General features: G+C 46.4%; 3 protein-coding genes across 4 annotated transcripts; 2 read left to right on the forward strand and 1 right to left on the reverse strand.

Moving 5' to 3' along the window:
- Positions 1 to 14,471: 14,471 nt before the first annotated feature.
- Positions 14,472 to 16,203, reverse strand: LOC135373671 (uncharacterized). The gene is made up of 2 exons (XM_064606763.1): positions 16,099 to 16,203; positions 14,472 to 16,028 (listed from the first exon to the last, which is right to left on the reverse strand). The coding sequence occupies exons 1-2, from the start codon at positions 16,201 to 16,203 to the stop codon at positions 14,472 to 14,474; spliced, it is 1,662 nt and encodes a 553-aa protein (XP_064462833.1).
- An 823-nt stretch (positions 16,204 to 17,026) lies between these two features.
- LOC135373673 (uncharacterized protein K02A2.6-like) lies at positions 17,027 to 20,371 on the forward strand. Its single transcript, XM_064606764.1, has one exon. The coding sequence runs from the start codon at positions 17,027 to 17,029 to the stop codon at positions 20,369 to 20,371; it is 3,345 nt and encodes a 1,114-aa protein (XP_064462834.1).
- A 9,318-nt stretch (positions 20,372 to 29,689) lies between these two features.
- LOC135373688 (baculoviral IAP repeat-containing protein 2-like) lies at positions 29,690 to 48,776 on the forward strand. 2 transcript variants are annotated; one of them, XM_064606773.1, is made up of 6 exons: positions 29,719 to 29,788; positions 32,724 to 32,817; positions 39,936 to 40,006; positions 43,504 to 43,557; positions 45,558 to 45,818; positions 48,274 to 48,776. In XM_064606773.1, the coding sequence occupies exons 3-6, from the start codon at positions 39,970 to 39,972 to the stop codon at positions 48,429 to 48,431; spliced, it is 510 nt and encodes a 169-aa protein (XP_064462843.1). In that variant the 5' UTR covers positions 29,719 to 29,788; positions 32,724 to 32,817; positions 39,936 to 39,969; the 3' UTR covers positions 48,432 to 48,776. The 2 variants fall into 2 exon arrangements, with proteins under 2 accessions (XP_064462841.1, XP_064462843.1); XM_064606771.1 differs by lacking the exon at positions 32,724 to 32,817 and having other exon boundaries at positions 29,690 to 29,788.
- The last annotated feature ends 23,313 nt before the right edge of the window (positions 48,777 to 72,089 follow it).

Genomic DNA, 72,089 nt, shown 5'->3' on the forward strand with positions numbered 1-72,089 from the left:
GAGAATTGTTTTCCCTCAACTGGCATCGGAACGATACCTCGGTTTGGCTGAAAACAGCTCACGTCAGAGCCCTGTAGTGCCGACATGACGCAAATAATTAAACGCGTTTTTGCATGTTCGGCAACCGCACATCTTTACCCTTTCACGAGAAAAGCATTAAGGTGATAAAGGATGTGCCTTTTAGAAGTTGACTCGAATGTATGACCTACCTTCCAATTTTTTTCTTCAGTTTTTGCGAGGACGCAGTGCGTGCACACGGCGCCAACAAATACTAAGCATATATCATCGGAAAGCACATGTCATGATGAACAAAATTATATATTGCTAATCACAAAGTACTCGGCAGACGCTACGCGCAAGAGCCCTGAATACAATAATAACGTGAACGGCCGGCCACGTTTGACATTTTTTTATATAAAGGCGGGACTTACTAAAGCATTTTTGTACATTCCCGTTCACTGTCCTCTATGTGGAAAAGGTTTCTTCATGACGTCGCGTCTGCGCAAACGAATGTCTATCTCGGTAAAGAATGGACGTAGAGCTTTGAACGAAACGGCTTCGTCACCTAGAGATATCGGACAAAAAACATATAATTATTGAAGCAGACTCTGAGACCACGTGCGGACTCGCAGGCATTACCTTAAGTTGAAGCAACCTGATGTGGCTTCCCAAGCAGCACAATCTACTGAAAGTCGAGTGCAATAGGGGTGGACCGTATGTGTCTTATCAATGTTCTTTCGTTTCACGAGTTTGTTCAAGGCCTTCCACCTACCCGTCCACCCCTATTGCACTCGACTTTCAGTACATTGTGCTGCTTGGGTTTTGTCTAGAGATAGATGTGACGTCACCGAACGACCGAATAAGAGAAAAGATTAGGTTTTCGAAAGAGTGTAGAGGCCGTCTCTGTTATGTATGTGTTGTAGACGCTTCATCGTTTATCTTCATTTTTCTTTTCTTTTTTTCTAAAAACGGTATCAGCTCACCGAAGGGAACAGAGTTCCTAGCCTTCATAAGGAACATTACAATGACGAGGAGGTTCCTATACATTGGGATGATAAGGTGCTCCACATATCCAAAAATATAAGGGCAATTACCTAACATCTTGCAAAATAATAAACTTACAATCTATACGGCTAGGTCCTTGGTCGTGGCCTTTATCTTGGTGGGGTATGTGCTTTACGAAGTGTTGGCAACATTCTCATCTCCGTCCTGTTCCGTATTGAAATGGTTGTTCTTTGTGTGCGTCCCTTTCTAATTGATTTGCATTAAGTAAAATGAATCCAGACCGTCGGTTTGGGGTGGGGTGGGGGCGATTTCTTTGCTATCGTCCATTACACTGTCGGCCTGTCACACAATGCGTATCTTATCAAGTCATTCGACAATTTGCTCGCCACTTGAAGTATATATCGCTGTCAAGAGCTCGCTATCGCACAATTTGAGGACGTGGTGTGAGCCTTTGTTACTTATTCGTACAAAAGCGGATAGTACCCAACGGTCACTTCTGCAGTCGTTGGGTTACGTCAACTTACCGTTGTCCTGGCGGAAAGTGGACTTTCAGAAGTGAGTCATGCGGAGCAGGTTGTAAGTGAATTATTCCGTCTCCAGTCTTGCAAGATATGTGCTGGGCACTCGCTTTGCATATATGCTTATACGTTTAAAAATGGTCCAAAAGCAGGGAACAGTCATCTTTATGCGATAAATAGGCACAGAGGCATGCACAACAGTTTAAACAATTTAAAATTACTCTTAGGAGTCCATCCATTTCATCATCTCTTCGCGATATAAAAGATTCTGTGATGATGAGAATAATGCAAAAGGAACGAGATTCATCCGTTACGGCGTTTGTAATTAAAACACGAATAAAGGTGCCAATTTGGAGGTTCCTCTGTGCTTCCTCCGAATCGACGCAAAATGCAAAGGGTACGTCACCACAAGCGTATCTAATTATCAAACCACACAAATTGCGCGAACTGCCCCTTCTTTAACTTGGAGGATAACTTCATATTGCTCAACACTTATCATCTGAAGAGAAGAAGTGGAGTATACACAAAAACGCGATTCAAACAATGGGCGTCGCCATTATTGCTGCCACCCCGTGGTCGTCACAGAAAATGTGCACGTGTGGACTGCTGCTTGCCGAGTTCCTTCATTTTCCGTGTGCGTCTTCCTTCATTTCCATGTCAGTTCGTGCTAATATCGTGCCGGTCCCTTTTCTCCCGCTCGGGAACCGGTATTGAAAAGATATCGCATCGGCTAACACTCCTCACGTGAAGAACTCTGCATATTGCACGCGGAAACAAGCAATCTTCTTTTTCTTTTATGTTTCGAACGTGGATACACTACTCGGATGTTTGCCGGATGACTAGTTATATGCAATGTTACGTTATCGTCAACCATACTCACTAAAGAGGGCGGTCTCCAGTATTCATCCCACTGAAAAAAAAAAAAAAAAAAACGATTGTGACAGCCCTCCCCTGTTGTCTTGTCACTGGGAACGAGGCTAAGAAGCGCACGGAGAGTAGTGGTTTGAGAGTAACGCGACAAGGTCTGTAGTTATCAGGTATGAGACTACTATTTGAAGGACGCGTCCGATCTATTTTTACAATGACACTAGCGCCCATAACATGCAGATTATCGCAGACCAGGGGTGAACTGTGCTGCGTCATTAATTATTCACTTTCCCATTCTCCACAATGTTAATCCTGCGTCAGAACCCTTTGGGCATCGCCAACGTTATTTACGGGTAGACAAAGACATGAAAGAAACAAAATTAATCACAGGGTATCAGAACAAACCACGATCTAATACAATTCATTACAGTCTCTTACATGCCTGTTTAATCCCTGCTAGCTGTATTTAAGCAATCTATTCCAACATCTTTATGTATAGATATTCTGAGGCATGTTCTCTATACATATATATGCTGACCACAACGATGAACATTCGAAGGGTTCCCATTTCCCAATGTGGCTAACATCTTTCATGATGACCAGACCGGCTCTGGACCAGTTTGCACTACCTACATGATAAGGTACATGTGTCGCCTCCGATCTCATCGGCTTCTATGGCCTGCCTTACCATTCTCCACAGTGCTGTGTTCTGTTGGATATTGGATGGATTGATCTTGACTGGAGGGGTGTGTGTTTACCTGCGACAACACAAGGATCTGTGTACATGTGTAGTGTTAGGCAATGCAGGTATTTTGTGAAAGCGCTTTGTCTGTGACTGGACAAGGGTCTCGTAGTGTTCCTTGCATCTTCCAACGGTCTCCAGATAAAGTGTCATCGGTGCGAGATCGTGCACTACGAGACACCGTGTATTCACACGAGCGCCTTTTCTGACTGCGCAGCGACTGAAGGAGGTATCAGCGTAATCACCCAATCATCCAACCATTCGGTCGCAGGCGGGGCTTATTGTACAGCAGAATCTAGGAAGCGCACACGTTGTTATCTTAGTTTTGGCGAGATATGAAAGGGGCACAGAATTTGACGACTGACGCGCAGAGCCTCCCGGGAGAACGAAAAAAAAAGAAAAAAAAGCCACCTTCTGTTGGCAATGAGACAAGCTCTTTTGTTTTTATCTAATACACCTGGTAGAGCAGAACTCGATTTTGTGGAAACTTGCCGATGAGCAATACCGAAATGTACCATGGAAACATGCCATGTGAGAACAGATCGTTTTTGAAGTTAAAAACGAACACTGGATGTCGAAGGAACGGCATGTATGTACACCAAAGCACTTTTTGGGTCCCCATATTTACGGCGTAGTGGTTGTATCAGCTAAGAACGCGTTAATTATTAATAAAGAGTTGGCTGCATGCTCGCATTACAAACCAAAGCGTATCGGCTCAGGATGGTGGTAGTTTCGTTTAAAAATGAAAAAAATGTTGTGAGCAGTCACGCCAGGTAAGCCAAAGGGGCTCATAATTGAATCCACGAGCCGGGGGGATCCAGTTGGGGAGCGCGCGCGCGCGCACACGCACGCACGCACGCACGCACGCACGCACGCACGCACGCACGCACGCACGCACGCACGCACGCACGCACGCACGCACGCACGCACGCACGCACGCACGCACGCACACACGCACACACGCACACACACACACACACACACACACACACACACACACACACACACACACACACACACACACACACACTGCACGCACACTGCACGCACGTCTTCCAAAGTGAGCGAGGGCTATTATTCGCGGCAATGGTTTGCGCAGAGTGTGCTATGTGATGAAGCTGTTTTTACTGCGTTCTAAAGGTGCGACCTTTACGCCACAGCCGTCTCTGCTTTACATCACACTCATCACCGTCACACTGCTGCGGCGTTACGGTAGAAAACGAAGACACACAGCCTTCGTTTAGCACTCTCTCCTACACTCTTTCCCGCTCAGTCTTATTTACAAACGCTTTATGCATTTAGAGGCATGTTTAAGCGCACATAATTCGAAGGAAACTGTTGCAGATGGGTTACGGAAAAACGATCACTGGCTAGTATAATGTCCCGCATATTCATCTGTATACTCTCCTTATGCGCTTTGCTAGGCGGAGCAGAACGTATTCAAAAGCGGCAGCATTCACTATCGCCAATGAGAACAGCAAAAGCCACCAATTTTCGCGCGTACCAAGCGCCATCCACATAAAATTAATGCTGCAACCTTCAACCGCAGTGCGAACGTTATCCCCGGCATCTGAGCTGACAGCACATTCGAACACCATCTGTGTAGGCATTCCAAAGGAGCGCAGCCTCAGCGCCTTATCATTTACCCTCTCGCTCCTTCTGTCGCTGCGCCGTCAGAAAACACACTCGTGTGAATACACGGTAACCCACCTTTTACAACGCCGATGCTGCTCAACGCAGGAACGGGCGCCTAAGAGCGGCGCTCTAAAATGACACATATTTTCTTACTTGCTGCACTACAACAGCATAGCAACATGTCCGCTAGACTTATACGTTCGGGTATCGTACGTCAGTTTGTGACATCATGGTATTCTTCCTGACCCACTTTAAACTGAAGAGAAGCCGATTCGACCCACAGATATAGATACGGCGTAAACATCCACGTATATTTACAAAGACTAAATGCCCACGGGAATAATAGTATAAGTACGAGTTTCCCAGGTTGATATTTGGGAGAGCGCGTTTTTGTCGTCACGCGCCTAACGTATTGGTGTGTACGAGTTCTACAATGATGCACTAGAGCGACAGTATTTTTATAAAAGTTCCTCGTCATGTTCCTTATTTTGTGATCGAAGTATCATATATCATATTTTATGACCGAGTCGAAAACGGAACATAAACAAGGTCCCATGACTTGAAGGTGACGATTCGTATGACGTGGGTCCAGCACACGACAGCGGTATCGACACAAGCGAACTCTTGCGGGTGGCTAAAAAAATGCTAACATTGTGTCAACCTCTTGCGAACTTAGTAGAGCAATGTGGCCAGACGTGTGGCACATCGCACAAACTATGACGGTGCCCTTCTCAAAACACAGAAATCAAATTTATGATATTTCACACGTAGTAGCAACATTTTGAGAGAACACAGTGCGGATACATGGATTGCAATGATATAAGTACAGTAGAGTTCTAAGTACTACAGGCTGAGGAAACCTGGTGGAGTATAGTCATATGTTGATGTCATGGAGTTATGAGGACTGGCGCGAGGTAAGTGAGGGATGCACCCTCGAGATCCAATTTGCGCTTTCTTTCCATGATCTCGGGTAGTATTTAGAGCGGTACAGGGAATGGAGTCATCAAAATACACAAACAAAAAAATGTAAAGTAGCTCAAATGTCATCGCACAACAGGAATAGCCATTACCTGAATTCAATAACGGACGATAAATTCGTTTCCGTTTCTGTTTACGGTAATGGAGGGCCGTGGTATGCGTTTCCGTTTCCGTTATCGTTACCACCTCCAATTTCGGTAATATATCGTTTCTGTTACCGTTACCATTAACGTTACCCTTCCCTGCCATGTACCCTGCGGATCACGTCTCAGTCCACATGGGAATAGTCCCACAGTATCCCATCATAGTGCAGGATCCCACATATTTAACGAAAATCATGGGTAATACTCCCTACTTGGGAATAGTCCCACAGTATCCCATGACAGTGCAGAATCCCACATATATAACAAAAATCATGGGTAATACGCGCATACATGGGAATAGTCCCACAGTATCCCGTCATAGTGCGGAAACCCACATATTTAACATATGCGTGGGTAATACCCGCACACATGGGAATAGTCCCAGAGTATCCCGTCACAGTGCAGGATCTCACATATTTAACAAAATGCATGGGTAATACCCGCACACATGAGAATAGTCCCAAAGTACCCCATGACAGTGCGGAAACCCACATACTTAACAAAATGCATGGGTAATACCCACACACATGGGAATATTACCACAGTATCCCTGTAGAGGAAGAGCCAGACAATCGGAGCCAGAGCAAAACGTTTACTGAACAAAACCCAAAAAAGAATAATAATGCACGCCCTCTTAGCTCGGGGATTTGCACGAGCCCAGCTGTTTGTCCACATCTTCCTTAAAGGTCAGATATGCCGATTTTGAAGTGCCGCAGAACGGAGCGATACTCGCGCTGTGTGTTCATTACCGAACACTGAATATGTGTGCGAAATAGCTTGCTCCAACTGTTCGTAGTTTTTTAGAAAACAGTTTTTTTAGTTCCCACGCCCGGCCGTCAGACCGTCGGCAAACCCTGCGCACGGGCGCACCGACGTCACTGCTCTCGGTTTATCTGTCTTTGGCTTGGCATGGACTCTTGGCTTGGCTGCCTGGCTTCTTTCGTTTCCTCCTCTGTGCATCGTACATAAGCGAACAGCTGTTATGTTGTTGCTAAGCCGGAAACAAAGCATGTGAATGTTTTTTTTTTGGCACAGCGTCGTTTGGAAAGTGCACTTCCTTGTTCTGACCTTGCCTTTGATGGGCTGGAGCGATATGATTCGTGAATATGTCACGGCGAAGTTGTCGAAGATGCGACAGTGCTGCGCTGTTAGAACAATTCATCGGATCATTCAAGTGTTACCTATTATAAGCTGCCAAAAGACCAAGCAGTGCGAAGCTCTTGGCTGACAGTGGTGCCTGCTAATTTCCACTGCAAGGATTTCGTCCACGAATGTTATCATAGGTTACGCGCGCCTCCAGAGGCAATTTGGAATCTCGGCACGAAATCGTCTGAAGAAAATCTGAGGTGCCCGACGCATAACGTTTTGAACGTGCCACGGAGGATCAAGGCAAAAAACGAGAGCAAAAAGGTAAGTCGCGGTTCAGATATAAAAAATAGCAAGCTTAATGAATCGATTGTGCAGCTGTCCTACTGCACTTACTCTGATATAACTACGATTAACAACACAATAGTACCATTGATAATCTAACTTCTGAATTATCACAGGTGCACGCTGAAGGCGAAAATGAAGCATGATCTGGCTTGCATCTGGTCATGAAGAAATTGCTGACACGCTAGTTGCAGTCCACCTCCACCAACAGGTATGACAATGTGATGTTATAATTTGAGTATTCATCTATGTTCAACTTTTCGTGTGCACTCGCATGCAGACATCTTGACACCACTTTTAAATCTGCCCTCAAAGTTACAACCTGTGCTTTCAGGGTGGAAAACAAAGGTCGCCATTCCGATTAGCTGCTATCTCCCAGTTCAAGCACTTTTGTGTCTGGACACTGGTTCCTGTGGATGGAGTGTGACAAGCTTCACTGTCTGATATAGAAGGTACGTTACATTAGTTCAGTTAATTTGTCTTTTGCACATTTTTGTTACTGTTAGCTGGATTACTGTTGGACATACAATCCTTTGACACACCGAAGCTGATGTCGCCTCTGATAACGTTTTAGAATTTTCAGTGTCATCAACGTCCATTGAGGAAGGTGCCTTTACTATCTGTGATTCTTTAACTGAAGAATAGCCCAGAATTCATGTTAACATTGTCTACTCTTATTAATTCACTATTTTCTGAGAGCTAAGAAACTACTATTTATTTGTCACAACTTCACACTGGATACTGGTGTGGTACTGGCTTGACATGTAAGCTAAAATACCTGGATTCTACAATAATTGTGTTCAACTTGGTGCATTACAGTGGGCAATGCCACATTCACTACATTTTTAGTGGGTCCGGTGGACAAATACTGTGTGCATACTGCATACATACATACTGTTCGATAGGCAAAAATACCTGAGCAGTGCTGTGTAGTCTTTTTACCCAAAGTCCATACTCTTACTGCAAAATCACAGTACGTAGAACAGCAATGTGCAGGTATGCTGCGTTAGAGATTCACAACAGAAAGAAGACTGTTGAGAGCATCTAAATTTTAATGAGACGAGACTTTCGTGCACAGGGCTGCTCTTGTTAATGTCTAACATGAAGTTACAAAATCCCAGAATATATAAAACATGTTGTAATGTAGAGAGCGAGGGGTGGCACAGCAAAAAGATAATTATATAATCATATATAATAAAATAAAAAGGGGGTACAACTCCCCCCTCAACTCAACTCGACAACTCAATAACTCTACTTATTCTGTACCTTACACCATGTCATATATTCTGGAATTTTGTAACTTGATGTTAGACATCAAGAAGAAGACAGCCTTCTGTGCAAAAGTATTCTTTTTGTTGTGCACAATCATTATACAGTAAATGCGACTATCCATTTCTTGTCATTAAATGCTTTTCCTTTCTTTCTTTCTTTTTTTCTGCAGTGATGAGCATCCATAAAGACATATGCCAGAAAGGGAGTCTCTTTGGGATGACAAACCCTCATCACCTCATGAGGATACAATGGTTGACGAATGGTTCTCAAGCACGTCGAAACTTCCAACAAATAATTCATGAAAAAGCCAGTCAGTGCTAGCACCAGGAATTGAACGTGGACCGTCCTGCTACCAGTCAGAGATGTTCAGTGGCGTAGCCACGGGGGGGCTAGGGGGGACTCGAGCCCCCCTACCTGCCACGGACCGACCCACACAAATCGTGCAAATCCGAGAACATAATATATGGGGGGGGGGGGGGGACCAGTGTGACTATCGCGAAAGTGCTTGCAGTTCATGGCGTCTATCTAAAAAGCACTCTTGAATGGTTTTCAAAGTATGAGCTTTTCAAAATACTTCCAATCTCGTGACACCACTTCATTGGTCATGACAGCCTATACATGTAATCGTACTGTGAACGTCTAAATCAACTATTTTCGTTCCCTTTTTTAATCCTCAGTTTGCAGTGTGCACAAGTATGTGTGTGTTGTCGACACAGGATCAGCGAAGGGGGGGGGGCGGCGAGTTTTCGTATCAAGCCCCCCTACCTCTGAGCTCTGGCTGCGCCACTGGAGATGTTACATTTCAGGCGCTCATTGACTTTTGGTGAATTACTTGTTGGCTTTGTCCCAAGGTGGAGCTTGCTACAGCTCATTTGCTATCTGTTAATGTTGTGGCGTGTGTTGCGTTTTTCTCTTTGTGTGTTCCAGACTCAGAACGGTTAATTTGGATCAGGTCAGGTACGTTTCATTTAGACATGGCAAACATAAAGTGGTGTTTTTCAACACAACTTAGCAGTGGTCTTCATGCATTACTGCTACGGCCATTAAGCGTGAATAGAAACCTGCACATTATCCATGATGTAAAACCCCAAGACTAGGGAACACGAAGGGACAGACACAAACATGTCCCTTTGTGTTCCCTAGTCTCGGGGGTTTTACATATGCATCATCTTCACCAGCTCGCTTGCTTGCAGCCATTTTTTCTGCACATTATGTTCACTCTACTTTTATCGTGTGCTATATAATCTTGTTCAAGTTCTGTCAAACAACCTGTAATGCTATAAAAAAATTCAGTACACTGTTTGTGTGGTTTGAATGGTAGCGCATGAATGCAGGAAGGAAACTGTCATGTTATGGCAAGTGTTTACGTATTGTACATTTAACTACTAATTTTATTGGTTAGCTTTGCTGGCGTATCATGTCAAGCCATGTTATATTAATTTGGAACATGTTCTTCTTAGTAGCCAGAGCAGCTGATACACAAAGAGAACATAGCCCGTGTGTGTTTGTCTTTTCCACCGCAGCCCTTGGGTTTCCTCCCTGATGGCTACACATGTCAGGGATAGGTTTCAGGATCGGTAGTTCCCGCCAAGTGTGAATTGCTTTTCAGGGGATCATCACGCTGGCAGATGAAACATATGGTTTAAATTATTTGCAGGACAGGAATTGCGCAGCTTCACACAAATACTACTACTACGACGTAAGAGTGGTTTCAAATCTAGCTTTTTTGTGTTCCTGACATTACCGCACAAGATGAAGTATCCACTATGATCCTTTATGTGGGGGTATGTACAGTGCAATCAACAGATGCTATTTACAAATCTGTGTTTTCTACCGTGTTGAAATGGGGTAGTTTGTATCTGAGAGCCATAGTGAAACACAGGCCCTCGAGAAACATGGCAACACATTGCAGGGACTCTGGATGCTGCCTAAATTTCCAGAACACACAGCTCAAGGCAGCGGTTAAATAACAAGTGGTTAGAGAAATCCAAGATGGTTGCATCCGTAAGCAGTCCGCTGTTGGATTTGCTTCTGTCAGAGATAAGTTATCTCAAAGGGAACGCACGGACACACTCAGAATGATACTAGGGCTGCCTGTGAAATAGAATGAGGAGAGGGGAAGATATATAACCCTTTTTCTTGTCTGTTATTCTATTGGTTAAATTGTCATTTTCTTAGCAGCATATGTGTGTATATTCCAGAGTCTGCTAATAAATATATCAGTTTAGAGCTAGCACTCGCATTGTAGATGTCTCATCCTGTCCTTGGTTGCTTGTGATTCACTATGGCCATGCTTGCTATTATTGGAGCTTTATGTGATTCCTCTCTTCAGATACTTTAAGATTGCTGATGCTGTGCAGTTTGTTAATTTTGAAATTGTACTGTGCTGAGGTACAAAAACAGAATTGTCATATCTGCATTTGAGCACATAGGAATAATTTGTAAGTACTTTACTTGTTGACATTAATATTTGCACCAGGTCACAACATTGTTGATTTATGCAAAATGTAAATAAATATATTTATTTGCTTGCCAAACAATGCACAAATGTCTTCTTTTCTAGTGAGATATTCCCTGTTCACCAGACATCAATGTGGAAAAGTTAAAGGGGCACAATGATGGTAGAGTCTAGCGTTGCTTTTTGCCACTTCACATATATGCACTGTTATTCATGTACACATGTAGGAATAGGAAGGTAGAGGATGTGCATAAAAAATTTCGTATGCAGCCACACATATGGTTCAGAAGATTAATTAGATGATGTCCAAGCATATATAATTGTGCTTCATGTGCAATGGGTATGCTAACGGATTGCTTCTATGAAGCCTTTTTATTTATTTTTATAAATTCTTTTTATAAATGTTATTTTTTATTTTATATAAATTTCATATTACATATTGTATACTTATATTTTTATAAATTTTATAAACTAAAAACTCAAGTTACACGCCCCAGTAAGAGTGCCCTTTGCAAATGGTTTGGTAACGTGTCTCGAACTGTAAAGGTAAGAGGCAATCGAGAATGCTGCAGAGAAGGTTGCAACTTACATATAGCTTATCACGTCCTACATACAAAGTGATTTGTACAATAATTCCTGAGCACGGAATTAATCCCGAGGCTGGCCAGTGATGTCACCCAGGACGACAAGTCACATAATTGCCTTTAACACTTTTACACCCCATGTGCTGAGTTGTGAATTGAAAGAGCACTCTACAGAAGGATAAGGTGCACCTGATTTCTAGGATCTATGCTATGCCCTAACTCTTCAGACACCACATTTCTAAGTGGCAATATGTGCTCTGGTACTTCTTTTGCGTCTGCATAGTGTGCAACCACATGGCTACTGGAGCTTTCGTGTGCATGTTTTTGTGCGACGGTGTTCATTACAAACAATATCGAGATGTTAGACATAAAATGCAGTAGTTTGCAGCGTACCACACAACACAGCGTGACATGGGAGTGTGTGATTCAAAGAAAGCTTCTGGAAAATGCACAGAATCCCACAAAAAGTTTAAAATGTGATTTATATTTCGTTTTACGTCTTTCGTCGTTACATACCATCGTCGACGCTGTTGCACATTGATAAATCGTACGTAAAACTTGTCCCATAGCAGTATGCGGTTTCTCAAATACATAGCACAATTTTCCTGCAATAATAAAACGCTGTCGGCATTTTCTTGCTGACACGGCTGTCGAAACGTCAGCCTCTACAATGGGCAAGTGCTGTAAAGGGGCTCACGCAGACGCGACTTGATACAAATTGCACGTGCTCACAAAACACAAACGACGAATTCCAGTCACAACATCGCACAGAGGTTGGTTCCCGAATGAGTTCGCAGCTGCTGCACTGTTTACTTATCGCGGAACGGTGGAACCCGGCTGTCCGCCATCTTCAAGCACAGAGACGTGAAGACGCGAGAAGCCGTAGCTGAAATCCACTGACAAGTACGAAGGCGCGTACACGTCGCAATGCCCGTTCGGATGCATCTACGTCATAAAAATGGCTGCGCCCATGTGTGTTTCGGAATGAATTACCTATTTTTTTGACATGGTACTGTACCGAACTGAGAGAATGAAGGTGTATTTTGGGGAGACCTGGATGTGGGCTTTCAGAATATCACAACAGTTTCGACTATTTGGGATATCGGCATAGCTGACCTTTAACACTCCCCCGCCCGATGCGTCTCAAAAGCTAGACCTCAAGAGGATGAAGTAGCTGAATTGGTCTTCTGATGAAGGAACCAGTGACTGTCTTGAGCGTGCACGATCGTACAAGTCCATCACGTCAAGTATGAAGCTCCTGCACCCTTGCTAGCTTCCAAAACATCCTTGGCTGTCGCTGATCCGCCAGTAGTACGAGTTTATGCGGTTGAACGCTGTTGGAGGTTGCATGTCGACTCAGGTTTGCAGATCTAAGCTGTAGCAAGTAATCCTTGTTCCACTGCCTCCAGTATGCAGTGAGGAGCCTTTCCTTTGCTTGCAGCACCTCTAACGGTTCGGCGTCTACGCACGCTGTCTAACGTCTCTTAATTGGCGGCAACGCCGTGAGTCGCTTCCCCAATATCAGATGCGACGGAGACAAAGCTTGGGTATCGCCAGGATCTTCTGACATTTGTGTCAATGGCCATGAGTTGACGATCGCTTCGACTTCTGTTAACACGGTCAGCAACTGTTGAAAGTCTAGCTGACTCCGACGTAGTGTTCTTCTGAGAGCATCTTTAACTGAGCGTACCATACGCTCCCAGAAGCCTCCCCACAAGGCGGCACGTTCGGCAATAAACTCCCATGTTATTCGTGCTTGTGTCGCATACCTCCGTACCGCTTGGAACTGATTCGCAAGCAAGGCCGGAATCTCTCGAGCGGCTTTCTTAAAAGTTAAGAAGTTATTTGAATAGACCTTCCTTTGCAAACCTCGTCGTGCCGAAGGAAGGTCCCGAAGGATTGGTCAGAGACGAGCTCAAGATGAATTGCCCTGGTGACTGTGCAAGTAAAAAGAGCGACGTACGCTTTCCGTTGCCCTTCGGCCGTTCTGTAATAAAGTGGCCCCGCAAAATCTACGCCAACGACTTCAAACGCAAGTTGCTGAGTGACCCTATCGGCAGGTAAGGGTGCCTCCTGCTCTGTGCAGGGGCGTGTCGTCAGTCGTCGACAAAAAAGACATTGATAAAGAGCATACTTCACTGTCTGACGACCTTTGATTACCCAGAATTCTTCTCTTAACTGGTGCAGAGTTTCCTGTACACCGGCGTGGGACATCCTTAGGTGCTCTCTGAGTATGATAAGCAACGTGAACCAAGCCTCTGACGCTGGCGGCAACAGTATGGGATGCTTGGCTGCTTGTGACTGCTGAGAGCACTGCAGACGACCCTCTAGTCGCAGTAGTCCATCGTTATCCTGATAATGGCGAAAGTTCTCGAGATGAGAGGACCTTTCTGTAAGTAGCTTTGTCTGAGTAGCCTTGATCCAGTACAGCTCTGATGACGCCATTTCTTCAGTAGAGAGAGGACCTGTTTTCTTGACGTTTGACCGCTTCGAGTTGTGTACGTAGCGCAGTATCCATGCGGTGACTCTAATACGTCGATTGGCACTACTGAAACGTTCGAGTGAAAGCAAATGTGTCGTGCAGCTGACCAATGCCACCTGAGCGTCCAAGCATTCCTCGTCTCCTTCAGTATGATCTAGAAATGCTGTGTGCGGCCATAAATCTGGCTGAGCCAGCCATCGTGGGCCTTTCCACCAAACTTCACAGTCACGCAGTTCATGCCTCTTAATCCCTCTCGTGAGAAAGTCTGCCGGATTCTCTTCACCAGGACAATGACGCCATCTTTCAGGAGAAGTCAGCTCATGTATCTGGCGCACCTCTTTTCCCACGTAGGTCTTCTATCTGGATGCCGATCCCTTGATCCAATGCAAGGTGATTAAGGAATCTGTCCAACATACATAATCGAACTCTGTCTGCAAAGCAGTGGATACAAAGCGATATAATCTGGCAGCAAGAAGAGCTGCTGTGAGTTCAAGCCTCGGAAGTGTCTGGCGCTTGAGAGGTGAGACTCTGCTTTTGCTAAGTAGAAATGCCATGCCACGAGAACCGTCGTCGGACAAATGCTCGAGGTAGACTACCGCACCATATGCCCTTGGGCTGGCGTCTGCGAAAATATGCAACTTGCGCAGCCTGTCGGCGAATGAGTTGCTCGCTATCACCCTAGGAACAGATATATGTTGCAGTTCCGCGACTCCTTTGCACCACTCTCTCCACTCTGCATCGACGTCTGAAGGTAACTGATCATTCCATTGCAATCCTGCCTCCCAAATCTTCTGAAGCATGATCTTGCCCGAAATAGTGAAGGGTCCTAACAGGCCAAATGGCTCATAAATCCTGGAAATGGTCTGCAGTACATGTCTCTTGACACTCTCCTTTTCCGTCATGGAGTCCAAGACAGACGCAACTGAACATCGTAACTGATCATGTTGAAGATCCCATATGACCCCCAAAACCTTCTTAGTCTGATTCTGTGTAGTCTCCGTTGTAGAGTTCCCCTTTTTAAACATCTCTCGTAGAAGTGCCTCGTCGTTAGTGACCCACTTCTTTATCTTCATGCCGGCCGCTTCGAATATGCTCAGAGTTTCCTCATGAAGTGTCCTGGGATTTCCTGATGTGCTGACACTGACCACTAAATCGTCCACGTAAAAGGATTGCTCCAAGAGCGTAGCAGCCTGCAAGTAATCCTTCTCTGCTTGCTGAATGGTCGCGGACAGCAGGAACGGACTAGATCGTGCTCCGAAGGGCACTCGTGTCATGCGCCATGTCTCAATAGACGGTGTAGGCTGTCCTGCGATCGGCGTCGAAGTGTACCATAGGAAGCGCAGAGCGTCTGTATCCTGTTTGTGAAGTGCAATCTGCAAGAAAGCTTTCTCGATGCCTGCCACCATGCCTATGCGATGCATTCGAAACCTTAAGAGCAGAGAAAGGATGGCAGAGTTCAAGTTTGGACCGGCGTGCAGAACTTGGTTCAGGGATAGAAAACCCGGAGCACTCGATGAGGCGTCGAATACAATTCTAACCTTCATAGTCTCCCTCTCGCGTCTGATAACTGCATGATGTAGTATGTAATATTCCCGGGCAGCAACAGGTGATGGTGATGCTACATCAATACGCTCAGCATGACCGTTAATGAGATACTGTCGTATTACCTGATCGTATTCGTTCATGACCTCTTGATCTCTCAAAAGAGTACGGGTGGCGCTGCGTAAACGCTGCTCCGCTACAGCCTTGTTGTTTCTCAGTCGTGAGACGAGGTCTTCATTCCACGGCAGGCGCACTGTATAACGACCATCTTCAAATCTGGTTGTGTCCTGAAACCTCTGGAAAACTTCATGCTTCTTGCCCTCCGACTCTTCACTGTCAACAATACCAAGGTGCTCTAACTCCCACAAAGACTGCACGCATTGGAGACCTCGTCGTGGTTAACGCTGGACACTTGCACATGTAGGACGTTAGACTCGTAACCTGATTGCTTTCCCGTAGGGCCTTGTAGAGTCCATCCGAAAATGGTTTCCCTGCCGATGAGATTGTCACGAACTCGTACTTGTCTCCCTGCGACAACGGACCCATAGAAATCCGCTCGTACAAGTATCAGTATTTCAGGTGACGCGTCAGCGAACGTAGCTTCATCTGCTAAAGACATTCCCTCAGACTTCAACTGAGCAAGAGATTTCCGGTCAATATTAGGAAGATTGCCGATGCATATTTCTGATATCTCAAGAGCTTCAATGCAAACTTCCTCGGAAGTATACTGCGACCGAAGCCTGACTTTCACCCTACGAAGCAACGATTCGGTTCCAGCCTTACCTACCGTATTGATTACCAAATGCTCTTTCCCAACAGTCGGTAATTGCAACTTCTTGGACAGTGCTCGCTTAACGAAACTTCTTTGACTTCCCCCATCTATGAGGATACGGACGCACTTCTCTTTTCCTCCGGCTGCGCAAACGACTACTTGCGCAGTCTGCAGCAGGACTATGTCCTGTCGCAAACCTGTACGTTGCCACGTGCCACTTGCGAGTATCGTCCCTCCAGACCTTGGTACTGTACTCTTCTGCTTGCACAGCACCGTTAAGTGTCGTCCATTGCATTTTCTGCATTTGAGGCTACGAAATGATCGGCAGACCTTTGCTGTATGATACTGCTTGCCGCATCGGAAGCATCTGTGGCTGCTACGAAGCCTTTCTTCGAACTCTGCCACATTTGTGTTGTGTTGTGTTGTGTTGTATGAGTGAAGTGAAGGAAGACGATTTGCTGGCTAGGCTCGAGCGCGACGTGGCAAGAACATTCTAGTTCGGGCAACGACGAAGAAGGATCATTTGTATAGGCTCTGGAATAAAGGGCTACGATACCACATATTGGCGCAGTCGAAGCTCAACGCTGAACCGCTGCGATGAACTTGCATCCTCCACCACAGTTGCTACCAGTTCCTGGTAAGCCGTCAATACCATGGGAGGAATGGTACTTACTCTTCGAAACTTACCTTACGGCTTGCGGCGGTGACTCTTTCCCCAGTGAACGCAAAGTTTCTATCCTGCTAAACTGTCTTGGCGCGGAAGGCCAAAAGCAGTATCGTCACTTGCCGGATATTTCTATTCAGAGGAGCACGGGATCGGCTACAACTTCGCCTCAGCCTGATGCCGCGTCTGCTGGAGATACTGCTCCTCCTCAGGATCCTTACGTCGTTGCGGTCATAAAGCTAAGGACTCGTTTCACGACGAGCGTCAACAGAACTGCCGAACGCTACAAATTTCGTTCGCGGGCTCAGTTTCCTGAAGAAACTGTGGACGAATATGTCTCTGCTCTCACGGAACTCGCTTCCACCAGTAGCTTTGGGCGCCTCACCGAAGAAATGATCTGCGATCAATTTGTTGAGAAAACTGATCGAAGGGAGATACGGGATCGTCTCCTTTTGGAGCCTTCCCTGACCTTGGACTCTGCCTTGGTAATTGGAAGGCAAGTGGAACAGGCCATACGAGAATCGGCTTTGCTGTCGAGTCCAGTTCATTCTACGCAAGTAGCAGCAATACGAAAGAATGATTCCACTCCAGTGAAGACCAAGTGCTTCAGATGTGGAGCGGCGAAACACAAGGCAAACAATCCCTCTTGCCCTGCCAAGGACAAAATATGCCGCAAGTGCCGCAAGAAGGGCCACTTCGAATCCGTCTGCCGCTCAAGTACGAAGCAACGGAAGATGGTGCGCGAGCTCGACACCTCAGTATTTGCCGTCACATCTGCAACACCTTCAGCAATCTTCTGTCAAGTTGAGGTCGACCATATTCTGCTGAGGATGTTAGTCGACACAGGATCGTCAGTCTCCTTGCTGCCCATTACTTTATACAAGCAGTATTTCAAGCACCTGCCGCTCGAACATTCTGCAGTTAAGCTCAAGTCCTATTCGCATGAAGTTATTCCTGTCCACGGAACGTTCACAGCTTTGGTGAGCTTCGCCAAACGTTCGAAAGCCTGCACTTTCTACGTCGTAAAGTCTGGAACTCCAATCTTGGGTATTGACGCCCTTCGTGCGCTGGATATCAAGTTGGATGTCGCACAGCTGAGATGCTCTCGCGTACAAGCTGAGTCAGACGACAGCATGGAATGTACTGTCCCAGATCAGTTTCCACGTCTATTTGCCGACGGGTTAGGACTTGCAAGAGGGTTCTCTAATAAAGTTACTGTCAAGACTTCAGTCATTCCTGTGCAGCAGAAACTGCGACGGCTGCCATTAGAAGTCCGACAGAAGGTATCCGAGGAACTGCAAAAGTTAGAGCAAGCGGACATCATCGAGCGGGTTGACGCGTCCGAATGGGTGTCTCCCATCGTCGTCGTCTGGAAAAGGACCGGAGAACTGCGCTTATGCGTCGATCTACGGAAACCAAACGAAGCAATCATTGTGGACAGCCATCCACTTCCGCACGTAGACGATCTGTTTCACAAGTTAGCTGGTGCTCATTTCTACTCGAAATTGGACCTTTCGTCTGCGTATCATCAACTGCAGTTGGCCGAAGAAAGCAGGAACCTTACCGCTTTCATCACTCACGAGGGTCTTTTCCGCTACAAGAGGGTTTGCTTTGGCCTGGCCTCGGCGGCAGCAGCTTTCCAGAAAATGTTATCTACTGTCTTAAAGGGTTGTGAAGGAACAATTCACTACCTGGACGACATTCTTGTCTTTGGGAAAAACCGCAGGGATCATGACAACAATCCCCGCATGGTTCTCCAGCGGCTAGACAGCGCACTGTTACGTCTCAACAAGAAGAAATGCATATTTGGCGTTCAGGAAGTACAGTTCTTGGGCCACAGGATAGTTAACGGCACGTTGAAGCCATCGCAGGATAGGTTGGAAGCCATTATTGAGGCACCAAGTCCGCAGAACGTATCTGCACTTCGTTCGTTTCTGGGCCTTGCAAGTTATTACTTGAAGTTTATTCCGCATTTTTCTTCTGTGACAGAGCCGCTACGACGACTCCTTCGGAACGGTGTCCCGTTCACTTGGACTTCTGAGCAGCAAGATGCTTTCAAAAGTATCAAGTTACTTATGAGGGACTGCATCCCGTTAGCGCTTTTTGATTCGTCCTTGCCCACGGTCGTTACGACTGACGCCTCCAATTGCGGGCTTGGCGCCGTTCTTCAACAGCAACATCCTGAAGGGCTCAGAACAGTATGCTTCGCATCAAGATCCTTGTCTTCTACGGAAGAGGCCTACTCTACAGGCGAAAAAGAAGCTCTCGCATGCCTCTGGGCCTGCGGGAAATGGCACATCTACTTATTTGGAAGGCAGTTCCTTCTGCGGACCGACCATCAAGCGCTTGTTACATTGCTGTCGACTCAGGGCTACGGACGTCAACCAATGAGGATTGCCAGATGGGCTGCACGGTTGTTGCAATACAATTACGAAATTCAGTACAAGAAGGGGCAGGACAACACGGTGGCCGACGCACTATCGCGCATGCCACTGAGCAACACCGAGAAAGCACCGTGCGCCTCACCCGACGAATCAGAGTTGGTTTGTTACGTTCAGCAACTCCAACTGTCTCCACTGACACTATCTGAGCTACAGGATAGCACGGTTAACGACCCCGTAATGACTAACCTCCTGAAACTCTGCACTACTTCTTGGCCGTCGGCGGCAAGGGAGGACAAAGACCTTGCACCTTACTATTGCGTCCGGGAAGAGCTTTCTACTATCCAGGGTATCGTCACCAGAGGAGAAAAAGTAGTACCTCCTACAGCACTCCGGAAGCGAATCATCATTCTGGGTCATGAATCACACCCAGGAATAGTACGTACGAAGCAACGGATTCGCATGCGTTACTGGTGGCCAAAGATGGACTTGGAGATAGAAGAATACGTTCGAGCTTGCCATATTTGCAGCACGGCGGATAAAACAGCCGTTACAAGACATGCGCCGCTGCAACCCGTACCGTTTCCTTCCGGACCCTGGAAACAAGTTGGAATCGACCTGGTTGGACCCTTCAGCAACTTACCGTCAGGATGCCGTTTCGCCATCACTGCCGTAGACTATTACAGCAAATGGCCTGAGGTCAAAATGACGCCAAAAGTCACGACGGATACAGTAATCGCATTTCTCCGCACACTTTTCGCAAGGGAAGGGTACCCAGACATCATCGTCTCTGATCACGGCAGTCAATTCCAATCACATGCATTTAAGTCTTTTCTACAAGACAGAGGCATCCAGCATCGCCAGTCTTCGGTTTACTTCAGTCCAATGGACAAATAGAACGCTTCAACAGGGTGCTGAAGGACTTCATACTTCTTAGCGCATCAGAACAAGGCACCATACTTCGTGACTTGCCGGAGTTTCTCGGCATTTATAGGAGCACACCGCATGCTGCTACACAGCTTTCGCCTGCAGAATTGTTACATGGAAGACGTATGAGGACGCGGCTGGACGTCGTGGGATTTCCTTGCCTTGAGGGTAACATCATTGAAGAAATGACCAAGCTGGGGACAAGAGTCAAAGACTATCAAAAGCGTATGAAGCAGAACTTCGACTCAGGAAACAGGGTTAAGCAGCCGGCGTTCGAAGGTGGCGATTTCGTCAGGGTTAGACTCCCGGGAAGCCAGCCCAAAGGTTCATCGTCATTTAGTTCTCCACTGCGCATTCAGGAGAAAGTGGGCCCGGCGACATACAGGACGAGCGATGGACGAACGTGGAATGCTTCACGGTTGTCCGCCTCCCGGCCGACTCCGTCCGGTTCAACGGATCCAGCCGGTTCATCAGGTCAGCTCACACCCACGGTGTATCCCAGGAACGAAGACAGTCACGCTGCCAGTCCTCCACCTCGGCGCTCTCAACGAAATCGTCGTCCACCCGAGCGTTACCCATTGTACATATTTTCAAGGGGGGGACATATGTTGTGTTGTGTTGTGTTGTATGAGTGAAGTGAAGGAAGACGATTTGCTGGCTAGCCTCGAGCGCGACGTGGCAAGAACATTCTAGTTCGGGCAACGACGAAGAAGGGTCATTTGTATAGGCTCTGGAATAAAGGGCTACGATACCACAATTTGCTTGTAAGTTGCAATTCAGCATCTCGTGATCATTTCCGCAAAAGAAGCAGGGCTCCGTCTTGTGACGAGCGGGAGTCGGTTTCCTGGCTTCGACGCCAAGAGCGGAGGCGGACGACAGTCTTTCAGAAGAAGTTTGCCGTAACTTCCTCTGGGTCGTCGGAATATGCCTCCTCGTGTCGAAGACACTGTCTGCTGTAGCCAGTGGCAGTTGCTCCCTGCACTCAGCTTCCATCTTGATAAAGTCTAGCAACTTCGTGAGAAGTATCTCATACCGATCTTCTGCCGATGTAGTTCCAAGCGATTGTTCGTCGCCGTGAACCTTCCCCTGGAAGCTGAGAATCATATCTTGCGGAAGCGCTTGTTGTAGAACAGGAAACAGTAGAGAGCAAAACGACTTTGAGGTAGTACCCAGCGCTTCTAAACTCCTCATATGAGCCTTCACTGTGTCGTGGAGACGTCTCAGTTCGAGAACATTGCGGGAGAATCGTACTGGCTGAAGACCTAGCAACCGCTTCAGATGAAACTGTACCAGCATGTTTGCATTTCCAAATCTTTCCTTAATCATCTTGACCGCAGTGCCGTACATATCTCCCGTCAGCTGGAGGCCCTTTATTGAAGCTGCAGCATCGCCAGTAAGAACCGCTGTCAGGTAGGACATCTTCTCGTTGTTCGACAAGGAAGCATTGCTGTCTACCAGTGATTCGAACCTTATCCAAAATTCCTGCCAGTGCTCTTGACTGCCATTATATTTGAGGAGTTCCAACTTCGGTATCTGCGGCCTGTGACGGCTATCTCCTACAGTTCGACTACGTTCTCCAATGGGAAGCGCCAGCTCACCAGGATTTCTGGACTCCAGTATGGAAGCAGCTCTCAAAGACTGTGCGACGATATGTTTCTTCATTAAGCAGGTGATGGTGGTTACGCGGTCTTGATAGTCGATCATTCTCTCCAGTTCCGCTTCAACCTCTTCGACTGTAAACATAGGCTCCAACTTTCTGTCCACGTCATCCAGGCTGGCGGAGAATTTGACGATGCGCTCAAGCAGTACCTCCCAACGAGTGCTGTGATCCTGAGAGCTTTCAACGACCTTGCCCAAGCTTGCCGACCAAGCTTGCTCGGTTTCATTCAGTACAGTGGTCAATCTCTGCCGAAACGACTTCCTCTTTTGCAGGAGAAAAACCCTCGAAGTCGATTCCTGTGACGCCTCCGTCATCGTGCTGGCCTGTGAATGTCCTCCACTCTCAAGTCCCTAGCAGGGGTTCCCGGGTTTCGGCACCAAATTGTGTAGAGGAAGAGCCAGACGATCGGAGCCAGAGCAAAACGTTTACTGAACAAAACCCCAAAAAGAATAATAATGCACGCCCTCTTAGCTCGGGGATTTGCACGAGCCCAGCTGTTTGTCCACATCTTCCTTAACAATCCCATTACAGTGCAGAAACCCACATATTTAATGAAAAGCATGGGTAATACCCGCACACATGGGAATAGTCCCGCATTATCCCATTACAGTGCAGAAACCCAAATATTTAACGAAAAGCGTGGGTAATACCCGCTATTTGGGAATAGTCCCACAGTATCCCATCACAGTGCAGAATCTCACATATTTAACAAAAAGCATGGGTAATACCCGCACACATGAGAATAGTTCCACAATATCCTAAACCAGAGAGACATTCCCACACTGTTCCGTTATACTCCAGGAACCTGCATTTGAATAAAAAGCATGGGTAATACCCATAGACATGGAAATTGTCCCACAATATCGTAATGAAGCTAGACAGTCTCACATTATCCCATTACAGCGCAGAAACCCGCATATCTAATGAAAAGCATCCGTACACATGGGAATAGTCCCACAATATCGTAATCCATATACAGAGTAACACAAGATCCCATTGCGATACAGAAACCCACGTTTTCAATGAAAACGATGGGTAATACTCGTAGACATGGGAATAGTCCCACAACACCGTAATCCAGATTGACAGTCCCACAGTACCCCATTATGGTGCAGAAATCCACAGCAATTAGTGAAAAGCAATTGCAATATGCGTACACATGGGAATTGTTCCAAAATACGCAAAAAAAAGTCATGTAGCCCGCACATAGTCACTAGGATTAAATTGGATGAGAAACGGATTAAATTATGTGAAATGAGGATTAAAAATAATAAGAGGAGGATTAATTGCAATGCCAAAAGGATTAACTGTCATGGCATAAGGATTAAAATGTAGGACAAGAGGATTAAAATGTAGGACAAGAGGATTAATAACGGCGGAAAAAGCTGTAGACATTGGCAGCTTTGGCTGCCTGAAGGTGATTTACAATATTTGAAGCCTGCAGGGATTACTAAGCAATTGTCCTGCGTTCCTCACTTAGAGGGACTAAGCGGTCGAATAATTGGAGGGTATGGTGGATGTACCTCCTCTTCTCTCGTCATTGTGTGCACTACACGTTTCCTTGCCTCAATGCTGTTTCTCCGTCAGGTACCAAGATATCAGAGCACCACTTCTACTTTATCTGTGGCCACATGTTGTGGTTACACATGAAGAACGCATGCGGAAAAACTACTGGAATACCAAAAAGCATTGTTCCTTTACTGCGCAGAACGGTTCTGTCTGCATTTGCCATTCTAATAATGCTAATATTCATGTTAGGCTATGCCCAGGAGCTTACTGGAGCTGTGCTTAATCTATGTGTGGGGTGGCTTCTCATGAGACACTGACCATAAGCAAGATGCTACACAAGCTCACCACAAGAAATACATTGAATGAGTCACTAAAATACTGAGAACACTGCAAAGCATTGGCTGCAAGTGGACAACAGAAGGGCTTCAGTGAACGTGTACAAACAGTCTCATACCTAGGAATTTTGGTTTTCGGCATCTCGTTCACCATTAATCTGTGCTTTGTGAGATGCGTAGGGATGGGGGAAACAAAAACAAGTTTTCTGTGCACACGGTAAACGGAACTATATGAAGTGCCTGGGAAAGATTAAAGGGGTTGGGACGCTTTCATAGATGTGGTTTGTTACATCATGGGTGCATGTTTTCCACACCATGACACTGATAAAAACATGATTATTTTACACGTTTTAGCTCGCAAGATAAGAACCCTCGAACAGATAACCGACTAAAGTACAGATGCCACATACCTCATAGCTACAACCAATCCCATTGGAAGCCGGTCTGTGACATTAGAGCTTCAGGAGTTCCGATATTCACGGTACTATTTTATACACTATTGTTCCCACGTTGGTTGCAACGCACACCTTGGTACAAAGAGCCTTCTTTTACGTTCATGTGGAATGATTCTCTTGAAGAATGATTAGTGGGCTATGACCTGTTTTTGCTATAAGACTGACCACAGAACACTTGAACGGCACCGAGGATTTGTTCATCTTGCAGTGTCCTAGCTCACCTCTGGTGAGGACTATGCAGGTCAGTTAGGCAGTTCAATGATCCCTGCTTGTGGCAACAAAATTACGTGTTATGCGGAAACAGCTTATTTAAAACAGGATGAGGCGAAGGTGAGCGCATGACCCGATGTTTCCTCACGTGACTTGTACGTTGAAGAGACAAACAACTCACTTAACGAATCTGTTGCTCTTATCAGTGTGACTTTTTTTTCTGTGTTGTTACACACTACTCGAACACTACTTGTTTTTTTTTTTCTTTCAGATAACGCTCTCCTACCCTTAGTCGGCTGCTCTCATGCATATCGGCTAGATAAAGCAAGGACTTGTTTCTAACTGCAATAGGCGTGCGGCTTCCTTGTTGTTCGAGGCACACTGCAGTCTGAAAAGCACTCTTGTCCGACCTATCAGATAAGAAAGCAAACAGGATGACAGCAAAGGATTCGTTAAGCGCAGCTGTTTCTCTTTCCAACGTACCACATTAGGCAACACGGACCCATGCACTAACCTTTATCGTGCAACTTTATGACGCTTTAGATGAGCTATTTCTATTATAAAGAGCTCCAAGGAGATCATTTTGCCGCTGGTAACCTTGACTGGTGCTATACTGTGTGCTGCCGCGTCGAAACTTCAAATATTTCGGATATTTCAAATTAATAGACATTCCCATTTTACAAGTTTATGATCGAGGTACATAATGACCCACTGAACAGTACAATATAATAAACAGTATAGAATTATTAGTGCGAAATAAGTTGAATGATCGTTTACCCTCGCGCATGAATACATGTCCAGCACTTGCTCAACCTTGACTGAGTCCCACGTGGAGCACGTGCTGCGTTTGTCATTCTGTGGTACTGCCGCAGCTGTGGCTATGAAATGCATGCAGACATGGAAATATGGGAGAAGACGACCGCAGGAAGTAGTGGAGGACAAGATGGTTAGCATGAGTCCTGGGCTGACTTCTAGGGTAACCACTAGAGGATGCGGGCCGCGACATGAGGGGGCTGTCAGTCAGTAAATCAAATACATTTCAATTCGCAATACACCATGGCTACTATTGTTGTTTATATTTTAATCTCTATCATTTTCCTGTTTATTTACACCTTGTGTGGTAACTTGGGCAATGTGTTTATCTGCGCAATAGCTAGAACGATATAGATGCGGGCACGATTAGTTTTACCCCCATGGTGCCTTCTCTCTTTTCTCTTTCTTCGGAAACGTCGAGTTTAACCGTCCCCACGGTTCGTAGTTTTCGTACTACCGAGCGCGCACATGATATCCTTTGACTACAATAGAGAGTTTTAGTACATCGCACGCAAAGGCGATAGCGTACGCTACAGATAGCGTTGGTGGTTCTGCGCACTGCGCGAAGCTCTCTTTCTGTTATGGGCGTGCGCAGAACCATCAACGCTATCCCTAACGTACGCAAAGGCGATATCGTACGAATTACTAAAACTCGCTATTGTGTTATCTTTACTGTATCCTATACTTGCACGAATATGAATGGAGAATGTCGCGGAGAATTCGCTGAACTTGCACTTTCATTTCCCCCTTATCGTCAGCATCGCGATAGTTGATCATGATATCAAGACCATTCATCCTCCCACCAAGGCAGCTTCATGAGCAAAGCTTGCGCATGCTGTCTTGTCAAAGGAATGCTTCATTAGCCAACACATCGGAACGCCGACGAGGAACACGCGGAACCTTGCGAGGAGGACGTGGGAGTTCATGTCGAACTCTTGTAGCCGTCTTTTTTCGCATTTCGGGCACGGTTCCACACACAACCGAAAAAAAAGAAAAGAAAACACCATCGTCAAGCAGGCTCGTGGAAGATCGTGTCACAGGACCACTTTAATCGAATGTGCATCCCGTTTCTTCTGTCCTTCCTTTCGCTCTTCCTTGCTGAACTAAGACTAGCAGACCGCACTGGGCATCAGGAAAACGCTATTGTCGATGATAACGCGATCGCGTGCACAAATCGTTCGTTGTATTAGCGAGGAAGTGTCAGTTTAAGAGCAATGGGCGCGCATTAAAGATTGCTTCGAACGTGATTATCATACATTCATTTCAGTTGCTTTGCCAATGATAAGAGGCAGTACTACATCAATCAAACACGGTTATATGTATGCCTTAAAGCGACAGCCCGGATCTCCGGACAGTATTCGGATTGCGACGGCATTCGATTGTCTTCCACACGCACGTTATTCACATAAAATAGAAAGCGTCCCTGTTTTACAGAACACGAATAAAATCCGTCGTACTAAGGTTTCATAGGCTAGTAGTTTGGTCTCCATCGGATACGTTTTTAAGGATCGCTTTAGATACCCTTAACTTATCTAAGAATTTGGAGGTAATTGACTCAATGTGATCTGGCCACCCGAGACGCCACAATGTGCTAAAAGTCGAGTGCAATGGGGGTGGGTGGTATGTGCCTTATCAAAGTACTTCAGTTTCACGAAAGTGTTCAAGGCCTTCTACGTACCCGTCTGCCCCCGTTGGACTGGACTTTCAGTACATTGTATCGCCTGGGACGTCAGCTTATATTTAAATCTAGCTCCTTGATATTTTAACGAACGCACTAGTTTCACATTTTGCCCAAACATTGTCTAGCCAAATACCATCGGAGTATTGCGGTTGGAGAACGTAATGGTAAGACATGTGTCAATATTAATTTCCATGTCCAAGTTGCGGCACCAATTAATTATCGTATTTAATTATTCTCGGAGAAGGACCTGGTCATTTGCCGATATGGGCTCGCTATAAATTTCCCAGACGTGGGCATATAAAAGTATCTTGGTTGGTACTTGCTTTAAAATATCATCAATAAACAGTATAAACAACAGTGGACCCATCATTGATCCCTGGGGTACCCCCGACGTTACAGGAACTTCTGTAGACAAACAATGATTGAACAAAACTCTCTGTATATAACCGGATAAGTAACAATCCACCTAGTTATGTTAGTACTATTTATCAAACTGTTTAGTTTCAAAAGAAGCTTCTTATGCCAAACTTTATCAAACGCCTTACGCATGTCTATAAAGATAAAATAATTTTCGTTATTAGCATTAATGCGAGATGCAAGGCTGAACAAAAACGCAATCAACTGCATAGCAGTTGAAGATCCTCGCCTAAAACCGTGCTCACGATTACACAAAAGCGCGCTAACTTCCAAAAAAAAGACGACCAATGATTATTCTTAAAATCATACGAAAAACACATTTCTTTGACTTATTGAAGATGTTACTCGTTGCCGTTCCGCCTGTATGTGCTCCCGGTAAAGAACACTATATAGGGCGTGCTACTAATACCGTAAAACTGGTAATTTTCGCGAGGACTTAATTTTAAAGAAATTCGCGATCGAAATTTTTTTTCGCGAAACAAGGTCTAAGGTTTGAAGGTACCGCGTAATGTAGTAGTGGGAATGTAAAGGAATCACCACTGAAACTCGCGAAGATATGAGCCCCACAAATACAGAGCTACTTATTAACGGTCTTCATTCACAGACATTCTTTCTTGTCAAATATTTCAATAATTGAAACACCCACTTCAACATCAATAGTTTATTCGCATATTGTATCGCTTGGGATTGCTGGCTTGGGGGGAGGAGGTTGAAGCGAATAAAGAGCGAGAGGGGGAAATCCACTGCATGATTATGATATTCACTTCGGAGGCGACCGCTTAACCCCCATTAATCTCATTCTCGCGGGAGTGGAGTTCAGTGCAAGCCTACATAAACCTGGCTGCATGTAGATGCTTGATTACACTGCCGCGAGTGTCATGAAGCCCAGAACCCGCGATTTCCGCTTCCGTCCGCTTCCACAGAAATTCGCGAAGTTACCATCTAGCGAACTATTCCAGAAACTCACTCCCGCACGAATAGACGAGTTCAGAAAAGTGCTTTTTGCTCCCAGTGCTCTTTGCAAACGCATTGCATCCTGGGCCCTTGCTGAGCAGGGAAACGAAGAATAATCCTTCACATTTCGCTTTCGCTGACCTTCACACGTCGTGGACAATGGACCGGTAGGGGAGAAATTGGAACAATTTGGAGGTCACCCGTTTCTTTGGTATTAGTAAATTCCCACAAGGCGACGCTAAGCACTCTGGGTTTTCAGAACTCGTCTATTCGTGAATCCTTGTGACTGCGAAATTAACGAGTTTTGCAGTACTAGGGAGTTTTAGCGAATTATCGTCAATCAAATGTTGTGTTAACCCTTTCGTCAGGGATCAACCAGAAGATCAACCGTCTACCCAGTGGTCACAAACGATGCCGTTCGCGAAACGCTTGGCCGAAAACGATTAATTAAAATTCCCTATAAGCTCTCACACAGGGCACACAACCTGTCACATGGGTACGCAAACTCGCATATTGATCATTTATCGTGCTGCTGCATGCAACTGCGTGGGGCACATTCTAAGGGCTAGAGTACGCTCAGTGGCGTAGCCAGACCTCCAAGGTAGGGGGGGGGCTCGACACCAAAACTCCCCCCCCCCCACTGATCCTGGGTGCGACAACACACATATACTTGTCTACACCGCAAAATGCGGCTGAAAAAAACGAACAAAAGAACGAAAATAATTTATTTGGACGTTCACAATACGATTACATATATTGACTGCCATGTCCAATGAGGTGCTGTCACGAGCTTGTAAGTACTTTGAAAAGCTCATACTTCGAAAACCATTCACGACTGCTGCTTAGATAGCCGCCATAAACTGCAAGAACTTTCGCGAACGTCACACTGCCCCCCCCCCTATATTATTTTCTCCTCGGATTTGCACGATTCGCGTGGGTCGGGTCGTGGCAGGTAGGGGGGGCTCGAGCCCCCCCCCCCCCCCCCCGGGGCTACGCCACTAAGTACGCTACAGTGTATCCCTTAAATTGCGCGGAATGTCCTGCTGTTTAGTGCAGGTGGCAAAATGATGCAATAAAGTGCCTCTTATTAGATATCACCAATTTAAGGGTGAACTGTTACTTCCTAGTCGACAGCACTATCGGGATCCTGATAAAGGTGTACGTCGTGAGGAGCTTCGAAACCGTTCAGCAATCTACCCGCCACTTGAAGCAGCTCGCTATCACACAACAACGTGAAGCGTTGTGAGCCTTTGTGACTTATTCGTATAAAAGCGGGTAGCACCCAACGGCACTTGTGGAGTCGTTGGGTTACGTCAACTTACTGTTGTCCTGACAGGAAGTGGACTTTCAGAGGTGAGTCATTCGGAGCATGCTATAAGTGAATTATTTCGTCTCCAATCTTGCAAGACAATATATCTTCGCTTCGGCTTTGCATATGCTTATCTGTTTAAAGATGGTGTAAATGCTGGGGATACTAACGTTTATGTGGTAAATAGGCACAGAGGCATGCAGAGCCGTTGAAACAATTTAAAATTACTTATCGGGGTCCATACGGATTCTATCATCTCTTCGCGATATGAAAGATTCTTTCATCCTCAGACTAATAAAAACACGAAGAAACCAGATTCATCCGTTGCGCCGTTTGTAATTACAACATGAATAAAGGTGCCGGTTTGGAGGTTCCTCTTTGCCTCCTCCGAATCGGCGCAAAATGGCAACGGTACTTCACCACCAGCGCATCTAACTATGAAAGCACGCAAATTGCGCGAGCTGCCGCTTTCCGGATTTCGTTGTCCAAACAACCAGGGATCGGAACCGCTATTTTTTAGAGCCCCTCTCCAAAAAGAAAAAAAGAAACGCGGTCGGCTGTAGGGACGTTTACAGGGATTAGAACCGTTACTTTTATCGGTCCTGGTTTAACGGGTACTTCGGCAGTAATTTTGCTCCATGAAAGGGAGCATACCCTCCCCGCACACGGTTGTAAGAGTGTGAGACAAGACAAGTAATAAACGCATTGATTACTTACATATTATTTATTTATTTACCTTAGAGCCCGAAGGGGCATTACATAAGGGGGGGGGGTACAAGTGATACATCCAAAATTGAACAACAACAATAGAATAATCTTACATAGATAACATAAAGATATAATATAAGTGTTAATTAGATAAAGAAATCAGACAAAGCAGTCTTAAAAAGTGCTGCATCTTTAATTGTGACTATGGAAGATGGTAATGTGTTTCATTCTGAGATGGCCAATGGGACGGGTGATTTAATAAATGTAGTGGTTCGAACCCTAGGGCAGGTAATATAACATGCATGATGAATACGCGCAAGTCGATGAGGTGGAGGAAGCAAACTCAAGTCAATTTCGAAATATGGAGAATAATAAAGATTATGTAAGAGACACAGCCGGGCTATTTTCCTCCGGATTTCTAATGTTTGGATACCATTATCTTTTTTGAGAGCGGTGACACTTGTGAATCGAGAGTAATTTGATGTTATGAACCTGACGGCTCTGCTTTGAATAGCTTCGAGCTTGGTGATAAGAGTCGACTGATAGGGGCTCCAGACAGCTGCTGCAAATTCTAATTTCGGTCTTACAGATGCCTCGTAAGCCATTCGTTTGACGTTACTAGGTGCCGACCTTAGGTGGCGCACACGGTAACCAAGGGCCCTATTTGCTCCGTATGCTATGTGATGGACATGAAATTTCCAGTTAAGGTCGCTTGTAAAATGTACTCCAAGGTACTTGTATCCAAAACCAGTGCTGAGGGCGATGTCGCCAATCTGGTACAAATGACGCTGTGGGGTGCGTTTTCGGGAAAAACACACATGCATGCACTTTGAGTGATTAAGCTGCATCAACCAGGTATTGCACCAAACTTGGAGATTGTCAACGTCTGCCTGCAAAGCGACCTGGTCAACGGACTCCACTATTTTTTTTTTTTTTTTGTAAATGACGCGGTCATCTGCATACAACCTAACTGAAGAAGACAAATGACACGGGAGGTCGTAGATTTATGTAGATTATGCAGATTAAAAATAAATGTGGTCCAAGAACACTGCCCTGAGGGACGCCCGAGCGTACACTGGACCGATCAGAATTCGAGTCATTAGCAGTGGTAAACTGAACACAGTTATTTAAAAATTGCTCTATCCACATTAAGACCTTCGGATCAATATTACACAAAGAGAGTTTATAAAGTAACAGTCTATGGGGGACGCGATCAAGAGCCTTTGAAAAATCAATAAATACAGCGTCTACTAGTTTATTTTCCTCAAGAGGGCGATGCAAATCATAAGTGAAACCAAGTAACTGACATTCACACGAATAACCTTTACGAAAACCGTGTTGGAATTTAAAGAAAAAAATATGTTCCTCAAGGTGTGCGCTCAATTTCGAATACAGGATATGTTTTAATATCTTACAGCAAATACTGGTGATAGAGATAGGTCGATAATTTGACAACACGTTCCGATCCCCGGATTTGAAAACTGGTACGACCTTACCCACTTTCCAATCTGCAGGCAGACAACCAGTGTCTAGGGACTGATTAAATATTAACGTGAGAAAAATACCAGAGATAAGTTTGGTAATTTTCAGAATCTTCGAATTAATGTTATCGGTGCCACAAGATGATGATAACCGTTGTTTTTCTATTATTTTTACGACGCCAATAGGGTCGATAACGATGGAATTCATTGGCATGAACGAAGTGAATGAGTCAATGTGTGCGCAAATAGATGGTTCACGTGAAAAGACAGAAGAACAATAGGAATTGAAAGCGGTAGCCATCTGATCATTACTCATAATTTTACCTTCAGCAGTAAGTAATTGCATACCAGTGTTGCCATTTTTAGGGGAGATTGATTTCCAAAATTTCCGAGGGTCCCGGCATAATAATGAGGATAGCGTCTCATTAAAGTATTTGTGTCTTGCTGTCTTCAGATTTGCTCTGTACAGCCGAGAACAGTGTCTGTAACGATCCCACGCTTCAACAGAGTTTTGTGAGCTAGCGGATCTGAACAGACGTTTAGCATTGTTCGACAGCCTTTTTAGTTGTCTGTCATACCAAGGAGAGCCAGCAAAACTCTTGATACGAATTTTTGGTATGCAAAGATCAGCAAGCTGACACATCTTATATTTGAACAGATTCCAGTTCTTGTCCACGTCTCGGCTATTGAAATTCAAGACATAGTTATCTAAATACCCTTCTAATTCACGATTAAATGTCTCAAAGGCTGCTTTAGCATAATCAGAAATTATTTTCTACTTCGGAAGCAGGCGAGGCGAGTCAATACGAAGAGACCCACAGATGACTTTGTGGTCGCTGAAGCTATCCAGCACATGTAATTCCGACACGAAGTCAACATTATTGGTAAGGATAAGATCAAGTACGGAGCTGGATGGGCCGCATACCCGTGTCGGCCTATGGACAAGTTGCGATAAGTTGAATGTATTGCAGGTGTTAACAAATTCCCATGATTCCGGTGAACATACAGCATAGTCGGGCAAACGAGACCAAACAATATCAGGATAGTTAAAATCTCCGCAGATAACAAACACAGCATTAGGAAGCCTGCCGGTCAAGGATGGCAGAATATCATGCAACGCGGCTACGAAGGTGCACGAAGGTCTAGGAGGGCGATAACACACACCCAGCACAACTGTTAGGTGGCCAAACATTGTCCGGATAAATAATATCTCATGGCTGTCACAGCTAACCAACAATGACGACGGAACAGAGTTCGTTATGCCTATCATGACTCCACCACCCCTCCCAGTTGTTCTATCGCGCCTGAACACATTCGTACTTAATTCTTGAGGAAAAAATATTTTACTGCATTGTACTCTCGTGGCCATCGTTTCCTCCGAAAAAAAAACGGTCGTGAGAAAAAAGTAAAACAGAAGTTCCCTAAGCATGCGAAGTAAAAGTTAAAAGTTAGCATGAGCGTATGCAAATGAGCCGCTCGCTACTGAGTTCATGGTCGATGTGCCAGGGATCTCTACCAAACGAAATTTCTTCGATGGCGCCCCCTGTTCACGAATTATTCATCCGGGGGATTTTCGTGTCCCAAAAAACGTGTGATTGAATTATAATAAAAAAACCACACCACCTGGAGAGTCATACGGTCAACAGCATTTGCTCTTACTAGGTTTTTGCCACATCTTGTCGTGAATGTCGTATAACGTAAGTTTAATTATGTAACTTTTTGAGAGCGTAAGTCGGAAATTTACCAAGTAAAGTCACTCTTTTACCCCACCATTCTGAAGAGCGTGTCTAATTTGCTCAAATTAATGAGAATTGATAAGTATATTCAATAGCTATCCCATCAGAAGAAATAGCCGAACATCATGCTCTACAGGGCTCCCACAAGATAGCGCGCGATGAATTTTTCAGCGCAATCTTTGTCAGTCCGACGAAAGACCATGGCATCGCTGAAAGAGAGAACACAGGTATGGCTCATAGCGTCTGAGGCTGCGTTCCAATACCTATCCAATCCAATACCGCGAAGCCGCCTGACTAGGCAGCTGGGTAGACCCCTTTGCTTGTCACTATTGGAACAGGCTTGAGTAGCCGAGGCGCCTATGGCGCCAACTTGTTGCTCACGCAAGAAATGCGTACGGCGTAAGCGCAGCAGGTACTAGCGTTTCCCGCTGCCGGCCATCCCGGCTGTCAGATGGTCAGGCGTATAACTAGACTGCATCGATGCGCACTAGTCGGCAGCCGACTGAGTAGCGGACTTGGCGAGATTTGGAACGAGACTTAACATGGCGACACTTCCGGTTAGACCGCTAGGCAGTCGACTAACCGGGGTATTGGAACGCAGCCTGACTTTCGCTGGGATAATGCTTTCCCGCTCCCAATTTTAGGAACCGTTACTTTTTCTACTATCACTCTGTGGGCTGGCTTTTCAATCTCCTTCCGTCGGACTGCAAGCGGTTGCGCTCAAAAAGTCATCGCGCGTTATGGTCCGCTGCTCCGAAAAGCATGATGTTCGCCTATTTTTTCCGATGGCAAAGCTCGTGAATATCGCCGTCAACTATCATGAATTTGAGTGAATTCAGCACGCTCTTTATATTGGTGGGGTAAAAAGTAACCTTACATGGCAAATTTTTGGAGTTCAGTTCGCAAATATTTACATAATTAAGCTTACGATAGGTGACATTCACATCAGGATGTGGCAAAAATCTAGTAAGGACAATTGCCGTTGACCGCATGGTTCTAGGGGGCGTAGTTGTTGTTTTTTTATTATAATTCAATGACACGTCTTCTGGGACACCTGTATAACGATATATCAGTCGGGTATTGTTCAATAACAATACAACCGAACGATGACAACAATACAACCAATGAATTCAAATTACGTACTGAGACTGCAATATCCGCAAAATGAAAAATGGAATCACGGTCTAGCCTTCGTTCGAGAGTATATATAAAAGGCATCAATAAAAGGTTGAGTGAAAAACGGTCGACGTTTCGACAGTGGCACTGTCGAAAAGTAGACCCTTTGTCATTTATGTATTCATTTCTGCCTAAACAGCTGTCCAGTGCTGGTGTGGCGACGTTTGGGACTTATAAACATATTATATATATATATACTCATAGAACGATGCGACAGCACCACAGGACACGTGTTTCGCCGTGTTTGCGGCTCGTCAGCTCTGGGTAGCTGCGCATCGTTCGGAATTGGCAAACCAGGGGTCACTCAGCGAGTGATCTACACCTGGGAGGGTGACTGAACACTCCTCAATGCCACAGTGCAAGCCAGTGAATTACAATGCAGGAAAAAAAGCCATTAAATAAACAAGTAGATGACACTAGACGTGTTTGTCATAACAAGCACGTCTAGTGACATCTACTTGTTTATTTAATTTTTTTTTTCCTGCATTATATATATATATATATATATATATATATATAAGGAAGAAAAAATTAGCAGTACCTCTTTGGCTGCACGTATAGCATATGTTTGTAAGTCAAACGTAGCTATGCAAGTAATGGACAGCTGTTTCGGCCTTCTTGGGCCTCATCAGCAGAACACAGGCAGGCAACGTTTGAGTGGATGGTGTGAGAAGGTCACGTGGCACGCAATGCCTCCCGTCAGGTTGTCATAAGACACCTCTGAAAGCCCCGTGCAAAGCCAGTCAAGTGTATAAGGAAGAAAAAAATTAGCAGGAGCTCTTTGGCTGCACGTATGGCATATGTGTATATATATATGTTTGTGACTCAAACGTCGCCATGCCAGCACTGGACAGCTGTTTTGGCCTTATTGGGCCTGATCAGCAGTACGCAGACAGGTAACGTCTGAGCCGATGGCGTCAGAGTAGAGTACTGCACGGGCCAGATTAAGATGGCTTCATGGCTGTACGCAGAGAAACAGATACCCATGGAACGATGCGCCAGCACCAGAGGACACGTATTTCGCCGTGTTTGCGGCTCGTCAGCTCTGGGTAGCTGCGCATCGTTCGGAATTGGCAAACCAGGGGTCACTCAGCGAGCGATATACACATGGGAGGTTGACTGAGCACTGCTCAATGCCACAGTGCAAGCCAGTGAATTATAATGAGGGGGGAAAGCCATTAAAGAGAGAAGTTTAATGACACTAGACGTGTTTGTAATTCAAAATTACAGATTAAGATGGCTTCGTGGCTGCACGCAGAGAAACAGGTACCCATGGAACGATGCGACAGCACCAGAGGACACGTGTTTCGCCGTGTTTGCGGCTCGTCAGCTCTGGGTAGCTGCGCATCGTTTGGAATTGGCAAACCAGGGGTCACCCAGCGAGCGCTATACACCTGGGAGGATGACTGAGCACTGCTCAATGCCACAGTGCAAGCCAGTGAATTATAATGAGGGAAAAAGCTATTAAAGACACAAGTAAATGACACTAGACGTGTTTCAAATTCAAAATTACAGATGAAGATGGCTTCATGGCTGCACGTAGAGAAACGGATACGCATGGAACGACGCGACAGCACTAGAGGACATGTTGTTTCGCCGTGTTAGCGGCTCGTGAGCTCTGGGTAGCGGCGCATCGTTCGGAATTGGCAAACCAGAGGTCACTCAGCGAGCGATATACACCTGGGAGGGTGACTGAGCACTCCCCAATGCCACAGTGCAAGCCAGTGAATTATAATGAGGGGGAAAAGCCATCAAAGAGAGAAGTTTAATGACACTAGACGTGTTTGTAATTCAAAATTACAGGTTAAGATGGCTTCGTGGCTGCACGCAGAGAAACAGATACCCATGGAACGATGCGACAGCACCACAGGACACGTGTTTCGCCGTGTTTGCGGCTCGTCAGCTCTGGGCAGCTGCGCATCGTTTGGAATTGGCAAACCAGGGGTCACCCAGCGAGCGCTATACACCTGGGAGGATGACTGAGCACTGCTCAATGCCACAGTGCAAGCCAGTGAATTATAATGAGGGAAAAAGCCATTAAAGACACAAGTAAATGACACTAGACGTGTTTCAAATTCAAAATTACAGATTAAGGTGGCTTCATGGCTGCACGTAGAGAAACGGATACGCATGGAACGACGCGACAGCACTAGAGGACATGTTGTTTCGCCGTGTTAGCGGCTCGTGAGCTCTGGGTAGCGGCGCATCGTTTGGAATTGGCAAACCAGGGGTCACCCAGCGAGCGCTATACACCTGGGAGGATGACTGAGCACTGCTCAATGCCACAGTGCAAGCCAGTGAATTATAATGAGGGAAAAAAGCCATTAAAGACACAAGTAAATGACACTAGACGTGTTTGAAATTCAAAATTACAGATTAAGATGGCTTCATGGCTGCACGTAGAGAAACGGATACGCATGGAACGACGCGACAGCACTAGAGGACATGTTGTTTCGCCGTGTTAGCGGCTCGTGAGCTCTGGGTAGCGGCGCATCGTTCGGAATTGGCAAACCAGAGGTCACTCAGCGAGCGATATACACCTGGGAAGGTGACTGAGCACTCCTCAATGCCACAGTGCAAGCCAGTGAATTGTAATAAGGGGAAAAAATCCATTAAAGAGACAAGTAAATGACACTAGACGTGTTTGAAATTCAAAATTACAGATTAAGATGGCTTCGTGGCTGCACGTAGAGAAACAGATACACATGGAAGGACGCGACATCACTAGAGGACATGTTTTTTCGCCGTGTTAGCGGCTCGTCAGCTCTGGGTAGCTGCGCATCGTTCGTAATTGGCAAACCAGAGGTCACTCAGCGAGCGATATACACCTGGGAGGGTGACTGAGCACTCCTCAATGCCACAGTGCAAGCCAGTGAATTGTAATAAGGGGGAAAAATCCATTAAAGAGACAAGTAAATGACACTAGACGTGTTTGAAATTCAAAATTACAGATTAAGATGGCTTCATGGCTGCACGTAGAGAAACAGATACACATGGAAGGACGCGACATCACTAGAGGACATGTTTTTTCGCCGTGTTAGCGGCTCGTCAGCTCTGGGTAGCTGCGCATCGTTCGTAATTGGCAAACCAGAGGTCACTCAGCGAGCGATATACACCTGGGAGGGTGACTGAGCACTCCTCAATGCCACAGTGCAAGCCAGTGAATTGTAATAAGGGGAAAAAAACCATTAAAAAGACACGTAATTGACACTTGACGTGTTCGAAATTCAAAAGTACAGATTAAGATGGCTTCATGGCTGCACGCAGAGAAACAGATACCCATGGAACGATGCGACAGCACCAGAGGACACGTGTTTCTTCGTGTTTGCGGCTCGTCAGCTCTGGGTAGCTGCGCATCGTTCGGAATTGGCGGAAAACACGTCTGGTGTCTAAAACACGGTTGTTGATCTGGACAGAAATTTAGAACAGCTGCAACAAACATTTGTCGGTCGTCAGTATCCACCCGATCTAGTTCAAGATGCTCTCAACAGAGCTCGCAAGGCAAACCGTCTAAGCTTACTCGAGAAAAGACAAAACAAATCAGAAAGTAATGCTGTGAACTTAACTGTAACATTCGCCGGAAATATCCCAAACATTAACAACATACTTAGCCGCCACCACAGTATCCTTCTCCAGTCAGAACGCACGAAAAACATATTTCCTAATCCAACACGTGTCGCTTACAGACGTACTCCCTACACGTAACTTACAAGATAGCTTGGTCCGCTCTAAAGTAGGCGAACCGACTAGCCCTCCGGCGGGCTGTCATCCATGTAATGGCAGGAGATGCCAGATTTGCTAGTTAATGCAGACCGCACAAACGGTCAGAAGTACGAGTTCCAACTTTATCGTCAAGATCAACGCAGACGTAGACTGTAACTCATGCAACGTTATCTATGTAATCCAATGCAACACATGCGGGCCCAATACGTGGGTCAGACAAAAACTTATTTGTCTGACCCACGTCCCTGACCCAAGAACTTATTTTGTAAAACGGATGTTACCAAGAAACCCAATCTTCCAGTGTCACGCCATTTCAAACAAGCAGAACATTCCATCAACGAAGCCTCAGTTTTTATTCTCCAGTCGAACTTAATCTCCGACCGCTCCCGGGAACTACGGGAATCCTACCTAATTTACAAATTCCGATCGGCCATTAACGAGGACCCTGGCATGCTGTCAATAATAAGAAGTTTAACAACCTAGATAAGACCCTGTTGCCTTTTCTGGTTACAGCCGGATCAAAATCCCCACTGACCCACAAGGACGATGACCCCACTCCTGGACCTGACACAAAAGCGCTCTGGAATTTCCCCAATTGAGAACAGCCAGGTGGCGGGAATTTCCCCCAACCGAACACGTCATTCTCAAGCCCCTTCTCAGCCTCGTGGCCACATTTAGCTCTTTCGTCCCGAAGAAGGCGAAGCTTCCGCCGTAACGTAGACATCCTCCCTAACTTTTATATTTTTTAAGTTTTAATAAACTCCTTTTTTGTTACTTCCCGTACTTTCGTCTTCTGTCTCCCATTTATTTCAACTATATATATATATATATATATATATATATATATATATATATGCCACGTAACAATGAATCACCCATAAATAGCAGACTATCGCAGCCTAGGAGCGGGCTGTGCTGCGTCATTACCTACTCACCTTTCAATTCTTGACCATGTTCATCTTGCGTCAGATCCCTTTTGAGAGCGCCAACGTTATTTCCGGGTCGATCAAAGATGCTGCGTAACCATCACTAGCAAGAAGTCACTCGAAGACATATATCACTGTTGCTTGATAAATTGGGAATAATTTGCCGCACGATATCGCAACCAAGCTGTTTTCCATCAATATTACTATCAAATTAACAATATTAAGCATTCTCTGACACACTTGCAGCTTACTGTGTTGGTTCCGCCAGTCAAGTGTTCAAGAGCCTACTAAACTACGCTTGTCAACTTAAATGTTTCTCAGCTGTTTTACGGTGCATTTAAAGTTATGTACTTCAGCAAATTTCTGTACTTGACTGCTAAAGAACTACAGAGTTTTAGATTTTCGTACGACTTAACCGAACAGCTCATTTCACCCTTTAAGGCGAAAGACTGCACGCTTTTCTTCAGCTCAACCCATGGATAGAAGAGAGACCATGGAGGAAACGTCTCAAGGTAACGTGGTATCCTTCTAATCCCGACAAGGTAGGCCAACTATAGACCATAATGGAAGCTGTGTGTTCAAATATTGCGCGTAACAAGATCCCTTACAAAAGAAAAAGATAGAAAAAACATGCTGTTTGATGTAGATGAGATGCTGGTCCGCCACCAGTTACTTACGAACGCCTTTGTTTATTGCACGAAGATCTTTACTACACCATGCAGTGATATGAATTTTAATGCCCTATTGTAATGCCCTACGGATGTGTTTTGTGTAGGTAAGACCCCGCTGTTGCTAGAAAAGCCATCGTTAACATCACATAGTTCTTCATAGCCCGCAAACACAATATACCATTGACAAAGTTTTAGAGGGACTATTCCATATGAAAACATGTGTATGTGAACTATACTGTAAGTATATATACTGTGAGTATATATACGGTGAGTTCAAGAACCTATGGACGCGCAAGAAATTTCTTGCGATGTCCTCCTCCTTTCCATTGTTGCGATGACCAGCTGCATCAGCCATTCCGTGCTCACATTGGCCGTTCATTGTAGTTCGCCACAATCTGAAGGCTGACTCAGATAACTACATTTACGGCTGCGTACAGCGTCTTACGTGTACCCTAGTTTTATACAGAATGATGTTCGGTTGCCATGATTCGCTGTCAGCGGCCGTAACAGGCAAGCGCAGCCGTAACCGCAGGATTGTGAATCAGCCTTAAATGGGAAGCATTCAAAACCACACCAAGTACTCTCCAGCGTCTGCGAGGGCAGACCTTAGGACCTTAGAGACGACACGAGCAAAAGGAAAGAGGCGCGTACTTGCACGACTGGTCACCTCTCTCAGCAATCCAATGATTATCACCCAATCAGCATGAAAAACACTTACATCAATATTCTTAAGGCGAATCAGGAGCAAGGAATATGGAGCAGCTCTTCCGCGTATTTCTGCCAGTGGCGGCGTTGTTCTGCGAGCGGCGCTTTCCACTGAGCTTCCTGCCACTGGCCAAACGCCCCTCAAGCCGCTGCTTGGTTACCGAGTAAACCATTTTACGCCTGTATTCGCTCAATACAGGCGTATTATCATAGAAACACCCTTTCTATCCCGCAAACTGTAGAAAAATGGTGTAAAAAGAGCATTACTAAAGGTTAAAGATGGACCAAAGGCCGGGAACATACATCTTTAATTACCGAAATTCACACCGGCTCACAACAATTAAAAACAGTGAATTAAAATTGACGTTTCGGAATCCAACGTCAATCCGAAACGTCAATTTTAATTCACTGTTTTTAATTGTTGTGAGCCGGTTTGAATTTTGGTAATTAAAGATTACTAAGGGTGCAATATCGACATACACAACCTTTTTTCCCATGGCGATCATTTAGTGTGTAAAGCGAGGTGTCAAAAGAGGTGTTGACGTCCTATACGCTTTTTTACACCCTATTTGAACTGGAAATATGGTTTTTGAAAACGGCGTTTTAATTGATCAAAGGAAAATTATACTGGTTTCGCAGCTCCACTCAGCAGTTAATGACATTACAAACGATAACTTGAGTTAAAAACACAGTATTTAGCAGAAAAGGATATCAGGAATTTAAATGGTATCCTTGACTCGTTGCAGGCGTACGTTTTAATTGCAAAGACTAATTCCCGTCACCGTTACAGGCGTTTTCCGCTACTACACTTAACGAACGTATATGATCCATCCGATACGTCAATAGAGGCTACCGAAGGTGACCGAGTCTCTTGAAGCTTGGCACTCACGCCTACAGTACCTAACAAGCCGTGCCTGTGACACATTACGCTCCTGGCTTGGTTGTACGATGAAACCACGGCTGGAAGTCTGCCGTGTTCAAGGTGGTGGTTGTCGTAGACTCAAGAACATTGAACTGCGTATGTGTTGGTATGCTGTCGTTGGAGCTTGTATTACACTAACCATTTGTGAGGCAGTATTTGCCACAAAACAATTCCATCCTGAAAGGTATTTTCAATAGAATACTCCCCTTTTACCGGTGTTTTTGTTGTTAAACACCCATTATAAGAGTGTTTTATGAGGAAGACACCTAATTAAAGTGTGCTTCAGACAACATCCTTCATTCGGGTGTAAAGGCAACACCAAAAACGTGTGCGCCATGGGACAAGCCATTTACACCAAAAACTGTAAAAAGTTTACTGTGTATGCTCGTCCGCCCAAAGGGCTGATTGGTTTTGGCCGTGTGATGTTTTCTCCAATTTCCAGAAAGGGAATTCCGGGATACTCTCAACAACTGCCGTCTGCTCTTACTACGCATCACATAAAATTGCACAGGAACTACTCCAGAAATTTGCGTGAGACTTTCAGGGTTATCGTCGGTAATGAACGATGAGTAAAAGAGCGCTACAGTTTCGGAATCGACCGCGACTAGAGTCACTAAATAGAGAGCAAAGTAGCCACACTGAGCCACGTCGGCGAGCAAGACCGCCATCTTGGGTCCGGAGCGAACTCGGCGCCTAGCCATGGGACGCCTATCTCTCCCTTCTCAGCAGTAGAACTGCGCACAGTCGAGCCAGCTCGCAACCGAGGAAACAGGTTTTGGATGCAGGGGACTCAACATGGGCGACGCGTTCTTAGAAACAGAAACCACGTGGCACGGCCGGCCCAATTGCGGACACTGAACGGCAGCTTCAGCAGAGAAAAGGAAAGCGATATTCTGTACCCTTATTTAGTGACTCTAACCGCGACGGATGCAACAGTCACTTTAATGCTTGTTAATGCTTGAGCGGCGCCATCCCTTTTGACGATCAACCTGCACTGTAGCGTTAACGGCAATGTGTATTTGAAAACTTTGAAAGAGCGTATGTTTTCTGTGCATACAGGATGTCCCAGCTGAATGCGAACATATATATATATATATATATATATTTTTTTTTAAATAGTTATATCACTTTTTTTCGAGATGAAGTCAGTTGCAATATGGCATATGCTGAAGGGCGCTCCTTAAGAGAGCTCCAATAAAGTCCTGAGGCTATGTCCAAATTAACTTCCAATAAACATTTTAACTGCAAGAGCTACGAAGCTGTACCAATGGGAACATGTGGTCCCCTCGGTCACCTGATACCGTAGGCGTTTTCTGAACAAAAATGGGTTTGATAGATTGTCCGCAAAAGCCCGTGAAGAAACACCTTTTTCTTCTTGATTTTGCTGATTGTGCATCTTCGGAGACGCGTCTTTCTACAGCTTTCTCATTCACACTTTGGCTCTAGTCCTTATGATTAAAAAATTGACTAATTAATTTCACTTAATTAATTCATTACAAAACAGAAATGATTTGAGTATCCTCACACCGATGGTAACACAATGCAGTCCGTCTTTTTGACGTGCGACGTGCCACTCTTTCACAACTTTGGCTCGTTTTGCGTGATAGAGCCTGTATATTGTGTGTAATCGACGAGCATTAGTCCATGATATGTTGTTCCTGCGAACCTTTGGGAGTACGATATACTAACTTGCCCTTTATTCTTTCTGAAGAAGACAACCGGGACTCTGTGTCCTCGAGCAATTCTGCTGGAAGCCCCCCATCCAGTAAGATACCTTTCCTACTCTGACAAACATAACACGAACATTAGGGCGTGGTTGTGAGCTGTAAAGTGACCCAGTGCAAAGCGTAAATCACAGCCATCAACTTTCGACGGCGATAGAAGGACCTCTGAGCGTACCTTTGGGGAGTTCTGTCTGTATAGAGTGCGATCAAAATGGATGCTCTGAGCCTGGAACACAGAAGAAACAACAACACCCCATACAAGTATCAACTGCCTAGGACCCATCAAAGAGTGAAGTCACCCTGAAAGGTTAGCCGGCTGTAGGACTCGAACATACACCTTCTGTGTTAGCGGTCGAGGGCTCTACCAATTGAGCTAACCAACTACAACTGGGCTACCAAAGCTAACACACTTCACGACTTCCAAAGTTGTGTGATTTGAAGGGACAAACACATCCACTCGCTCACTCATTTCACTTTCACTCTTACATGTTTTCTCGCTTACGCACGCATTCATAGGTTTACATCACCACGTTTCATATGTCAATATCCGTCGTGTTCAACAGATGCCGCTTGCGTCGTCGTATCGTATGAATGTGTGCGTGTGTGAGAAAACATGCAAGAGTGAAATTGAAATGAGTGAGTGAGTTAGTGAGTGAGTGGATGTGTTTGTCCATGCAAATGACGCAACCTTGGAACGGCTTGGGGAGTTGTGTTAGCTTAGCTCAATTCGTAGAGCCCTGAACCAATGGAGCCCTCCACGTCAATATAGAAGATGTGCGTCTGTGGCCTACAGCTGGCTAGCCTTTTTAATTACTTCCTCTTTTCATTGTATAGAGTGCTTGCTGACTCATTTTTAGATTGACGCATATAGTCTACTGCTAAAGGGACCATCAAACGACTTATTCTGGCTTCGTCTTTTCCTTTTTTGCACCGAAAAGAAGTTTGTGAAAGCACGACCGAAGTTTTACATGCCGCAAGTGAACTCTTTTTTCTTGTGACCAAGTATAGGCGACGTACAGAACCTATACCGACCTTGTTCATGTGGCGACGATGCACAGTGTGCGATTGCACATGGAGTTGGGCGTGTTAGTACCCATTTACCATTTTCCCAAGGTGCCTTCACCGCATACACGTATACCACCAACGTTGAACACACAGAGCGTGCTTCTCAAACTACCCACAATTTTTCGGAAGAGAAGAATACGCGCTAAGCGTCTAACGTGACACCTACCCTGTTTGAAGAATTGTACGCTTGCACATTTGTTCGTCCTGGCTCCTTCACCCCTACGTAAAGGAGTATCACTGGAAAACCTTGAGCATGCCATCGCTTGGGCCTTATGACACCACCGTGAACCGCAGTGCTACCAGGATTGGCCTACGCTCCTTGGTGAAAGCTGCTTGCAAACTCAATGTAGGGAGGCACCGATAACACGCGTCAATACCGTTAACAGAAGACAAGAATTGGGAGGAGCAAGGAGCAGGAGGAGGAGGAGAGGAGAGGAGGAACGTGGATGATCAATGAGTAGGGGGTTTGAACCGTGCGTGGTTGCAAAATCGCGCACTTTAACCCCGAAGAATTTATGGTATAAAAATTCCCTAAGGGCGTGTAATTTGTTCAGCAAACCGTTAACAATGTGTTCGGGATAGTTTACGGCCCATTAAATATTTGAGCTGTGCCAACACATTTGGCAATGCTGCTGCAACGTAACGTGACAAAGGGAATGTCCGTTGCCTGACGACTGTGAAACATATATGCCTAACACAGGTGTCGGAAAAAACCCGGGTGTGAAACTCCCGTCTGAGCCGTTTCGGTCGTAGTTGGCTCGCGACTAAAGCCTCGAGTGGTGAATTATGGGCGAAATTTCGCAGAGCAATTATCAACGGTGCGTGTTTATGCCTTCGTCGATATTCAATCTGCAACGTAACCCCCCCCCCCCCCCATCAATATATCGAGCGATCCGATGTTATGGCGATGATGCAAATAGCTGTATGAGGTAGTTCTCGAGTATCATGCACTCACATATCTTTCGTCTTGGGGCAGGCACTGTCATGGTGGATGCTGCCACTGAGATGGGACCTGAACTAGCCCACCGTTCAGAAGACGTCTGTGGGAAGAAGTACTCATACCTCGCACGTCCAGAATCGCATGGAAGTCGCGTGAAGGAGTATGCTGTGCTCCACACCAGGCCCATACATGAGAGGTACGCGTCGTTCGCAAGCAGAAAATCATCGTTCGACCTTTATCCTGCAACTGCGAAGGGAAACACAGAGAAAATGTCAAAAGCTGGATTCTTCTACACTGGTAATCAACCTTTTTTGTTTCGTCAACCGACGCCTCCATGTACCATTTGAGAATTTCCCGGTTCGAAATTCCTGCATAGTTGAAAGTACATACAACATATTCAGATGCCTATTAAACACTTTATGGAAGTAAGGTAAAAGCACACGTTACTTCCACAAAGTGACTCACAACTTGTTGGCCGTTGCGAAGAAATTTCAAGTCAGTCTTGTTTTCAAGAACAACTTCCGTCTTGGCCACCTCACGCCTTTCGCCAAACCTGGAGTTTTTTGCAAGAATCACCGGAGCAAATTTGTCCCCTGTTGTTTAAACGTTGTTTATCGGATCCCCCTAGCTTGTGGTTTCTGTTATATATTGGCTAGACAAAACGTTGCTTAAATGATCGCTAGAGAGAGCATTGATTAAAAGTAAAAAAAATAAAGCTTCTAGGTGGAGGAGTGTCGTTGGGAGGAACCCGAGAGGTCTGCCTGCCTGATTAGGCGGCATGTTTCTCGGGAAGGGAAAGGTGGTGGAGAGGAGGAGAGGAAAGGGTGAAGTGGAAGACCGAGCGGAATCCGCTCGGGGGGAGGATAGCTGCGTCCATGGGCCGACTTCAGGGGAACTGTGCCGGCATACGCCTATTACACATCTGAGGGAAACCCAGGAAAAACCCCAGACGGCACAGCCGGCCCGCGGATTCGAACCGCGGACCTCCCAGTCTCCAAGCGCACTAACTCCGAAATTGCCAAGCATTTGGAAGAATGGTCAGATTGCTTCCCTCTATGGGATGGAATAATTGTAAAGGCATCCGAAGTGGACCCTGACAGAAGGCTTTTGAGAGAGACCCTATGCATAACCTCTTGTGGGAACTGTGTCAGCAACCCATCCGTAATCCTCGGTCCGGCCTTGAACAGACTGCTCTTTCTCCCAAACTGACCCCTTTTTGTCCTCATGTGGTTGTTTCTCTTCCCCTGTTGTGTATATATTTCTTGTATGTGAAGTAAAATTTTCAGCTGTGTTTGAGACTTCGTGTTTGTGTCTGTCCCACCGTGTTCCCTAATCTCGGGGTATTACATCATGCATCATCTTCGCCAGCTCGCTTGCTTCCTAGCCATTTCTTCGTGTCGCACGCACGTTGCACTTCACTTTCGCCTGAAGTGAATGCGTCGTGGAAGGATTGCTTTTTTTTCTATTTTTCTTGCTCAGTTTGTCGTATTAGTTCAATTAACGCGTGACATTAGAACAATCTGCCGTAGTGTATCTAAAAGGCGTTTTGAGCACATAACTCAACGGTCTCACATTCGTGTGTGGTCTACACTATTATTAATTGCTAAACTACCCCCTCTGGACACAAGTGCGGTCCTCCTTTATGAGAGTTCCAATCAAGTTCGGGCGCCATCCAATCATATTTTTATTGTAAATATATCGTTTCTACTTTACCAATATGAATCGCAAGAGAAACGAGAGAGCCTTTTACCTTTTGTAATAGCCTTGGACATCCCAACGAGTGTACCCACAAATCTGCAAATAACTAAAATGAACACAGCAATCACGATATTGCCGAAAGCCGAGGATTGTTGCTGAAAAAGAAATAATTTCTCACGGGTTCAGGAATTTTGACAAATTACATCAGGGGAGCTACAACCCGCTGCATGCCAGGCGGTGTGCCTGAATGCCAACAACGGCACGTGAGTTATGTGATAAAGATTACTGACGTTATATCTAATCTGAAGGAATCCTGCGAGAGGTCAGACTGTACGGTGTCTAAACAGTCGGCTCAGCGAACACAAGAGAAATGCGGAGTCGTTGTCTGGGAATTCCGAACTTGTCGCCCATCTTAGACTTCGTAATAATTGTTCCCCGGCATTCGACGAGACAAGTGTCCTAGATTCTGTTCGGGACCCTGTGGCCAGACTGTTAAAGGAGTACAAAGAGATTGTCACGAGGGGAAATTGTGTAAGTGTGGCGTCGGTTGCTCCCTCGCCACCAATTCGGAAGTTGTTGGGTACGTAGGTGAGGTCGAGAACGTGCCGTGTCGTCCCTCCTCTGTCCCTTTCTCGGGTTCCATTTTTTCACCATGTACCAGCTGGCCTGCATCCTTGCCCTTTTGCCATTCCTGCGAAAGCGTTGCAAGAAACATGGATGAAAACGCGCGCAGGGCCGCCTGCTAGTGCTGGATGTCTCCCGAGGCATTTGCGCAATTTCGCCGGCAGGGGAACGAGAAGCAGCGGCCCTGTGGGTGCTGCACACCGCCTATTTCGAAGCCATGGTCGCATTTTATTGCTCCTCGATGACAGACCGTGGTACCAAAAAGTTCCATGCGAATTACTGGAATAGCTTTTGTGCGATTTTATTAACTTACAAACCGAGAAACAGACAGGAGGAATCTTGACATTGCAAGCGATTCCACATGACCTGATTACAAAGGTGCTTACGTGGTTCTTATACTTTCCGTGATCACGTTCTTCTCTCCGCGCAGGTGCTCAAGATCGCACAACCTGCTTTCAGTGCGGCAACTCTCTTTCCAGTTGGAGCGATGAGGACGACCCATTATTTGAACACGCCAGGTGGTACAGAGACTGTCCTTACGTCATTCTGCAGCTTGGCGATGAGGCTATCGAGAACATTAGTCGGTAACACAGCAATGCAGTGGCAGAGTTAATTTACCCTTCGCCCGCGATAAAGCTGTCCAACCTAGAGGAATCTAGTGAAGCAAGCGCTTGTACAGGTTGTACAAGGGCAGGTTGCTTCGAGGTGTTTGTTCACATCCCTTTGTTCCTGTATTTGGTGGACATCTCCCCCTGCAAGCGCTCCTCCTTTACTGTGTATACTGAACATACTGCATACTGAACAAGTTATTTTGTTCTAAATTTGCTAAATATTTTTCGAATGCTTTACTTCGTTGTACACTGCAACTTCCCGTTGTTCTTTTTTTTTGTTGTTGTTGTGGTGGTTTTGTTATAAAGATCTCACTGAATGCTTTGCGGTTGGAACAACAACACCTTTATTTTGTCTCTGAAGAGTGGGGAGGTTCATCGCCAGGGGCGATACTCTACCCCATTGCTGGTGGGGATGCAGGGAATAAAATAACGAGCCCCTTCGCAATAACGACCGAACTCCGATGGTGTCCCGAAATGTCACATCGTTGCTGGGCTGGATTGGGCCAGGGACCAAGCAATTTCGATAGGGAGAAGGGGCGAGAGTCCAGTTGACGAAGAAACTCGGAGAGTGCGGTTCGGGAAGGTTGGTAGTTGGGGCAATGAAGAAGAATATGCTCCAGATCCTCAAGAGCACCACAGTGGCAGCAGGAGGGAGAGTCAACTTGTCTGAAGCGGTAACGCCACTGAGCTGTAAAGGCCACATCGAGGCGCGAGGGGTGTCACCAGGCGTCGCAGAATGGAACTGCGGTCTCCTGTGAGCAGAACAATACTGGTCCGTTTCCGATACGAGACTGCTGCTTCTGCGGCGCTGTCGGCCTGCTCGTTCCCCACGTCACCACAATCGGCTGGTACCCACTGGAGAACTAGCCTGCGTCCTGCTGCGTAGATAGTGTGGTAAGCCATTCACACATATGTGACTAGGGGCGCAGAGGGCCCTCGTATGCCGGAATTTTCAATTGCTTGAAGTGCAGATTTCGAGTCCGTGAAGACTGCCCATTCTCGCAGTGTAAAATCAGTGATGTGTTGTAAAAAGAAAACGATGGCATAGAGTTCCGCAGCTGTGGAGGAGGTTGGATGTGAAAGGAGTCCTCCGTGCACTACGCCTTCGGATGGTATGACGAATGCTGAGGCGGACTTGTTGTTGACATGTTGTTGACTTGTTTCGAGATGCGCCGTCGGTATATGCTGTCGTAAACGTAGAACACTTCTCATCTACCAGAGCATGAAAATGGGCTCCGAGGACTTGAGGGGGGACCTGATCTCTTCTCTCGAGAAGGTTTGGAAGGCGTACAAAATTGGGCGGTACCGGCACAGACCAGGGGGCTTCCGGCGGTATAATCTCCTTAGCTATGAAACCAGTCAGAGTCTGGCGTGTCCTCTGCGCTACTCGATATAAGTCGCTTTCAGGGCGGTATGGAATTTTCCTGAGGAGTGGGTGACGGGAAATGTGAGCACGCAAACGGAGGAAGTACCAAGCCGTTTCACGTTGATGTAGAACTTCAATCAGGAGCTCACCAGCTTCAGCCAGTACATGCCGTGTTTCGGCCATCCTTGGAACTCCGAGGCAGCGACGAAGGCTTCGAGCAAACAGGGACCGAAGGGTCTTTAATGATGTTCTTGATATCCTGTGCAGTACAGGAAGCCTGTAAAGCACAGTCGCCCTCACCAACGCCGCGTGAACTGCGAGCAGGGAACGCTGATCACAGCCCCATCCTGAGCCAGAAAGATGTTGAATTGCGGGGAGCCATCGCTGCACTTTAGTTTCAAGGTGCTTAATGTGCCGAGCCCAGCGCAAGTCCGAGTCGATTACTACGCCAAGGAAGCGGTGGAAGCATACCGGCTCAAGCTTCTTTGCAACAGCCTAAAGAGGGAAATTGCGCGGAAATTGACTTTGCGCGTGAAAGGGAGCTCGACACACTTTTCGGATGAAAGGTCCATCCCAAGGTGGGCGACGTACGTATGGACATTATTTAAAGCAAGCTGCAGACGGCGCTGTATATGGCTGGGCGTGATTTTCCTACTGTCAAAGGGCGACGTCGTCTGCATACACGGAAAACGACACTTTGCGAGGAATTACTGATTGTAGGCCTGTCATCACCACGTTAAAAGAGTGTCGGGCTGAGAGTACTTCTTTGGGGGACTCCTTGAGGAACAGGATACTGAGGGCTTTGGCCTTGGGACGTACGGAAAGCGACAGTTCGGTCCGTAAGGAAGTCTTGGAGCCAGATGAAGAGCCGACCGGATACCCCAAAGGAGCGCAAGCCGTGCAGCACACAAATGTGCGATACGGTATCATATGCACGCTTGATGTCGAGGAAAACCAATACGACGATCCGTCGATGAGCACGAGCATGTGGGACTGTAGAGACTTGGTGAAGAACTGGATCCATGGAGCTTCGGTGGCGACGAAATCCACCCATTTCGTGAGGAAACCCACGTTGTTTTTCGAGCCACCAGTCGAGGCGATGCAAAACCACTCTCTCCATCAGTTTCCCCGTACAGCTTGTCAGGCTCACCGGGCGAAAGGAGGATAGGGCATTTGGGGGGGGCTTGCCTGGTTTTAGGATGGGAACAACCAATGCCTCCTTTCATGTATATGGTAAAAAACCTTGTTGCCAAGACGTATTATACACATGAAGGAGAGCTCGTTCGGTTTAAGTGGATATCTCATTCACAATTCTCATTGAAAGTGACCAAAATTTATGTTTTCATTTCAAGTTTTCGTGTTACTTTAGCTTTCAGCCGGCGGTATTCCACAATGTCCGTAAGTTGCCCTGTCCGACAAGCCGTTCTTTCTGCTCGGCGACGTAATGCTCTAAGGTGGTTAATTGCTGGGGAATGACCGACATGGCCTGTTACCCTTTTAGACATGACCACCGCGTCCTGAATATCGCAGGTAATTGCTTGCGAGAGAGCCTCTGTGGACATACCGGTGTGCACAGATGTTCTGAGGCTCGCACAAAAAAGTCTCCAGTTTGTGAAAGAAATCAGTCCAGTAGTTGCTAAGAGGGGCAGTCTGTCTTGCGAAGTATATAGAGGCTTGTGGTTATCCATGATCTTGGTGTCTTTCTCGAGAGTGCATTGAAGTTCAATAACCATGTTTCGTATGAGATATCTGGGGTTTATTTATCGTACCTCTAAGGGATTCAAGAATAGAATATGAATTCACTTCATAGTCTGTATTATAGCCTTGTGAGAAGCAAACTGGAGTTTTCTTCTGTAGTTTGGAACAGCTTATCGAAATCATCGTCGGACCATTTGGAAACTATACAAAAGAGACTTCTCAGAATTGTTTACGAGAGATTTGTGAGTCGGACGTGGCACTTCAGCTATAACAATGTTCTATCTAAGCTGAGCATGATGCCCCAAAGTAACAGACGACAGCTGCGTGATATGATATTTTTTCACAAGCTTGTTCATGGAACAATGGATGCTCCCGCACTTTTGTCTGAAGTTTGCTTTTACGCCCCTCAAAGGCTAACTAGGTTTCCTTCTACATTTTACCCTGGTTTCCCTTGTATAGTGCTCTCCGATTGTTCGAATGCAGTGTTTTTACAATGACTTTCAAAATAATGATGTTGATATTTTTTTCTGACTTTAAGGTTTTTAGAACTGCTGTCTATTCTGGTTTGTGTGTCTAATGTTGTTTAGCGCTTTTCTGTTTTATCTGTACTATTTACTGTATTGGTGTTTTGTCAGTTAGAGTGCACCTCCGTGTAGGCTTCAGCTGTTGGTGGGCACTGACAATAAATAAATAAATAAATAAATAAATATCTACACTCCAAAATGAATATCCGTCGTCACCTCACTTTACGCAAGTGTGCTCTCCACTCTACCACCACGCCATCGCGATGTCTTGTGAGGCTTCCTAATCCATCATGAAACTCGTCTAAATTTGTCTCAATGTAGTGAACAGGAAGGTCTCATTGACATGCAGATAAGTTCGCGCGTTTGAACAAACGGTTTTGAGCCGACTCAAGCTTCCACTAAAGACCGGCGCGGCGAGCGTCTTGCCATGCCGCAGTGATTCGGCTCCACGAAAGCTTCGTCGGCACCGAAGGAACTGCGGCACCAGACTGCAACTCCCTGACTGCCGTATAAAAATGGCCGTAACAGAGAAGTGTGTATTGTTATCAAGCAGGCGGGCTGACTATGGTGGTAGTCCCCTTTGGACTGACACTAACTGCAGCGTAAAGTAATATTGTAAAAGTAAACAACTGCAGCATAAAGCTCAAAGAAAAGATCTTCCTGGAACAGCACCGCAAGCGCTACTGCCCCGACGACCTTGTTATCGGCCGCGCGTTCAAAGACACGGCCCACCCAGGGGCGTACCGCGTTATCAACGGACCCTTCTCCAAATATGAAGGGTCGGCTCCCTTTCGCCTGCCTCCATCGCGGATGATCAATACGCGGATTTGAAGGGAGACCAAAGCTCTAACTGTATATATATTGGCACCGGACCGTAAGACCAATCACACAGACTGGCTCCCTCTAACGTTTCACACGGACTAAACTAAGGCTACATAGATGCCAACTCTACAGCAATATGATCTCTAGATTAATATCTGTGCTGGACGTCACCATGCAGCGAACGAAGACGAAGAAGAGCGAGAAGAACGAATAAGCCGAAAGTTGCGTACGTAACAACGGCACACTCTACTTGGTTCCCTAAAAGTGAAGCACATAGGTACCTCTATCATCTTCAAAGAGGACCGAAGAAGTCTGCCATCGTCTTGCAAAGTGCACAGCTCCCAGCACAGCCCTCTCTCTACGAAGAGCGCGACGAACCCCTGCTCGAACAAGATATAGCACTTCAGCTACACTACGGACGCGGCCACCTTGTGCTGCAATGCAGCGAGAAATCCACACCTAATAGTTAATCTCAACTGCCAGAAGGAGGAACTGTTTGCTATCGTGATGCCGGACGGCAGGCTGAAAGAGCGTTTGAATAACAGCCCACCGAATGCGTGACACTCCGAACATGACTTTGTGCCACAGCGTATCGGGCACAAGGCACTGATGAAACGCGTGTTCTGGAGTTTCGTGTCGAACACAGAATGGACAGAAAGGAGTGGCGACTCCGTACCGAGCCAGACGGTCCCGAAGCGGTAAAATGCCGTGTGCCCGACGTGCGTCCAACCAGCCCGCGGTGACAAGCCGCCAAGTAACTTGCCGGGGCGCAAAATATCCACAGCCGGCAGAGGCATGGGGAGTAGCTCCAAGAGGGATTTGTACAGACGCTTCACGGTCCACGTTGAAATGTGTTCACAGGGTAGGACTCACGCAGGCGCCGCATTCAGGAGACATACTCTCTGAGGTGGGGTGCGACAAAGTCAGATCGAGGCCTACTCAGCGAAAAAGCTGAAAAAAAAACCAGACATCAGGACCAAGGAGGAACAGTAACAGACCATGGGCAAGGTGGCACGGCTCCATGAGCGCATCAAAAATACCTTTAAGACCAAGGGCAGGACACTTGGTCTTCATATGTGGAACCCGTAGGCCACCTAACTCCCGCTGCAGGCACATGTAACGCAGCTGCAGGGACCGTCCGGGGACAGCGCAGACCTGCCAAGGAGGAATAACAAGGCCCAGAACGGGATAAATTCGCTGCAATAGCACGTTAGAAATAATCTTATAGTCAGTATTCAATAGAGACACGGGCCTATAAGCGTTCCGATCGTGCCTACGTGACTCGTCTATGCAGAGCAAGATACTAACGCTGTCGCGCATGAAAGGACACAAAAGGTCCCCGCCAAGCAGCTATTGAATATATATATATATATATATATATATAAAGAGGGAGAAAGCCATTAAAAAAATAAGTAAAAGATGCTAGACGTGTTTGAAATTCAAACTTACAGATTAAAATGGCTTCTATGGCTGCACGTAGAGGAACAGATACTCATTGAACGATGCGACAACACCAGAGGACACGTGTTTCGCCGTGTTTGCGGCTCGTCGGCCCCGGGTAGCTGCGCATCGTTCGGGATTGGCAAACCAGGGGTCGCTCAGCGAGCGATATACACCTGGGAGGGTGACTGAGCACTCCTCAATGCCACAGTGCAAGCCAGTGAATTATAAAGAGGGGGGGAAAGCCATTAAAAAAATAAGTAAAAGATGCTAGACGTGTTTGAAATTCAAACTTACAGATTAAAATGGCTTCTATGGCTGCACGTAGAGGAACAGATACTCATTGAACGATGCGACAGCACCAGAGGACACGTGTTTCGCCGTGTTTGCGGCTCGTCGGCCCTGGGTAGCTGCGCATCGTTCGGGATTGGCAAACCAGGGGTCGCTCAGCGAGCGATATACACCTGGGAGGGTGACTGAGCACTCCTCAATGCCACAGTGCAAGCCAGTGAATTATAAAGAGGGGGGGAAAGCCATTAAAAAAATAAGTAAAAGATGCTAGACGTGTTTGAAATTCAAACTTACAGATTAAAATGGCTTCTATGGCTGCACGTAGAGGAACAGATACTCATTGAACGATGCGACAGCACCAGAGGACACGTGTTTCGCCGTGTTTGCGGCTCGTCGGCCCTGGGTAGCTGCGCATCGTTCGGGATTGGCAAACCAGGGGTCGCTCAGCGAGCGATATACACCTGGGAGGGTGACTGAGCACTCCTCAATGCCACAGTGCAAGCCAGTGAATTATAAAGAGGGGGGGAAAGCCATTAAAAAAATAAGTAAAAGATGCTAGACGTGTTTGAAATTCAAACTTACATATTAAAATGGCTTCTATGGCTGCACGTAGAGGAACAGATACTCATTGAACGATGCGACAGCACCAGAGGACACGTGTTTCGCCGTGTTTGCGGCTCGTCGGCCCTGGGTAGCTGCGCATCGTTCGGGATTGGCAAACCAGGGGTCGCTCAGCGAGCGATATACACCTGGGAGGGTGACTGAGCACTCCTCAATGCCACAGTGCAAGCCAGTGAATTATAAAGAGGGGGGGAAAGCCATTAAAAAAATAAGTAAAAGATGCTAGACGTGTTTGAAATTCAAACTTACAGATTAAAATGGCTTCTATGGCTGCACGTAGAGGAACAGATACTCATTGAACGATGCGACAGCACCAGAGGACACGTGTTTCGCCGTGTTTGCGGCTCGTCGGCCCTGGGTAGCTGCGCATCGTTCGGGATTGGCAAACCAGGGGTCGCTCAGCGAGCGATATACACCTGGGAGGGTGACTGAGCACTCCTCAATGCCACAGTGCAAGCCAGTGAATTATAAAGAGGGGGGAAAGCCATTAAAAAAATAAGTAAAAGATGCTAAACGTGTTTGAAATTCAAACTTACAGATTAAAATGGCTTCTATGGCTGCACGTAGAGGAACAGATCTCATTGAACGATGCGACAGCACCAGAGGACACGTGTTTCGCAGTGTTTGCGGCTCGTCGGCCCTGGGTAGCTGCGCATCGTTCGGGATTGGCAAACCAGGGGTCGCTCAGCGAGCGATATACACCTGGGAGGGTGACTGAGCACTCCTCAATGCCACAGTGCAAGCCAGTGAATTATAAAGAGGGGGGGGAAAGCCATTAAAAAAATAAGTAAAAGATGCTAGACGTGTTTGAAATTCAAACTTACAGATTAAAATGGCTTCTATGGCTGCACGTAGAGGAACAGATACTCATTGAACGATGCGACAGCACCAGAGGACACGTGTTTCGCCGTGTTTGCGGCCCTGGGTAGCTGCGCATCGTTCGGGATTGGAAAATATATATATATATATTGGCATCATAGTGGAAGACCAGCCATATCTGTTGGCTGGCCCCCTTTAACTCAACGAAAAGGATTTTAGGACCGCGGACCCTCTTCGGTACATGAGGGACCGGCTCCCATTTGCCTCCCTCCACCGCTTACGCGGAAAAGGATCTAAGAAAACATCTTCCCGGAACAGCACCGCAAGCGGTACTGGCCCGACGACCAATGCGCCGAAAGATCAATGCGCGGATTTGAAGGGAGACCAGAGCATATCAAAAGGATATCGGAAAAGGATCTAAGAAAATATCTTACCGGAACAGCACCGCAAGCCGTACTGCTCCGACGGCCTTGTTATCGGCCGCGCGTTCAAAGAGAAGGCCCACTCAAGGGCGTACCGCGTTATCAAGGGGACATTCTCCAAATATGAAGGACCGGCTCCCTTTCGCCTTCCTCCACCGCGAAAGATCAATGCGCGGATTTATTTATTTATTTATTTATTTCCATACCCTCAGGGCCATGAGGCATTGAAGAGGGGAGGGGCAGTACAACATTGGGAAACAAATCGAAACAAAATAAAAAAGGACAACATAGAACAAGTCTCAGTCTCTGTAGAGATAGTGACACATAAAATAGCACAAAAAGGTTAGTCATCAAAGTAAATCAGATAAGTTGTCTCTGAAGGTGGGCGAGTCCTGGATGGAAGCAACAGCACGGGGCAACCTGTTCCATTCCAACGCGGTGCGAACAAAGAAGGAGTTAGAGAAGGCACTAGTATATGCATGCGGAATGCGTAGTTTACGGAAATGGTCAATGCGGTGCGAAGTGTAAGTGGCAGATGAAATGTATGAGGAGAGAGGGGGATCGTTATGATAGAATACCTTATGGAAAAGTGACAAACGAGCATTCTTGCGACGAGACGCTAACAAGGGTAGATCCAGAAATCTTTTCATGATACTGACACTTGACGCACGCTGGTAGTTTGAGAGTATAAAACGGCTGGCTCGGTTTTGTATCGATTTTAACATTTTGATGAGGTTATCTGTTCCAGGATCACATACCGATGATGCGTACTCTAATTTTGGTCGCACGAGAGACCTATATAGCTGTAGCTTAACCTTGGACGGGGCCATGTAGAAAGAGCGTCTGATGAAGCCAAGAGAAGAGTTAGCTGAATTACAAATATGTGTGATATGGGACTTCCAAGAGATGTCTGATGATATATAAACACCGAGATACTTATATTCAGTTACTTGATCGAGAGGGACATCGTTAATTTTATATGAAAACGTGGGTGGCTGACTACGTGAGCGCGAGATTCTTAAACATTTACATTTCTTAATATTCATTTCCATGGACCAAGCTGAGCACCAGTCAAGAACGGAGTCTAGATCTGACTGCAGAATATGAAGGTCAGAGGGGTTAGTTATGGCTCGATAGATTACACAGTCGTCGGCATAAAGGCGAATGGAAGACCTGACGCACCCAGGTAAATCATTAATGTATATGAGAAAAAGTAGCGGGCCCAAGACGGAACCCTGGGGGACGCCGGATGATACAGGGGTTAGGGCAGAGGTGACATTGTTTACTGTGACAAATTGTGACCGCCCAATAAGGAAAGACTGAATCCAGGACAATACATTAGGGTCAATATTTAGTAAGGATAATTTTAAAAGCACCAGATTATGGGGGACCTTATCGAATGCTTTGCTGAAGTCCAGAAATATACAATCAACATCAGTTCCTCTGTCCGAAAGGAGATGGATGTCATGAATGAAAGATACCAACTGAGTCTCACAAGAAAAATGTTTACGAAAACCATGTTGATAAGGGCAAAAGAAAGAGTTTGATTCAAGGTGATGTACTAGATGACTGCAGATGATATGTTCCAATATCTTGCACGGTATAGTCGTTAGTGATATGGGACGGTAGTGAGCAGCAGTGCATTTGTTGCCTGATTTATAAGTGGGGATGACCTTTCCGATTTTCCACGCATCCGGGAGCTCGCCCACCCCCAGCGACTGTTCAAAGAGTTTAGTAAGCATGATTGACGAATATAATTTCGTGTTTTTTAGGAGTTTAGTGTTGATATTGTCAACACCCGAGCTTGACGGCAGTTCGAGCCTCTCAATTACGTTGGCCACACCGAATGGATCGATTATTAGTGCATCCATAGGCAATAAGTTTCGTGGTCTTGGCATACGAGGGTTATCGGTATTTGGAGCAGAAAAGATATCAGCGAAATAGTTGTTGAATGCGTCAGCTGCTGCTGAGTCCGGTATGGCGGTGCCATCATTATCAGTGAGTGTTATTGGTAGGTGGACTTGCTTGTTCACAGTGCGCCAAAATTGTTTTGGTTAGTTTGCAACAAGTTTGGACGTGTTGTAGAGAAAAAAATTTTGCTTGGCTTCCATAATGGCGACTTTGTATTCATTGACGGCTTCTTTGTACCTCTGCCAATTGCATGGGCTAGCTGTGCTTCGAGCTGTTAGGAATAGCCTACGCTTCCGATTTCTTAAACGCCGTAAAGTTTTATCAAACCACGGAGACTCGGGTGAAGAGATGATTTTAACAATCGGAATGTATTCATCGACAAGCTTCGCAATTCTATCAATAAACATGTTCCAGTTTTCTTCGAGCGTACGACTAGGAAAACCTTATAAAAAACGTGAGAAAAGCTTTCTAAATGGCTATTAATGGCGTCAAAATCAGCTCTGTTGTAGTTACGTATCGTTTTCACAAGTTTAGATGGAGGATTTGATGGAATGTTAATAAAGAAGTGCATGACAACATGATCACTTAATGGGGGCAAGTATACAATGTCGGATACTTTAGAGGGATCGGAAGTCAAAACTAGATCCAAAACGTTAGCAGTAACACCAACAACTCTCGTAGGTGTAGTGACCAATTGCGTTAAATTGAAGTCATGCGTTGTGACCAATTGCGCTAAATTGAATTAATTGCACACGCTGACAAAATCAACAGCCTCACCATAGCTTTCAGGTACATGTCGAGGCGACCATACGATAGACGGATAATTAAAATCACCTAATAAAAATATTGGATTGTTTGGAAAACGCATGACAATGAGATTCTATGCGTCATAAAGTTCTGTAACAAATGTACTGCTTGCAGCGGGGGGACGGTAACACACACCGAGAATTATTCGTTTACGAGAGCACACTGCAGACAGCCATATAGCTTCTAGGTTTGTGTCAATATTTACCAAAGAACTATTCAAGACATTTGATACGGCAATCAGTACTCCACCACCTGTTCTATTTGACCTGTCGGCACGGTACGTAGTATACCCCTTGTAACATGTGAATAGCTCGGAGTTAGATATTCTGGCGTTCAGCCAGGTTTCTGTGAGAAACACGATGTCGGCGTCACATGAATCAATAATCGAAGACAGTTCGTCACGGTTTTTGACCAAGCTTCTTATATTAGTGTACAGAACAGATAATCTGGACACGGCGGAAGGGTTATTCATGGCCCTGGCCAATGGTTATTGGTTACGGATTTCATCCCGTGTGGGGCGCAAGATCATTCAACTTTTATGTTGCGGCTGAAGGGAGGACTGCTCACTAACCAAGTTATCACAAGAAACTACGGGAACAGCAGAATTATCACTAAAACTAGGGTCAACACAGCGGACAGTAGCACTGGTCGAATCATATATATAGCAGATGTTATCGATCCAGAGCTTATTAAACCGAAGTTTGAACTGTTTTTTCTGTGAGAGACCAAACTCAAATAGCCTTTTTCTTGCCAACCGTGTTGCGGCACAAAAGTCCTCTTGCACCAAAAAGGCACTGCCTTTTAGTTTTGATTGGTTTTGCAGCACAGCAATCCGGGTTTTGAATGACGAAAACTTTGCAACGATTGGACGGGAACTGCCCTGTTTAAATGAGCCTATATGATGAACTCGTTCAAATGCATCGCGATTAACGAGGACTGCCAGCTTCTCTGAGATAAATTCAACAATCTTAGCCTCTGTTTCATTCCACGTTTCTGCCGGTGAGTCAGGAACGCCGCGGAAGACTAGATTGTCTCTCCGTGACCGATTTTCAATGTCATCAAGACGATTGCGAAGGAGCAGGTTTTCAACTTTTACAGATTCCAGCTCATCGTTTATCTGTTCAACGGAGGATCTCATTTTTTCAACAGCAGAAAGGCGCGAGCTTAGGTTCAACAACCGGTCTGATATTTCTTTTTGACCAGTTTGCAGCGTTTGAACGACATTTAGGATGCCCTCTTGGTGACTATTGAGTGAGGTAGTCTGACTCTTTAACTCTTTTAATATTTCAAACATTTCGGTCATCTGTTTTGCAAGAGCATCAGTCGGGGGTCCAGGATTTTGCTCCACACTGCATTAATAGATGGTGACAATATTCACACAATCAATGAATATACAAATCAACGCTTGTGGGCATGGGACGACAACCAAACAACGATCACTGGTTTTCTTGGCATATAAGGGAGGTGAATTACCAACCTGAAGGCATATGAGAATACGAGCATGAGACCACATTGCCATCACAGGATTCCCATGCCCACTGAAGCAACGTCGATGAAACGAGCTGGTTATAAAGTCCAGATGATTGGTAAGTGGGAGCATCGTCGGCGTCGGGTTTATCGCAGTCTGTGTGGAACCAGGGATACCGGTTTGAGTACAGAAGCTCGACGAGTAACACGAAGAATCCAGACTAGCGGATAACACCGGGAAACGGTCCTGGTGATGTGTGTCAATTGGACGCAAGGGCGCAAAGATAGGAAGGCATAAGAGAATACGAGTATGAGACCACATGCGCATGAGACCACATTGCCATCACAGGATTCCCATGCCCACTCAATTTGAAAGGAGACCAGAGCATATCAAAAGGATATCGGAAAAGGTGTGTATTGTCATCAAGCAGGAGAGCCACCTATGGAGGTAGTCCCCTTTGGACAGACAATAACTTTACGTTACAGTCCTACAAGCTAGATAACAACACTCTCTAGGAGAGTTTGCTTTTCGTACTGACCATACCAAGCGAACAATCCAAACACGGGAGAGCCGCTGCAGAGTGCAGTATGGTCCTAGCGAGCTGGCTAGAACATGATTTGCCACTCACCCTGAACGTGGCGGAAAAGACGAGTAGACGTAAGCCAGCGGCGAGAGCACTCCACAAGAGCATACAGTGCTTGCTCACGGACAATGTGGCTACGAAGCCCTGCCCTGACAGCCTGAAATACTGGGCCACCGAAAGCCAGCCGGCAACGACGGATCCAAATTCGAAAGTTGATCTCGGCAATTAATAAATCCAATTTTTTATGCTGAACGCGCGGAACAGGCAATGGTTCGAGGAACTGTACGGTGGGCCAGGCGACAGTCGACAGCTGAAATATCTGGGTTACTCTGCGCCACAGCAAAAGAGGAACACGACAACGCCTGAAACAGTGCTCTGCGGTTTCACACATCCTGCAAGACGGGCAACCGTCAGAGCGAGAGATGTGAAAACGGTGTAGTCGCTCGCGAAGAGGAAGAACGTCGTGGGCCAACTTCCACTGAAGACAGGCGCGGCGGGCATCTAGCCAGCCCGCAGTGATTCGACGCCAAGACAGCTTCGTCGGCACCGAAGGAACTGGGGGACAAGACTCTAACTCCCGGATAGCTGCACAAAAATCGCTGACAGCCCATAACTGGATGTCAGCGTCCGGAAGCTGGAGTCGCAAGCGCCGTACAACATCAACACAAGCACTGTATTGATGAGGCAGGACTTCGGACCTAGGCCGAAACCTAGGGCTCTCAACGAACCACCTGGTAGCATATCCCAGAGAGTACTGCACTAATGCGCACGCTGGGTGTTCGAGAGTGTGCAATGCCTCGAAATAAACGCGCGACTGAAGGATATCGGAAAAGGATAACTGTGTATTGGCACCACCGCCGTAAACGCAAATTGGTTTCTGGCGACTGCGACGTATCATTAGTGCCTGCTATACAAGTTTGCTGGTGCCGCGGAAACGTCAACGATCAAAGTCGTCGCCTCTCCACCTCCTTAACGATAGACGACGACAAGGACGACTGAGTTTGCAAAATCAAATGTGGTGTTTGTGGCATCAGCATTCAGTTTAAAAGGTACAGTAAATGAAGCTGCAATATCAAGGGTCCGCAACGTCATGCAAGTAACCTCAAGGGAATCGAACGATTCAATTAGGATGTTTTCCGAATCGTTTCCGTTAAGACTTTCCGATGTGAAAAAAAATCTATATTTGTTCCTAAGCCACTGAAGCTGAATACGTGAGCGTCAGCTGCACCACCAGTCGGACGATTCTGGTTCGTCCGTGCGGTTCTAAATTCCGGTAACGCAGCGCATAGGTTTGTGAATTCTGCGAGAGGAGATGTTGTCAGTGGTAAGTATTCAAGCCAATTTTTACACAAAAAATCCACATCAAGCATTGCACTTTTTACTTTCAAATTACTGTAAATTATCTTTAAAATACTTCATTTTTTATTTTCAAAATTTTACATAGTGCAAATACTAACTCAATGCAATCCTTGTCGTGGATTTTCTGTGTAAAAATTGGGTTGTAGAAAAAATAACTAAACAGAAAGGGAGCAGACAGAGAGAAATAATTTATTTGAAAATCAACGACGCCATCTTGTAAAAAATCACTCCGGTGCAGGTGACTGGGGCAGGACGCTTGCAGAGGCAGGTGGCAATCTAGTTGCAAGACATCAGACGAGATGGCACCACCACCATGTGGATATGCGTGTAAGAGAGAGAGAGAGAGGAGCAAGATACTAGCGTCAGGTAAAAATGGCAACACTGTTCAACACGTCTAGGTATGCGAGAGAAAAGGTCTAACCGCTACTGCGCAACAGCATGGAGAAAAAAATACACAATCCGGGAACAGGCGACCGGTTAGGCCTAACCACCGCGTCACAACACTATGCAGCTAACACAAGGCGACAACAACTGGGCACACAATACTAAACGTACATCAACAGGCTTGGCACGCTACGGGTCACCGCTAATAAGGTCTAAACATGCACATATGGCAAACATGCGAGAAAAGGCTTAACACGAGCGTGGTCAAACAACGCGCAAACATAGGCAAATCACTCGTTGGTCACCGCTAAACAAGTCTAAACATGCGCGTACGGCAAACACGCGAAGAAAGGAGCACGGTAAAACAACGCGCAAACATCGGCAAATCACTCACCTTTTCTCCCCCGGCGACTGCTCCATTCGACAGCCAGGCAGAAAGTGAGCAGGCGCTGGGAAGCAACCGAGCGCACGTCTGCTCTCCACGGCAGCCAGCGAGCAAGTGACTGGGGCGCCGGCGCCGCGGCAGCTACGTATGCGCGCACGTGCGCGTGCTTCTAGCGCCCTCTGCGCCGCACTCCCACAGGTGGTTTTGGCTTCGGCTCTCTCCTTCCACTGCGCGCGCTCCTAGCGGCAACGGGTGGCTTCTCCATTTCGGCTTCGCTCTCGTTCTTTGCGAGCGTTTATTTGTATAACGGCAGCGCATACTGCGCTCGCGTCATCAATACGTGAAGATGTTCAGCACCACTCGTTACAGAATTGTTCCCGCACCCACGCTTCTTGGGACGAAGTGGTGAAGGAATGTATCAACAGCGAAAGTCTCCGCAACGAGCTCGTCATCAGTGCTTTTCGCTATGTGATAGACATGGTAGGCTTTGGCAGTATAGGAGAGGTCTCTCCGGGTCCGCTGCAGGAGATGGTGCGTCGCATCTACGCCCGTTACAAGAACGTCTGTATAACGGTTCCGGACGGACCCCTGGGACTGATGAGCAAATTTGTGAGCTTGGCCAACGCAGAATTCAACTACATCGCTGCAGACATCGTGGATCTTCTCGCTCGTGCCATCGCTTATATTAAGTACGCCATAGGCGCCGCACTGTGGGGGGGCCTTGCATCCCCGGAACATGAACTAGGGAGGGCGCCGCCTCCCCCGGGAAGTCCCGCCACGAGACTGACACCAACCTTTGGGGCTCGGCGCGCCCAGGTCAAAAGAGCGAAGGGGCACCAACCCAGAAATTCATCTTGCAATTTGTAAAATATGTATCCGCCCACCATACTCATTATCACAGTAGAAGGTGAGGCGAAGAAACACAGAAGATGACACAACACATAGCCTGAATTTCGCCAAAACCAATCACATCAATGAAACGAAGCACTCGAAAAGGTACCAGAAGCTGCCAGTGAGGTGTAACGGTAGGATCTTCGGAACGCATATTCGCTGGGAGCGGGTTCAACTCCTGCTGCTCCATTTGATTGACCATATTCATTATATTGCGCGCATTTCGGGTCAAACACCGGGGATTCAATACATTTTGTTCCTTTTGCACTCAGTTTTCAAAGGCGTAATGCCTTCAGTTGTGCACATGTTCACTGTTTACGTTCTCTCTGTTTTTTTTCTTTTGTTTTGTTCTGTTCTTCCTTCCTCTTACTTTTATACCGATTCTGCATACATCATAGGATCCCGCCAGAGTGTGTGATTCTTCAGGTTTAGTTCTGTGTTCTTCATTTTCCTTTTCTTTCCTTCTTTTTGTTTGCTTATTTTCTTTGCCGTTTCTGACTTCCCCTTTCACTTTTTTTTGAATAACAAACCGACATCCATGTGGCTTACCTTTACTCTCTTTTTTTTCTTAATAAACATACCCCCCCCCCCCCGCTAGAGTACTTACTTCGCGGTGCGCCCTTGCCCCCTCCGGGACAATGAAAACTCTCCGCCTCTGAAGTACGCCCTCCGAAAGCAGCGACATTTGCAGGCAGTCTACGTCGTGAACTTTGTCACCGATTTATTGAAATACCGTTTGGTTATCGAAATGGAACGCATTAAACTGTCAGAATAACTTTGACGAGACCTTATTGAATCCATACAAAGGAGTTGGACGATAGATGCCTGCACCCTCCCTGACTTGTCTGATCTCACGAACACAACATTACAAGATGATCAGACGTGCCAGAAAAGTAACGGGGAATCTTCATCGTAGCGTCGTCACTGCGCGGGTCACTACACAACCACGGTGACGGAATGGTCATTCTTTTCATATACCCATTCCGCTACCACACTGTCACGACGACAGGTGCTTCTCCTGTCTGAGAGAGAGAAAGAGAGGAGCATGACTCGACTATAACTTTTATTCTCGATTATATGCGCGTGTAGCTCTTTGTTCCATGGTCACTCGATGCGTGACGACGACGCTCTCGGACTCTCTTCCGAGCTTTCCGATGCTGCACAAAGAGGGAGTAGTATCGTAATGCGATACTCGTCAGAACACCAGCAAAGCTTACGGTATTCGCAGCTTCCATAAGGGAAGGAGTGTATGGCATCCACTAGATAGCGCTTGTCGTCGTACGGGACCAAGCTCTTCTTGAGTCTCGAAATGGTGTACATTGTTTGCTTTATACCCAGATGGTGCACTGCTTCTGAGAGACTGCCATTTCATTGAACACAGAGTCTCGGTACACTTCGTGCAATAAACGTTTCCTCACCACGTCTTTCTTAACTCTTTTCGCTCTCACGATCTGTTTGTGTGCACCAGCCAAAAGTATGCTGTACATTTTGGCTCTGATGGCTAGGACTTCCTGAATAACTCCACATGCCGTCTCGTCTTTCGGGTACCCCATCTGATTCGCGTGCTCGTCGTTGAAAAGCGGGTGGTCCAGTGGACAGATCTAGCTCACTGTCAATTTTCACCAGCTGCTCCTCCAGGCTTTCACACGTGAGAGAAAAAAATATGCTGTCCGTATCGCTATAGATCAACTGCACTGGACACGTCAAGCGAGAGCGCCGCCGGTGGGATCGGCTTCTAATTCCACTAAACGGGCGATTTCGACAATTCAATTAAATTTTCTTGCACTATATCAGTCGTAACGGAATCCACTTCCCGCCATACTTAGAGTAGCATCATTCTTAACACGCTGTTTTCTTGACATGAAAGAGCTCAGCAGGCCAGTAACATGCACCGCAAGAATGGATTCATCGCCATAGCTTACTCCTCCTGTCTACTCTGGCTCAGGTGTGCATTGGAATGATAGCAATCTGTCTGACACATCAACACACGCATTAAATATGAACATAATGCACTCACCGCAATGGGGTCATAAATACCGCGGAAATTGAATGTACAGTACACCGCACGAAGTAACCGAACGGTTCAGGGGAAACACTGCTCCTCGCTCGACCGATCCTTCCATCCCCAATTCTCCGGAGCAACTGACGAAAACTGGTTTCCGTGGCAAAGGGAGAGGGTGCTGACCCCCACTGACAAGCAAGTCGGAACGCGTTGCACAGGTAACGTCACTGATGACGTGTCAGCACTCTTCCCCTTGTTATACCGGGAAGGAGTGGCAAGGTAAGGGTGAACGCCCTGCGCTAGGCGCCATTTTTCTGTTACCACAGTTCCAGTCACTTGGCCGCGTGGTCGATCTAAGCCTAAACAACGAAACCTCGCCGCACCCTTCCCCCTCGTCCAAACACGCACAAGGAAAGCCTGTGCTACCCGCGATATCTTTTTCCACAGTTCCTATCACTTGTCCTTCGCGTCACTTCCGTTCCCCTGGTGGCGGGGGAGCTGCGAGCGCCACCACACGGGAGATATGGCGATCCGATAACCGCGCGTCGCCTGCTAGCTCCAAATGTGTCGACGGGCAGCGCTTTCCTCGGAATGCGGAAAGGAATGGAAATTCGGCGCTAGCAGACGACGCGTGGTTATCGGATGGCCATCTCTCCCGTGTGGTGACGCTGGCAGCCCCGCCGCCACCAGGGGAACGGAAATGACGCGAAGGTTCCAATCCCTTCAGCGCGTGGTCGGGGAGCATGCAAGCTGTCTATGTGTCGTAAGTACAGGGTAACGTCATCAGCGTAGCCCAGCGCCACAAAGGGTGCGCCACCCGGTACCGGAAGTCCTCCTATCTGTGCACACTGTTTGAGCCTCCTTAGAAAGGGGTCGATGCACAGGACAAACATAAGTGGGGACAGTGGGCACCCCTGACGGACACGCCCGGTCAGAGCAAAACTCCAGGGGCGCTATTCTCGATGAAGTAATGCGTGCATTACTTCGTTTGCAAGCTATCATCGGTCGCCGAGCGAAGAAGGCGTGAAGATACCTCACGCGCACGCAACCAATGCTAAAACAATTAAGCATGCAGTTGCATTGCTGCACTAGGCGACCCCCTCACGAGACCGCCCTTGCATTCCGTTACCGGAAACGGAAGAGCACAATGCGAAGGAAAGATTTGTGGAAATATGTAACAGTGTAGCAATATGCAACTTAATTGCGACGACACAATTTGTTCGGACTTGTAAGAGCAAAAGAGAAGAAAATATGTGAATGTGGGCGCATTGCATTACTAAGTTGCTGACACTATGATGGCGCTCGCGCATGAAATTTTGCTGCAATTTTGAACAAACCGAGTGGCGCGAAGAGCGCCAGCAAAATTTGTGCAAGTGTAATGGGCGTTGGAGCGATTGCTAGCTCTTGCCTTGTGAACACCGTCGCAGTTTTCACAATTTTTTTTTAGGACATTCCTCTATAATTTACTCGTTTGACAAATACACAATAGTTATTCGCTATGTGTGGGCATCGTCGCGTGCACGGAACATATGATGCAGCCACATCCTCGCGAGCTCGGGCCATCGACAGTGACCATCGAAGTGACCATGCATAGCTCGCATTGCCGACGTCTTTCTTTATTTCCCTTGAGAATCAGTGTTTGCCAAGCTCTTCGAATGGGAGGACATCCGTGCCCCCCCTCCCCCTAATACCCCCAAAATCTGGAAGAGACCCCCCCCCCTACAATTTTGTGACGTTTTACAATACTTCGTCAAAAGCATGTAAAAGTACATCCCTCCCCCCCCCCCCCGGAGGAAGAAATTCTGTGTAAACTACTGAGACCATCCCTTTGCTTGCACGACGTTACATCGGAGAAACGGTTCAATGGAGATGTTGTGTGGTGAAGCACATCGGACGTGCGGTGCTATGTGGTGAAGTACGAACCAACAACAACATACACCGGTGTTCATTATCCCAAACAAATGCAGTGTACGCCACCGTTGAGTCGTGAAAACAGTTGCCGAACAAGATATAACGCCATAACCCAAAGCATGTATGCTATGTCGATCATACCGCCGTCCTTGATCAAAGTAATGCACCCCCTACGCTGCCTTACTTTTCTGCATTAAAAGTGATGCCGTACGTCATTGCTTACGTCAAAATGACGTATGGCCTAACACGATGTTGGCTTGTGTCTGCCGGCTAGGGAAAATCTAGGGACAACTCCTCGATGTAATGTTGTAAAAGTCAAAGTGTAAGGTGTGGCGCCACTGTATCGCTTTGGAAATCTTCACATGCATGTCTACATAAAGGACTCTCTGCAAGTTTTTGCTGAAACTGTAAAGCTGGAAATAAAATGTTCTCATGAACGGCTTTCTCGTGAACGTTTCTATGCAGCATTACGATTTCGATTGCGTTTTGCTCCCACATTTATTACATCTTGTACGTAGCGCCACCTCGTTACGTTCTCTTACAACATAGCATGCCACTGCAAAGAATGTACTTGGAAATGACCTCGCTAGGGACAAATGTCCCTAGAAATGGGCGGAGCGTGTCGCGTGGACCCCACCCAAGAGCTCGTGACGTGCAAGTAATGCACGCATTAGTTTAATCGAGAATAGCTCCCCTGGTCGGCTGGCCGTTGATGAGCCTTTTACCTTTTGTAATAATCTTGGACATCCCAACGAGTGTACCTACAAATCTGCAAATAACTAGAATGAACACAGCAATCACGATATTGGCGAAAGCAGAGGATTGTTGCTGAAAAAGAAATAATTTTTCACGGGTTCAGGAATTTTGACAAATGACATCGGGCGAGCTACAACCCGCTGCATGCAAAGCTGTTGAGGCGGTTTGCCTGAATGTCAACAACGACACGTGAGTTATGCGATAAAGTTTACTGACGTTATATCTAATCTGAAGGAATCCTGCGAGAGGTCAGACTGGACGGTGTCTAAACACTCGGCTCAGCGAACACAAGAGAAATGCGGAGTCGTTGTCTGGGAATTCCAAACTTGTCGCCCATCTTAGACTTTGTAATAATTGTTCCCCGGCCTTCGACGAGACAAGTGTCCTAGATTCTGTTCGGGACCCTGTGGCCAGACTGTTAAAGGAGTACAAAGAGATTGTCACGAGGGGAAATTGTGTAAGTGTGGCGTCAGTTGCTCCCTCGCCACCAATTCGGAAGTTGTTGGGTACGTAGGTGATGCTGTCATTAAAGGGTTTGCTGTATTCGAGAACGTGTCGTGTCGTCCCTCCTCTGTCCCTTTCTCGGGTTCCATTTCATCACAATTTTTTCACCATGTACCAGCTGGCCCGCATCCTTGCCCTTTTGCCATTCCTGCGAGAGCGCTGAAAGAAACATGGATGAAAACTCGCGCAGGGTCGCCTGCTAGTGCTGAATGTCTCCCGAAGCATTTGCGCAATTTCGCCGGCAGGGGAACGAGAAGCAGCGGCCCTGTGGGCGCTGCACACCGCCTATTTCGAAGCCATGGTCGCATTTTATTGCTCCTCGATCACAGACCGTGGTACCAAAAAGTTCCAAGCGAATTACTGGAATATCTTTTGTGCGATTTTATTAACTTCGCTGCAAGAGGAGACGTTGGATTGTGACTGTTTGGCGGCATTTCGTCTCTAGAAAAGTCATACGATAGCGACAAATGATTGCACGCCTCCGACAAAGATGAGCTGCCTGAGCGGCGGCCGCCTTGCAGTGGCGTCTCACTTAAGCTCGGAAGACACAACAAGAAGAAAGAAAACAAACGCAGTCGCCAAACAGTGGAGTTGTGACGATTAAGCGTTCCGCACGTTTATCAGGGTGGAACACTTAAAAACAGTGAGGCGTAAGCGAATTGTGGAGGCAGAGATGTGGTCCTCACGCAACACGCTCAGGGTAGCCTTCACGGAGGCAAAGTCATTGTATGCTTATGATCAATGCTTATGGTCAGGTCTGTATACTCAAAATGCATTCTCTCTGCCTCTCAAAATACACGTCACTAGCGATTCTGACCATATGGCACAAAGGGCTAGTCGTGAATAGTCTGTTGCTTTTTGGCAATGTTCCTCAGTGTCGAACTACGAACGAATTCTTCGAAACAATTGATCATAACCACGAGAAACCTGCATTTCAAACTGAGAAACAGACAGGAGGAATCTTGACACTGCAAGCGATTCCACATGAACTGATTACAAAGGTGCTTACGTGGTTCTTATACTTTGCGTAATCACGTTATTCTCTCCGCGCAGGTGCTCAAGATGGCACAACCTGCTTTCAGTGCGGGAACTCTCTTTGCAGTTGTAGATGGGTAGAAATCCAGCGAACCGGTAGAATGTAGGAAGGGAGTTGCCTCAGGGAGTTGCCGATATTTCGAACAGAGACTGTTCTTCTTCTGGGCACCATCCTCATCATTGGCATGGTATTTAAAGGGTTAGGTGTGACGTGTTTAAAGGTTCATGCGAATTGTGGGTCAACAGCCCGGAGGGAAGAAAGGTTCCGTACGGGCTTCTACGGCCGGAGTGAATGGCTGCTTTGTTAGAGTGTGGAGGGGATTATGTGAACGTAGTAATCTAGGCTACAGACCGGTTACAGAAAAATGGAAGGTTCACGAACACGTGGACGAAACGGGACAACAGGCAAGAATTGGCAAGCATAGCGGAAGATAAGGAGGTTAGTGGTTACGTGGGGAAAATTCCAGAACCAGCAAATGTTTTTTTTTTTTATATATATTTGTAATGCAAAGTTGTGGCATGCAATAAAGAAAGTAGAAAGCAGTGGCCATGCAGAATATAACAGATGATAATGGAGGTAGAAGGGAAAAGCATATTTTATTTCTGAAGTGTTTCTAGGGTGCCTTGTGATTTGTTGATACCGGACGGGTGAAGAGCCTTGAACTTGTATATGAGATAAGACTCCCTATCACGTCTGTCACGTGTGGATCTAAACCCAGTTTCTAGAATATATAGTTTAATGTTGTCAAAATTGTGACCAGGAACGTTAAAGTGTTCGGCGACTGCTTTGGGGAGTTTGTTGGACGTGTCGGTTCTGTGTCCGGTAAGGCGGTTGTTCATTTGTTGGCCGGTTTCACCAATGCATTGCATAGAGCAGTCGCCGCATTCAATCCAGTATATGACATTGGAGCTTGTGCATGTGAATGCGTGGTTAACGGGGTGGGTGTAATTGCTCGCAGTGCTTTTGATGGAGTTAGCGTGTTGAACGTGCTTGCATGTTTTGCAGCGCGGGAGGTTGCAGGGTCGTGTTCCCGTGTACGGGGTGCTCGTTGTGCTGATTTTGGCATTGACCAAGGAGTCTGCCAGGTTTTTTGCGCGTCGATATGTCACCTGTATGGGATTTGTGAATATATTGCTAAGTCGGTCACTGCTTTGGAGGAGGGGCTCGTGCTTCTGTAGAATGGCTTTGATGTTTGGAAGTGCGTTGGAATATCTTGTGATGAAGCTTATTTGGCACGCATCAGGATTTTTCTTCCCTCCGGGCTGTTGGCCCACAATTCGCATGAACCTTTAAACACGTCACACCTAACCCTTTAAATACCATGCCAATGATGAGGACGGTGCCCAGAAGAAGAACAGTCTCTGTTCGAAATATCGGCGGCTTCTGTCCTGAGGCAACTCCCTTCCTATCTTTGCAGTTGGAGCGATGAGGACGACCCATTATCTGAACACGCCAGGTGGTACAAAGACTGTCCTTACGTCATTCTGCAGCTTGGTGATGAGGCTCTGGAGAACATTAGACGGGAGCACAGCAATACACTGGCAGAGGTAATTTACCCTCCGCCCGCGATAAAGCTGCCCAACCTAGAGGAATCTAGTGAATCAAGCGCTTGTACAACCGCAGCGTGTACCGTGC

Source organism: Ornithodoros turicata, unplaced genomic scaffold (assembly GCF_037126465.1).
Source record: "Ornithodoros turicata isolate Travis unplaced genomic scaffold, ASM3712646v1 Chromosome29, whole genome shotgun sequence".
In the NCBI taxonomy this organism is placed as follows: domain Eukaryota; kingdom Metazoa; phylum Arthropoda; class Arachnida; order Ixodida; family Argasidae; genus Ornithodoros; species Ornithodoros turicata.

What these genes read in the sequence shown, in the direction of transcription:
- LOC135373671 (XM_064606763.1), bottom strand. Translation starts at nt 16,203, where the DNA reads ATGGGTCCGTTGTCGCAGGGAGACAAGTACGAGTTCGTGACAATCTCA. An exon ending in CCCTACGGGAAAGCAATCAG is followed by an intron (nt 16,029 to 16,098) that starts GTTACGAGTCTA and finishes CAATGCGTGCAG; the next exon opens with TCTTTGTGGGAGTTAGAGCA.
- LOC135373673 (XM_064606764.1), top strand. Translation starts at nt 17,027, where the DNA reads ATGAACTTGCATCCTCCACCACAGTTGCTACCAGTTCCTGGTAAGCCG.
- LOC135373688 (XM_064606771.1), top strand. Translation starts at nt 39,970, where the DNA reads ATGGATAGAAGAGAGACCATGGAGGAAACGTCTCAAG. An exon ending in CATGGAGGAAACGTCTCAAG is followed by an intron (nt 40,007 to 43,503) that starts GTAACGTGGTAT and finishes TTCTTTCTGAAG; the next exon opens with AAGACAACCGGGACTCTGTG. An exon ending in TGCTGGAAGCCCCCCATCCA is followed by an intron (nt 43,558 to 45,557) that starts GTAAGATACCTT and finishes GTCTTGGGGCAG; the next exon opens with GCACTGTCATGGTGGATGCT.